Below are 57,805 nucleotides of genomic sequence, written 5' to 3'. Positions count from 1 at the left end.
AATTGAGCATTTTAACCCCCCCTTCCCATTATCAAGATACAAAGAGCTGTTTATTTTGTCCTTTCCTCGCCATAAAAATAGAAAGAAATAACATTATTTTTTTTAATACCCATTCAAGTATATGGTGGGGGTAAAGTGCTCACATTAATCAATTTTGAATATAAATGTATATAAGTTTTTACCAAGTGGATATTTCCAATTAATGTGAGGTTTCTTTGTTTCCACCAATCTAATATAATTCTAATTTTGCTCAAAATTTCTTTGTAATTTATTTCTTCAGCCACCTTATATAGGATTTAATGAATATGTATACCTATATTTCCCCCACAATATCAACTTGCTTTCAAAAATGGGAAAGAGTTTGTACCGGAGGCAGTAGGCGCTAACGGCAAATATTTTTTTATTCCTGTTAAATTTGGGATAAGATATTTTATTACAATTCTCTAAGATTACCTCCAAATATCAAGTCTTAGTCTAGGACAAAAATAGTCATATCATCAGTGTAAAGAATTTGCTTTCCATCTGATTCACCAAAGTGGATACCTTGTTAGTTCGAATACAGAGAGCATAGTGAGTAAGGCATTATATGCATATTATAAAGAGATATGGGGACAAAAGATCTCTCTGTCTTTATATTTTGTGACGTGGCATCATTACCACAGCACAATTAAATTTATTCATTTATTGTTTCTCATTTGAATATAAATTTCCTTTTCCTTCTCTCTATTTTGTTAGTCATTTCTCAGAAAGAAAGAAAGAAAGAAGTATAAGGGGATATATCCCTCCACTATGGCTACAACCTAATGAAAGAGGTTCCTTCTAAAAAAAGAGACTCAATAAATATATCTAAATATATCAATTTTCTTTGACCTTAGCTAGAGGTACTGTATGATTACGTCATCCAAAAGCATTTTCTATAAAATCGATTTAGAATATCACTGCGTTCATATCCCCATTATCATACTAGCTTGATCGGATTATGAAATTCACTTTCTTTAAGTAGTTACTGTCAACAGGTCGTTTGCCATCCACAGTTGGAACTTCATAATGATTTCGGGTGTGGTTTATTTGTAAATCTCTTCCAAAGTACAAAAGCTTCCAATGAAGATTATTGGTAAGTAGCTCGGTATCTTTGACGCACTTTGACGGGATCAGAACTATCGGTCATGGATTTAAGGGATAGGGAGATTGAGACCCGCTTTCTCCGCGGCGCCACATTCAACCGAAGCGAGGAATCTCTCTCCGTCACTATTATTCAAGGTAGGACGAAGATCAACAACGAATTGAGGGTGAAGATAAAGATAGAGAAGTTAACTGAGAGAAACGTCGAATGAAGAAAAAAGATGAAGAAGGAGAAGCAGAAGAAGAAGAAAAAAAGGATAGTAACATAAGAATAAGAAGAAAAGAATGCGAAGAAGGAAAGTGTTCTAAAGGGAAAGAATGATTGAAAAAGAATTGGAGGCAGTAAAAGGAAAATACACAGAGTAGATTAAATTCAAATAAATCGAAATTCGCGTCATGATGGATCAAAAGCAGGATTATTTGGAATCGTATTTAAAAATATAAAATATTCAGATTGCAAATATACGTAGGATGGCAAGCCTAGTTATTACAGTTCATTCGAATGACTGAGGAAAGGGTTAAACTCATTTTCGATCTCATGTGTACTCATATAAGACAGAAAAAAGAACAGTTCAACAATATAGTTTCAAAATAAAAACAGATGAAGTGTACAAAGTTTCTTTATTGCTTTATAGAAATAAGTTTTTAGTATATAACTTTAAAACCTAAAAGGAAAGAAAAAAAAACATGGAGTCAGTATGGGGAAGGGGGATGCTCGTATACTAGCATTGCTTGTTTTTTTAATCTTTGTTGGGCAACATACTGTCCTTTAAACAATTGGTTAAAAATTTATCAAATTCTGGGTAGTTTTAAATCAATAATGTGTGCTTTGGGTGAAAACTACACAGTATTTGTTAAAAACTACCCAGAGTTCGATAATTAGTTAAATAAGTTGTGTGGACAGTATGTTGCCCAACATTTTAAGAGTGCAGATGTGAAGTTCGGGGATCTCCATTAATGGGGGCAAATATAAATCATTTAGTATACGTCCAAAAAGTTAGACAAAGAGGTCAAGGGGGGGGGGGCTAGAATACAAGCACTGTGTGCGTGTTATCTTCATTAGATGTGAAGTCCTACATTTGTTGTGTTTGGTTTGGTAATACATATGAAATATAAAGAATGCATGCATGTATGTACGTAAATATAAATACACACACACACATACACCATATCACTCACACAGGCGCACACTTTTTCTAACATGTTTTTATTTGAGATTTCATCCAAACGTGATTATATAATTTCAAGGTAAATATTGACAACAAAATTTGTACATCATCATTTTTGTTAACAACATAGTGTAAATAATTATTTGAAAACCACTAACGTGAATCATGGTGGATACTTCCCCCCGCACGCCCCCCCCAAAAAAAAAAAGAAGATAAGAGATAAACTAAGCCACGATCCTTTACGTAGAGTGTGCAATACATAATTATATTTATATACATATATGATGATTTGCTGACAACAAATTCAAAATGAACAAAATTGTTCCTCGTTTTTTATTTTGCTCAAAGCTCCCACATACAAAAAATATATCCATCTGAACACACCATCATTTTCTATCACGTACACGTATGTCTATCTACATATACATACCAGAATAGCAGCGACAATAATGCAGAATTGTGGCAAGTAAATACTTTATTTAACTCAAATCTTCGATGGTATTTTTCGTCTTCTTCAAAAGACCACAGTATGTGTTAGTGTAGGAGGTTGTGTGTATCCGACCAGTGCCCCTCCCTGGATCTGCCCCCGATCACCTGTTGTATGAGCTTGTAGTGACCGTCTTCTAAGGATATTTTTTTACAATTTACTTATCAACGGGGAAGTCCCGGTCCAGATGATCCTGCATGCCTATTAATTCCTCATCTTTCTTCAAACAGCTACATATCGTAATCTCATGATTTGTAAAAAGTTCGTTAGGCTAATTAAACTCAAGTTGTGTGTGTAGTGCGGCACGAAGCGTCCTCGCTTAGCAAACTAATCTCACGTACATGTCCGAAAATTAGTGGATTAATTGCAAATTTATGAGCGTATGACACCGAAAACACGCCCCCCCCCCACTTTGGTGATTATTGATACATGAAACAATAAATCTTTTCAAAATGAACGAATCCTTGTTCATTTTTGTTTAAAATGTCACCTTTCTCATTCTTAGAATTTTTTATCACATATCTGCACTCAGTCATCCACTTATCTCACTTATTGATCTTTGTCCAATACACACACTCCTATTCCTTCCATAACTGAGTTTACTTGAGCGAATAAAAAGGAAACACGTGAAAACAGCATATACATTTGTATAAATGTAATTTAATATGTATTAATCAATACAAATAAATAGATAAACAAACACACATATATATATCTTCCTGTCACAGTTACATGAAGATAATTTCATCTTCCTCTTACAGCTACATGAAGATAATTTCATCTTCGTTAAACAGCTACATAAAGATAATTTCATCTTCGTTTAACATCTACATGAAGATAATTTTATCTTCGTTTAACAGCTACATGAAGATAATTTCATCTTTGCTTAACAGCTACATGAAGATAATTTCATCTTCGTTTAACAGCTACATGAAGATAATTTCATCTTCGTTACACAGCTACATGAAGATAATTTCATCTTCATTTAACAGCTACATGAAGATAATTTCATCTTCGTTACTCAGCTACATGAAGATAATTTCATCTTCGTTTAACTGCTACATGAAGATAATTTCATCTTGGTTTAACAGTTACATGAAGATAATTTCATCTTCTTCTTACAGCTACATGAAGATAATTTCATCTTCGTTTAACAGCTACATGAAGATAATTTCAACTTCGCTACTCAGCTACATGAAGATAATTTTATCTTCCTCTTACAGCTACATGAAGATAATTTCATCTTCGTTTAACAGCTACATGAAGATAATTTCATCTTCGTTAAACAGCTACATAAAGATAATTTCATCTTCGTTTAACACCTACATGAAGATAATTTTATCTTCGTTTAACAGCTACATGAAGATAATTTCATCTTCGTTACACAGCTACATGAAGATAATTTCATCTTCGTTTAACAGCTACATGAGGATAATTTCATCTTCCTCTTACAGCTACATGAAGATAATTTCATCTTCCTTTAACAGCTACATGAGGATAATTTGATCTTCGTTTAACACCTACATGAAGATAATTTCATCTTCGTTTAACACCTACATGAAGATAATTTCATCTTCGTTTAACACCTACATAAAGATAATTTCATCTTCGTTTAACACCTACATGAAGATAATTTCATCTTCGTTACTCAGCTACGTGAAGATAATTTCATCTTCGTTTAACACCTACATGAGGATAATTTCATCTTCCTCTTACAGCTACATGAAGATAATTTCATCTTCGTTTAACACCTACATAAAGATAATTTCATCTTCGTTTGACAGCTACATGAAGATAAATTCATCTTCCTCTTACAGCTACATGAAGATAATTTCATCTTCCTCATACATGAAGAATATTTCATCTTCGTTTAACAGCTACATGAAGATAATTTCATCTTCGTTTAACAGCTACATGAAGATAATTTCATCTTCGTGAAACAGTTACATGAAGATAATTTCATCTTCCTCTTACAGCTACATGAAGATAATTTCATCTTCGTTAAACACCTACATAAAGATAATTTCATCTTCGTTTAACACCTACATGAAGATAATTTTATCTTCGTTTAACAGCTACATGAAGATAATTTCATCTTTGTTTAACAGCTACATGAAGATAATTTCATCTTCGTTTAACAGCTACATGAAGATAATTTCATCTTTGTTTAACAGCTACATGAAGATAATTTCATCTTCGTTTAACAGCTACACTAAGATAATTTCATCTTCGTTACACAGCTACATGAAGATAATTTCATCTTCGTTTAACAGCTACATGAAGATAATTTCATCTTCGTTACACAGCTACATGAAGATAATTTCATCTTCGTTTAACTGTTACATGAAGATAATTTAATCTTCGTTTAACAGTTACATGAAGATAATTTCATCTTCCTCTTACAGCTACATGAAGATAATTTCATCTTCGTTTAACAGCTACATGAAGATAATTTCATCTTCGCTACTCAGCTACATGAAGATAATTTCATCTTCGTTTAACTGTTACATGAAGATAATTTCATCTTCCTCTTACAGCTACATGAAGATAATTTCATCTTCGTTTAACAGCTACATGAAGATAATTTCATCTTCCTCTTACAGCTACATGAAGATAATTTCATCTTCGTTTAACAGCTACATGAAGATAATTTCATCTTCGCTACTCAGCTACATGAAGATAATTTCATCTTCGTTTAACAGCTACATGAAGATTAATTTCATCTTCGTTACACAGCTACACGAAGATAATTTCATCTTCGTTTAACACCTACATAAAGATAATTTCATCTTCGTTTAACAGCTACATGAAGATAATTTCATCTTCCTCTTACAGCTACATGAAGATAATTTCATCTTCGTTTAACAGCTACATGAAGATAATTTCATCTTCTTCTTACAGCTACATGAAGATAATTTCATCTTCGTTTAACAGCTACATGAAGATTAATTTCATCTTCGTTACACAGCTACACGAAGATAATTTCATCTTCGTTTAACACCTACATAAAGATAATTTCATCTTCGTTTAACAGCTACATGAAGATAATTTCATCTTCCTCTTACAGCTACATGAAGATAATTTCATCTTCGTTTAACACCTTCATGAAGATAATTTCATCTTCCTCTTACAGCTACATGAAGATAATTTCATCTTCGTTAAACAGCTACATGAAGATAATTTCATCTTCGTTTAACACCTACATGAAGATAATTTTATCTTCGTTTAACAGCTACATGAAGATAATTTCATCTTCGTTACTCAGCTACGTGTAGATAATTTCATCTTCGTTACACAGCTACACGAAGATAATTTCATCTTCGTTTAACACCTACATAAAGATAATTTCATCTTCGTTCAACAGCTACATGAAGATAATTTCATCTTCCTCTTACAGCTACATGAAGATAATTTCATCTTCGTTTAACAGCTACATGAAGATAATTTCATCTTCCTCTTACAGCTACATGAAGATAATTTCATCTTCGTTTAACACCTACATAAAGATAATTTCATCTTCGTTCAACAGCTACATGAAGATAATTTCATCTTCCTCTTACAGCTACATGAAGATAATTTCATCTTCGTTTAACAGCTACATGAAGATAATTTCATCTTCCTCTTACAGCTACATGAAGATAATTTCCTCTTCGCTACTCAGCTACATGAAGATAATTTCATCTTCGTTTAACTGTTACATGAAGATAATTTCATCTTCGTTTAACAGTTACATGAAGATAATTTCATCTTCCTCTTACAGCTACATGAAGATAATTTCATCTTCGTTTAACAGCTACATTAAGATAATTTCATCTTCCTCTTACAGCTACATGAAGATAATTTCATCTTCGTTTAACAGCTACATGAAGATAATTTCATCTTCGTTACACTGCTACACGAAGATAATTTCATCTTCGTTTAACACCTACATAAAGATAATTTCATCTTCGTTTAACAGCTACATCTTCCTCTTACAGCTACATGAAGATAATTTCATCTTCGTTTAACACCTTCATGAAGATAATTTTACTTCGTTTAACAGCTACGTGAAGATAATTTCATCTTCCTCTTACAGCTACATGAAGATAATTTCATCTTCGTTTAACACCTTCATGAAGATCATGAAGTCTCCGATTGTCAAATTAAAAGACTGTGTTGTGTGGGTGTGTGTGTGTGTGTGTGGAGGGGGGGGGGGGGGTTATGATCAACCAAACCTTTATTGTTATGTTCATTAAATTCACGATTAATTGTATTTGGGTACATTAAAATTTGGTTAAATATAATGTTAATTAATGTATTTCAGGTTTGACGAACCTTTAGGCAAATTCGCATTGTCCAAAAGAAATCATCAAATAAAGTCTATTTTCTATTGCGTCTACTACTATTATTACTACTTCTTCTTCTCTTATACTTCTACCAATGTGTCAGCAACCAATAATGACTAATATATTTCTAGGATATTATAATTTGATTAAATTGCCTTTAAACGATTTTAACCAAGTGATTATTTGAAAGAAAGAGGATACTCGGATCGCTTCATTACACAAACCAGACAAAATATGGAATCTTGACAATTTATGGCCAGGGTTCCGTTACACAAAGGGTGGCGATAAATCGTACACTTGATTTTCACCATTAATAATAATTGTAATCAATGCCATCAATCATTAAAAAAATCTTGTACGATTTCTTATAAGTTATGTGTTACGGGGCCGAGATTAATAAAGAATCACATTGGAGGAAATAAAATTATTTTTTATCCATAAATCAAAATGATTTCGGCAGCCTAAAGAAAAATCTTGAGGTATGTAGAAAGATTTGAAATGAAGCTACTGATTTCTTTCTGTATTATTATTATTAGAATTATTATTATCAGCCTTTTGCAAGTGTCTGTCGTAATCATTGTGGTTAAATCTCTCATTATTGTCTTCTGTTTGGTTACACGTCGCAATTTATTTTTATAGATTAACCAAATTCAGCATGAAATGTTACAGAAGAACTTTCCTCAGATAAATGGTACAAGTCAATAAATATAGATAAAAACCTTTTTAATACTTATGATAAGCGCTAAGTATTATTCCGCGCTTCATAAAATTCATAGGAGAGTATATACTTTACAACGTTGATTGAAATTCTACAATAAAAATACGGTAAAAGATAACAAAAATAAAATAGGTGTCATAAAAACTATGTTGACTATCATTAATCAAATATCATGAATAATTATATACAGTTAGATTTTGTCATAGTGTTCTTATGTCAAATGTAAAATTGATAAAGCAACTGATACATCGATTGGTTGAAAAATTCATATCATATTTTGGTTCGTTACTTTGTTATACCTATACCTAAGATTAATATGTATACAACTCAAAATGCACTGATGCACGCTCCGACATACTTCACGCCTCACCCTTTTACATATCTCTATATAAATGTTTAAATACACTTATCCACGAATATACGTGACTTGCTTATTCATACTCTGTTAATAAATTTGACAAAATCTCCAACAAGTTTATTTTGCATTCCTTCCATGACATGCATTCACCAAAAGAATTCGACAAAATATCAACCTTCTTCTCTGTTTTGAATAGAGAATATATTAATTCACTATCACGGCACTGTTTTTTATCTCAATCTTCCTTTTTTGTTTGGAAAAAAATCAGACATTGCTTACTGATGTATTGCTTATTGTCTACTTATCAGATTGAATGATAATGATGTACTTAATCTTTTATTGGACATGTTCACTTGGCGGGCCATCGAAACGTCCATTAAAGCGTGTTCTGTCCTGAATAATTCATCGGGTTGGCGTGTTCAGAGAAGCGCAAAGATCCTGAGGGAGAATGCGCTCAGGCCTGGTGATAATCAGTGTAATACAACTGCCTTCAAATGATGAAACATCCCACTGCTCCAGGAATCAAAACAATTCCTAAAATGAAAAAAAAAGACACCACACCTCTGCCATGAAAGGAATAACGCCAAAATCACAAGAGACCTTAATAATATGAAATAAATGAAAAGGAAAGTAGGCCTGTTGCAGAAATAAGAGTGGAAGTTGCAATCAGGAAAGTAGTAGTTACACACAAATAAAAGAAAATTACATTTGAACTATGTCATATCGAGTAAGAAATTCATTGTTTTTATAGAGGTAACCATGGTAAAGTATGCTCAATTCTGAAGAATAAATAATAACTAACTTTAATTTCCTAAGTCACAATTAGTTTCTGCCTTCTCAGATAAAAGATTATTGAAAATATTAATTTAAATGAAATATGTGAATATTAAGAACTGAAGTATGCACTGATGCACTTTTTCAGGAAAAATCAATGTGGTATGAAAGCAGCTCTTGTTATTTCAGTTTTCATTTAAAAAATGAATAGATTATGTATCACTATGCGGCATTTTGTTCCCCCTTTATTCTCTTATTGTTGGTTTGATTGTTATCACTATTATACTTACTATTTATTTCCTCTTGCTCTTTTTCTTCTCCCTCTTCTTCTACTCCTCGTTGTTGTTCCTGGATATCTTTCATTTTCATCTTTCATTTTCATATTCGTTCTCTTCTCCTTCTCCTTGTGGCTGCTCTTTTATCTTTATCATTTTTCATTTTAATCGTCCTTTTCATTATTCTCCTTATTGCTGATGGCGTCGTTGTTGTTCTTCTCCGTTGTTTTCTTTGACTTTTCTCTCTCTCTCTCTCCCTTATACTTCTCTCTTCTTTCTATTCCTTGTCTTTTTTCCTTCTCCTATACCCGTACTTATATTTTAGAATTCTTCATTCTCCCCTTTAATCTCCCTTCTCCCCCATCCCGTATCGAAAATTAAGAAAATTCATAATTTTCTGTCCAAAACTAGTTATTTCTTTTTATCTTGTTTTTTCCTAATAGTAATACAAAATGTAAATTGTCTTTATTTCTATTTTGGGGGGGTCAACTTAAGTTATTAATGTCAAAATATAAAGAATTAATATAAATTGATACAAAGCCTTATAGGATAACAAGGACCATTTCTATGTTCATCTTTGCTTATATTAAGGATTGAATGCTATGCTATGCATTCGATCATGGTTAAAGTATCTTTACTTTGTATTGGGTTCTGATCTACTAATTATAAACATGTCAAAAATGTGTCTGTACAGCCTGATTAAATTTTGATAAAACTAACACATTATTACGCTACCGTTTATATGGAAAGGCCAATGTTCATAGACTTGAATGAGCGACAGCAATCCATAATTATGAAACAAAAACCTTTGCCAAATTGAAGCCGTATCGCGGATCATGTGACATAGAATAAACGCGTGAGGGATTAGTTGAAATAATGTAGGTATACGTATGTCTTGTTTAAACATATATAAATATATATTTCTGGAGGAACGAAGATGATGATGAATAGTGTAAAGATGGCGATTCGATTTGATTTATGGTTTCAGGCAATTTATTTATCCGGGTTTGGGCCTAATGCTCTCTCTCTCTCTCTCTCTAGTTCGCCCACTCCAACCCGTTGTCTATATACCATAAGGTTAGCATCAGATTACCAGTATATAGCCCCAGTGCCAAAAACACTACGTTCTTTTGCAAAATGTGAGTTTCATTATTGCCCGCATGAATTTCGAAGAGATTATCATAATATTTCGAGGACGTAAAAATAACTGTCATATCTGTGAGTTGTGCGGAAAGAAAATGTTATTTTACTTCGTCCGCTATTCTGGTTTAGTGGTACAAACAGAAAAGCAATATAGGAAGTAGTGTTGAATTACACCGTGTTGTTACGATATGATATTAACAGGCCTGAGGAGCATTTGTAATGAAATTACTCGTTCAATTTTTGACAAAGACGGATAATAATAAGGCCCGGATTTGAAATAAAGGCACGACGAATAATAAAAAAAGAGTTTACAGAAAAGAAGAATGAGGCTTAATCTTTTTAAAGAAACTGATAATCACTTAATTTTATTCACTTTGATCATCCAAATCTTAACTATTGGCGTACACACGTGGAAGCGGAAACAGAAAATAAAATGTTATTCTTTTCATTTGAAATATGAAACATTTCGCTAATCCAATAGATACATGAAATAAATGTGTGCATACATAAATATAGTTCGATAATCATTTTTATAAAGGTATAGAGAGAGACTGCATGGTTAACTTCCTTCTTACCAATCAAATGACTTCAAAATATGCATGTAAATATCAGTTTCCTTTTTCAAACCAACCCTCCTATAATATCACCATACGTGCTTTGGGGTTCTGTATTTTCAAATTTACTCTTTTGCTTATTCATTCGTTTATTTAATTTAGATATTAAAAAAAATCATATGTGAATTATTGTTTTTTGTGTCATGTATCGAACCGACGAATAAAATAATGTTCATTTTCAGACAGAATGCTAACTTATGTTATTATGAATATGATAAGGGATAATGGATATATATGATAAATATAGAAAAATATAAAGATGAAGGAGATAAAGAAGAGAAAAGGGCAAAAACAAGAAAAAGAAAAGAAAGAAAAGTTCTAAAAGAGAACAGGGAAAGCATTTTGAAGGTATAGAAGAGACCAGGAGGAGACTCTAACTGTGTTCAAGCAATATATGTCAAAATTTTCTAATTAAAAGACGTCGAGACGTATCTACTTTTTTATAATTCGAACGGATGTTCCCTCAATTTCCTGTCGCCCCTTTTAACCTGTAAATCCCGATGTCGCCTCGTGCCAGAGGGAACTCAACCGCGGTTTCATGTTCTTTCTCGTTGGACGATTTCGTCCTCGGTAGTTTGCGGGATATTTGAGACGACGAAACGGACCTTTGGGACGATGGATCTCGGAGAAATAGGTTCAACATCAGTCTCGGTTGAATTCGACTGGTGTATTACAATTAACACTAGATCTGTGAAGCTCTTATCCTTCTTTTAGCATGGATCGCGTTTTTAGTTGTCGAGATGAAAACGAGGAGGACGGGAAAGGGGGGGGGGGTTGGGTGGGGATGAGAATATAAGGGAGAATATGTGAATGAGACAGGGAGAAAGCAAGATAGGGATAGGGTGAAGTCAAGGGGATAAAGAGAGAGAGAGAGAGAAGGAGAGGGAGGGTGTGAAAATTGGGGAGAATTAATACAAGTGCAGGTGAGTCACCATGTTAGCGAAGCTTATTGCAACTCATTTATCATATAATAAATTGTGATTATAAATAATCATGAGCTCTCGGAAGGCAAATGGAAACATAATCTTGTCTGCTTAAAATGTCAGCGGATTACCATTTTATGAGGGATTACACGACACAAAATGTAAAAAATCATTCTTTAATCCCTATTAAATATGATTTATAATATAAAACAACGAATGCAAGTGATTAGAAATATTTAAAAAAATCAATGGCAGTTGTTAATTTTTACTTATTTAGGAGTAGCTTAACTTTAGGCATTTTGTATTTCAATATCAAAATTCGATTTTTATTTGATGAAAATTGAGACATGAAGAAATGTATGTTAGAAGGGGGTGATGGATAGAGAGTAAAACAGAGAAATGGATGCACAGTGCACGCTAGATGGGACGTTTAATTGAAATCCCGTTCAGTAAAAAAAAAAACCCACTGGCAAAAGAGGGGGAAATCATGTTTCCCGGCAAAATCCATTAATCCTGATTACACCTATTACAAAGATTAATAATTATTTTTAGGGGATGGAATCATTTTGAAATGAACGAAATTTTCATTCCTTTTATCACTTTTTTTAAGTGGTGATTCATGAATTATAAACTTAACATCATTATGACTTTCGAGCAGTAAATGTGGCTGGGGTATATACATGATTGTAAAATATATCAAATCAAAAACTTTGTTTAAGATGTGTACTAAACCATTCCAAATCATAAGATATATTTCAGAATAAATAACCAAGTTAATTTGATATGTTTCAACAAGCATCCCTATAATTAGATTTTGATATGAGGTGGTAATTCTACGAATGAATCTTAATGATGATGCTAATCACACGCTTAACGTTTTTTACCTTAATTACTACTATCTATACCCGTTTTTCTTTCCATTGAATTTATTGGCGCATTTTATTATCGCTTGTTTGTTTTACTTAAATATTTCCCATAATTTCATCTCTGGATTCCATTCCACCACTCATTTTTCATTTTAGATATTTCCTGACTGTAATTGTTGTAACAAGCTCATCGAACATGTCAGATTATTCGTGTTATTAGTTATGTCGCAAAGATATACATGTGAGTGGTCGCTTTCAAATATTATATTTTTTAATTGTGATGTATGGTCCATTGTTTAAAAAAAAAAACAGTCATTGAAATAAAATCAACACATCAAATTGATTTTTGCAAGCGGTGTCGCTCCTGGCACAATTAGATACCAAGCCGACTCCATTGTTTTTATGTTTACATGTAAAGTCATGTGTACTGAGCTTGTTTTTATGTCGTTGAATCGGAAAATAATCAACCTACTTTCAAATCATAGGTTACTGAGTAAAACTGGAGACAGAAAGCGAAAAAAAAATGTCGAGACTGGGAGGAAGATATTTTTTCTTCGTTTTTTATTCATTCATTCATTCCTTATTTATTCATTTATTTTTTATTTAATTTTGGGGTGGGGGGGTGTCAAACATGTTTGAAATGGCTGTAGACATAGTAAATATCACGAACAGCACCGACAAAGTTATACCATAAATCTTTTTTGAAGAATCGTTGACATTTGATTTTTTTTAACACGAGTCTCCTATCAAGCTGCTGACTAAAGTAGTGAGGTGAGAAATGAACGTTATGAAACAACCAAAATGATAATGGAACTCAAAAAGCGTTAGTTGTTAATTCAATTCTTGACTCCTCCCCCAGTTCTTAGCAAAGAGTAGGCTGCGACCTCGATCGTTCTCACGCAAGCGAGTCAGAATATCATATCGCAAAACGTGATTTTGGTGAACGCACACGTATCTCATTCACAACATCCAATTAGCTCATCACTCGGTGATTGTCGCTCGTCAAGTCAAAAAGATAATTCGCGCGCTTACCAAGCCGTGCCCTCCACAAGGCTATCTGAAGTAGATGTTAATAAAGCGACTCTGTCTCTCTTTTTGGATGGTGTTTGGGGTTGTCCGGTTTTAGGATCAATGGACCGGACCCAAAAGACTCCTATCTTATGACGCGACTAGGAAATGAATCGAGACTATAAGCTCACTAATAAACATCTGTAAGACACCATTGTCTGTGAGGCGTGGACACGTATATATTTCGTCGTTGTAGGTCTTCCTTATTTCCAACAAGAAAATAAAAACACACTATTTATCGAAAGGAATACTTTCTAGACTAACTCTAACTCTTGAGGGGTATATTGGTCCCTGTGAGGGGGCTTTCTCAAGGTGTGGTGAAGACTCTGTCGTACCATCTGGTAAGTTTATTTTATTTTTTATTTTCATGGTTTGGTTTTAAGGTACTCCAATAGGAAGCACAATATCAGTTATTTCAACAATTGCGTTTGATGACACACAGACTCTACATTCAATTAAGAAAATTAAAAAATTTTGACAGATGAATTTAAGTCCCACGTTAATTTCAATTTATCGTAATACATTGATTATTACAACTTAGCACACTCGTTTCCTAAATCTTGGTTAATATTACATCAGTTCTATACTAGCTTGTGATACTCTCAGAAGGGTTTGATATCACAGTGGTGTACAGACAAGGGTGGGGCAGGGCTTGGGGACCATTGATCCCTAAAATTTTCACGACCAAGAAAGAAGGGAGAAAAGGACGGAAAAGAAGTGAAATAGTATTACTATGTTAAAATCTATTACCTATTACAAGATTTTTGCACCAAAAAGTTATATTTTTTCTCTCTCGCAGCTTTTTTCGATTTTTTGGGGGGCTTACTACACTACTCGTATGAAAAGTGGCTTGATAATTAAAAAAAAAAGTCAGCATTTTACATGCTTGTAATCTAAGCAATATATAAAGTTTTCTATGATTTCATAAGAAAATTTATATCAATTTTGTATACACGCATATAGAGAAAATGCGTGGATTGTTGAATGTACCAACTCAAACCGATTGCTCATAGAATACGATCGAGTTAACAATGATAAAATCAGTGACATAATTAGAATGACTTTTTCCTACAATAACAGGCTGTAAAATTTATATTGGCTCTGTAATGTAATTATAACATAATGTCAATCATTTTCTTTTATTATGACCAGCCATATTCGAACAATAACGTATTTGTACGAGATTGCTTCTGCAATGTAATATTATTTTCGCAATATTTCTTTTACATGTATTTTCATAAATATTTCACAGTTCAAGAGATTTGGGTTTAACTTTTCATCGTTTCGATTTAGACGTTCAAGGTCGAGTCCCAAATATAATTTTTATGATGTCCCACGCAATATATAAAGATTCAAGTTCATTTTTCATTTCCCCCAAATTACAAAAGAATAATGATGATAACAATAATAATAATGATAATATTGATAATTATAAAATGATAATGACATAGGGATTCCTATAACATTTCATTAAATTTTACTTCATTTCATTCATATCCATTTCCAACAATATAAACATATGATATGCAGATACATTGCACAACATGTAGAATATCTTAAAATGTTATAAATCTTAATGTTAAATGTCCAAACTAATAGAATTTACATCAGTTGTTAACCGGGTATGGTGACTCAGCGGTAGAGCGTCCGCCTCATGAACGGGAGGTCGTGGGTTCGATCCCCGGCCGAGTCATACCAAAGACCTATAAAAATGGGAACTTCTGCCTTCTTGCTTGGCGCTCAGCATTCAGACTGGAGAAGGGTAATAACATTATGTTATGCAGGGCCCGCTGGAAGAGCAGTATTATGATTGAAGTGGCTACCCTGGGTAAATAAAACGTTATTTTCTTCTTCTTTTCGTCTTCTTCTCTTACTACCTCTACTCCTCCGCATGCAACTACTACTACTACTACTACTACTACTACTACTACTACTGCTACTGCTACTGCTACTGCTACTACTGCTACTACTGCTACTACTGCTACTACTGCTACTACTACTACTACTACTACTACTACTGTTACTACTACTATTGCTACCACTACTACTACTGTTGCTACCACTACTACTTCTACTACTTCTACTACTACTACTACTACTACTACTACTACTACTACTACTACTACTACTACTATTACTACTTCTACTACTACTACCACTACTACTACTGCCACTATACTTCTTCTACTTCCACTCCTCCTCCTACAACTAATACTACTACCACCACCAACACTACTATCACACTTTGATGACGACTCCTACTAGTACCCCTACTCCAACTTCAATTCCCCGCAAAATGCCAGAAAGGGAAAGTGGATTTTTTTTTTCAAGATACTATACCATTTACTATCCTGTTTTATACTTCATCCAATTCTACAAAAGGATTCCACGAAAGCACATAATATATTTTTTTCAGATGAAAATGATACCAGCACACTTAAAGGTGGACTGAAAGCGATAGTATGTGACTTTTTGTGTAGGTGTCACGTTTCAAGTTCAATACTTATCATGTGGAACTAGTCGTCTCTGCAGGCTTCTGTCCAAATTACCCTCCAAATATTGTTCCCCGAGCTGGGTGAAGCTCACCTTGATTGTTTCATTTTATTACATCTCCTGTGATTACTAAGTGAGGACAAGTAGGATGTGTCAACCTACATGGAAAGGTGAAAATCAGCGGCATGGGAATCAAAACTCTTAATTTGATTTGTCAGACTCGTGATTTAGGACAGTGGTGACGGTTTGAGTAAACCGTTCTCACAATTGCTCTGTTGACCAGACCGAGTCTGGGGAAATAATACACGCACATTAAGTATCAAGTTGAAACTGGAAATAGGGAAGAAGAAAGTTAAGGGAAAAACAGATAATAGAAGACGTGAGTGACTTCCTTGATCAAAAGAAAAAAAAGTACAAGCTTGAATATGATTGCCCAATTTTTTGTTGAAAAGGTGTAAAGACTTGTGGTTTACATGAACTGAATTTCTCATACTCCTGTATAAGATTTACCTTGATGAAATAAATTCAAGCTTGCATACTGTTCACAATGACAGTTAATGGCGTAAATCACATTTAAACATAATGTTACACAAATATTCTTATTTAGAAGAGTCTTTCCAATATTGTAATCATTCGTATTCTCTCCGATCGCAAGGAAATATTAAAATTCCCAAACCCAAGAGTGAATGCTGTCGAAGAACGTTCTTATATAGAGGATCACGAGAATGATCTACCATCTACAATAAAATTATCAAATAGCCTATTTACTGTTTATAAAAATCTAAATCAGATAATTCAGTCTTGCCCTGAATACTAGCGACAAGTGGGTGGGTGGGGGGGGGGAGTGCGTTAGGGTATAGATGTATTCTCTTGCAGTCTTTGTGTTGTTTTTCATTATTGTTTAGTTCAATATTATTATGTCATGTTATGTACAGTAACTGTTGTTACATATTCTCTGGACCCCAGGGAAGAATAGTTTTGTTATATTAACAAAGCTGAGTGAGTTTATCCAGCCATCTCACTATACTTTTGATCTTATTATGTACATAAGTTTACCTTGCATTGTTTTCAACATTGTGATATGGAAAATAAATACCAATACCAATACCAATTGGCTCTGCAGAGGAAAATTAATTCACGAGAAGGCTTAAGATTTTTGATAGACATTTAATAAGTTTTATTTATCTACAGTCCTTTATTATTCTTAAAAATTTCATAAAATGGTTTGGTTTGTAACAGTTCAAAATTATCATCTCCCCTCATATACATGCCGTATGCTTATTGCGGCCAATCTATTAAAACGAGAGTTAATCCTACATTTACTGAACATGAACCTAGTCTCAGGCATTGATCTTTACCTTTATCATGACAGTCAAGAGTGGGAAAGAATGTAGGAATACTTCCATGGTGACAGCGTGAGCCATCCAAGTCGACATGTTTTCTATGATGGGGTCAATGGCCCGAAGCTAATGATTTTGCGATTCAGACGTGCTCTGATTATCATTAACAACATCAATTCTACCAAGTTTATCTTCATGATTGGAATAGTTATTAGAAGTAGCTCCATTCATTCGAATTACAGCTTTTCTCGAATGATTAACAGGAGGAATTGCTGAACATAGCATGGAAATTTAATATTTGCCAGCGTAAGCCTATCTAATATGAATATCGAGGAATAGTCATTAGGAATTGACCCTTAATGTTTGTGTATTGGTTTACATTTTCCACGCTTACCAGAAAAAATCAAATGTGAGCTTTCGTAGCATTTAAGATTTGCAATTTCAAAAATCTACAGTAAATCGGAATAAGCAGAAATCAAAGGAAATATATAAAAACTCCAAAATAAAAAATAATAATCATTTTGCCTTCATGATGTTGTCCTGTTTATCGATTGCTTATTAAATGATTAATTTTACCTTTGATACACTATCACAGAAAATCAACGAAATAACCTAGTCAGTTATTCTTTTTGTTTTGATGGAATGATATAACCAGCAATTGTGTTGCACCTTCATATTATTCAGGGAAGAATGAAACACGTTTTATATTTTGAGCTTGAAAAGATGCTGAACTAATTAACATTATACGAATGTTCAGAAAAAACCCCGTTATACGAATGCTCTTAAAGGGTTATCCTTCTTAATGCCACACGTTGATTGGAATTTATACATGTATATTTGAATACTATTAAACTCATAAATAATAAATAAATATATATATATATAAATATATGTATATATATATATATAGAGAGAGAGAGAGAGAGAGAAATCACTTCTAAAATTTGGTATACATGAATGATTTTTTTCATTTCCTTTAAATGTTCTAGTGAATAAATAAATGAATATACTCATATGGAAAATTTATTCAACGATATATGTTGTCTACGAGAGGCAATATTATCGAAGTAGTTGTAAATAAACGGAGTATATAATTAAGAAATTAATAATTCAAAAATTAAACAAGCCTTATGACGTATCATAGGCTTACAATTAACATTTACAACAAATTGGCTTATAACCATGGCTAATATTTAGGATTTAAAGTATTGTTTAAAAGAAAAAAAAGTTTTGAAATTGCATCTAGCTATAGTAGAAAATATGTAAAGGTTTTAAATTAAGGATATTGCGAATCCAAATGAAGGGATTTATATTTTGATGCTTTCTTATTTGATGATAAATACATGGTAAATTAGATTTGTGCAAAGCCTACAAAGACGTGTGCGTTGAATTGCTGCTTCATTGAATCTAAATCAATAAATAATAATTTCGTTGTTTTCAATATATTACACTGTTCAATTTAAGCCGTTTTATTCCTTATCCGTAATATTTCTTTCATCATTATTATAGGGCGAGTAACTCTTCAAAATGAATAGCTGCACGGAAGTGGCGTTAATCGTCTTTAAATTTCATGCATAAACTACGCATTTCCTAACACCTGCTACTCCCAAAGTCGGAGGAAGTTCATTTATTTCTTTCGCATTTAAATACATTAAGAAGAGAAAAAAAAAACTCCTTCACCTGCTGAACAATTTTAAAACTTAAGCTTCTAATGATAAATGAGTAAAATTAATTTCGATTCATTATCCCCTCTCAGACAAATTAATTCTCGGCAAGAAAATATTTGTCGGGAAACTGTAGCATTGATATGGTATGAGTTTATGAAAAAATTGAGGCTTTATTATGGTAATCTTAAAATTAAACCAATTAATCAGGATTATAATGATAGTAAAAATAATTAGAATTTTGTTATTGCTACTAATTATTCTACTATTATTTCTTCTTCCACCACAACCACCACTACCACCACCACCACTACTACTACCACCACCATCACCACTACTACTACCACCACCACTACTACTACCACCACTACCACCACCTCTTCTACTACTACTACTACTACTACTACTACTACTACTACTACTACTACTACTACTACTACTACTACTACTACTACTACTACTACTACTACCACTACTACTACTGCTACTACCACTACTACTATCACCACCACCACTACTACTACTACTACTACTACTACTATTATTACTACTACTACTACTACTACTACTACTACTGCTACTACTACTAGTAGTACTACTACTACTACTACTTTTTTCTTCTTTTTCTTATTTTTCTTCTTCTGCTACTATTTTTAATAGTACTGTTTTATTTCAAACTCTTTTTAAATACCAGCTTGAATGAATTATTAAACCAAATATGACACAAGTTATTGTATAGGGAGTCAATACGTAAAACCAACCTGGACATTTAAGTTTCCTCGATCGTGCATGTAAATGGAATCAAGTATATAGCATGTACAAAGAAATAATGAATGATATGTTGTGAGATACAAATGAACATAATCATGATAATGGAGGTGTCTCCGTACAGCCCAAAGACATATAATTTATCAGCCCATATAAGAGTTCATGCAGCCGTCATAAATCGAAACTCTACCTTGTCCTGCGTGTATTTATCTAATTCCATGCCTACAAATGGTTTCGCCGTTAATGAATTGAGCGATATCTTGAAGTTTCTTCAACAAAATTCAACGTATAAGACTAGTAACCTTAATGGTAAAGGGAAAAGTTATTTGAATTAATACAAATAAATAAACCCAATTTGAAAAAATATATTTCTCAATTCCTGTCAATGTCAAATGGGATAAAACTCTTCGACGGGACAGCGAAAAATAGCAGAGCAGACTTTTATAGTATATTCGGCAACAGTTTCTAAGAATCACTTTACAATGCACAGGGATGCAAGAAAATTGTACCAGATTTGTCGTACTGTTATGGAAAACATGTCGAAAGTACCACCACAGTTGTACAAGACTGTCTTGATCACACTGTTACCACACACAATACATAAAGTAATAAAAGTAATATATATAAATATTTTTTTTAGTAGGGACATAAATGTGGAGCGTTGTGGCCCAGTGGATTAGTCTCCGGACTTTGAAACAGAGGGTTGTGGGTTCAAATCCCAGCCATGGCGTAGTTTCCTTCCGCAAGAAATTCATCCACATTGTGCTGCACTCAACCCAGGTGAGGTGAATGGGTACCTGCATGGCAGGAATTTATTCCTTGAAATGCCCCAGCGCTGTAAAAGGCTGCCTGGCTAAAGCCAGGGTAATAATATCCAAGTCCTTTGGAAGTGGATAGAGACGTTATTTACAATGTGTTATGCGCTATGCAAGATATATATAATTTCCTTTGTCGGGTGAAGTTGGGTTTTGAACAATGACAAGCCGCCATGCCTCAGCTGGATCAAAGCATTTGCTTCGATACAAAGCTAGTGCTTTGATAATAAATTATAATTGGTATGGTGTCGAAAATCTGTCTATCTGACGGTCAATTGGACCAGGGTTGCCTAGCCACTAACCCGTCTCTGTGGTCTAGTGGTTAAGGCAACGGCGTTCAAAGCTGGGGGCCCGGGTTCGATTCCCGGCAGAGACATTTTTCGGCATCACCAATGTTTCCAAAGTGTAGATAGCTATGGGGAACCTTGATTTAAGCTACGCCTACCATTTCTTTACACAATATTTAAAATAAAAAGAGTTGCCAAAGCTGTTGTACATGTATAGCTTCACACACATTAATTTTGTATACTTTCTCCCATACGTGTACTGTATCAAAGCACTAGCTTTGTATCGAAGCAAAAGCTTTGATCTAGCTGAGGCATGGCGGCTTGTCATTGTTCAAAACCCAACTTCACCCGACAAAGAAAATTATAATTGGTATGGTGTCGAAAATCTGTCTATCTGACGGTCAATTGGACCAGGGTCGCCTAGCCACTAACCCGTCTCTGTGGTCTAGTGGTTAAGGCACCGGCGTTCAAAGCTGGGGCCCGGGTTCGATTCCCGGCAGAGGCATTTTTTCGGCATCACCAATTTTTCCAAAGGGTAGATAGCTATGGGGAACCTTGCTTTAAGATACGCCTACCATTGTTCTCTTCATCCATTTCTTTACACAATATATATATATATATATATATAGCTCTTGCGATTCAAATCGAAATTGTTCTTGTTTTTTTTCAGAATAATCGCTGTTACTTGCTGAGCGCCGTGTGTGCTTGAATCCCCTTGGGATTTGAGAATAGATAATTTCGATCCCACAATACACAACGAATAATCGTGAATGATATGATACCATAATGCATATGATTTTGATAATCTTGCCACGTTGGTTATACAGTACGATTAAAATCGCGCAATTTTGTTTTGTGTGAAATGGTGGAAAATAATTCGTGTATTATATTAAAATCGAAATTTGAATTGTGCTCCAAATTTCTTATTTTCCTTTGTGTGTGAACACTCGTACTACCGTATCGTATCTGTGAGAACTTTGAAAGTCATAATCAAAGTCTGAGAGGTACATGTGTTTTATAAGTTATCAACCAAGAAAGTGCTTTGATCTCATGAACAGTTTCTTTATCATACCATGCACAGCAAGCCTAGAGCTTTTTGAAACACTGCATGACCGTAGTTACCTCTGATTTTTTTTTTTAATTTCTCACATCACCCAATTGTACCGTATCTAAATTTCATTTACATAAAAGCAAGAGCATAGATGCTATCTGATCATTAAGATGCATGGGGAATGAGAATCTTTGGAATAAACTCAAGAATAATCATAAGATAGGTATCTTATCGGATAAACCATCTCTATTGTACCACGCTCCGCGAGTTTGATACCCAACCCCCACCCCCTTCATCTTGATTCTTATCTCGAAATGATCTCGTATTGCAAATGATGCCAGAGTTTGGAAAGACTGGTGCAAATTATTTTGGTAGACCCTACATCTTTCCACAAATTCATGGCAAAAATTTTGAAGAGTAAAATACCGCAAATCTGATTTAGTTATTTAGTGATTGTAATCGGTATATAAGTGTGAGGTAAATAAAGTTTATGATCAAAATCAAGCGTAAAGATGAAATGTGTCTCTACAGGACAGCGTGTGTACGCTATTTGGGAGAGTACTTCTTCAAGATTCTTCAAGGACTTGGAAAATAAGTAAAATATGAGACAAAATAGTATGATCATGATTTATTTTATCCTCCTCATCCTCCTTATCATCATCATGTTGTTTTCAATGGCTAATGGCTTTGTTCTTTGACGAATCAATGTGCAGAATTCTTGTTTTCAAGCTGCTTATGAACTTATGAACTTCTAATGAAAAGTTTGATCTTGACCCGATTAAACCAATTCTTGTTTTGAAACCTCTACCATTTAAAGCATAGATATTCAGCTCTATCATGATCCCCCAAAATTGGCCCAACAAAAATAAAGTGTAAAAATAGCAATTTCTTAAAATGTGAAAATAACTATTTTGTAGCATGTTTTAGATCAAAAGTTTCACCTACATTACAAAATCTTACATGTCCTAATAGAATGATTCTTCTTCTTTAAAATGATAGCAAAATCATGAAATTTAATAGATATTTAAAGCAGCAATGACCGAATCAAACCCATTATGCAAAATCTCTCTAGTCATGAATATTACTTGGATGAAAGAAGCCACTATTTTGGGACCTGCCTACTGACTAGCCTATTAACGAGGTGAATTCGAGTCCCAAACGAGGTAAGTAACACTTAAAAATCCACAGAAAAATCTGAAGTTAACAAACCGGAAGGGTTAGTCTCGACAATCTTTTGTTATTTTTGCTGAGGGCACGGAGCTAACACAGTTGAGGGTTATTATGGAACTCTTTCCATAATTTGCACCTTTCAGAGAGGTGCAAAGTTACAAATTAAAAAAGAAAGTATTTGTGTAGTTGTTTCAGCCTTCAAGGCCTAGATTATATATATGATTATATATCATCTTGTCGCACACGTAATCATGTTTTCAGAAGAGAGATTCAGTATAGAGATTGGGCTGTGAAGAGGAGCCTATATTTGGCGGGAAATATGGCAGACAAAATAAAGAAGGGAATTGTAAGCTCAGGTGAGATGGATATCTTTCAACAAGATGAATATTATCTTATTCATTCATATCTCTGAGAGTTCGAGAGATACAGGACGTAGGTAATTGTATAGATGAATGCCTCCAAGCTGTTTACGCCACTATTCATCTTACATATAGTGATTGTTGAAGCTTTCCTGGTTCATGATATACATGTTTAATCCATCTCAAGTTTACTTTTAGTTGTGAGAGATAATAAAAAATCTGAAACCCTCAAGATTATATGAAATTACATCCGTGAAGAATTAAAATCCATTTATGAACTTCAAGTTTCCGTACTGCCTTTTTGTAAAGACTCACTGTTGTTTCATACTCCACATTGAATATGATTCTGGGAAGTGCTTGTAGGTCGTTGAAGTATTTCAAATTGATCAAAAGAACATTCTTCTCTAGGGGCTGACAATATAATATACCAATCATTTGAAGATATGAAATGACATTTCATGATCTGCATTCCGACATACTACATTAAACTCCATTTAATCTTTTGCATCGCCTTTTTTTCAATCCTATTGTTAGCCCCCATATGCATTATACTTAGTTAACAATAATTGCGCCTTAGACCACTCGGCCAAGTTCACGTTCATAAATTTTGCAATCTGATATGTCGATTTGTCTGAAAGACGTATTCTTATAACTACATTATTTGAAGAACCAAAAACCCCAAATAATGTGAGCCAATATCCCGTTTTCATGTTTTGTTGTTGTTTGATGTTATAATGATTTTATTAAATCTTACGCTTAATGTGTGATGGTGACTTGATATGAAACTATAGTCAATTTTCTACATTTTTGAGTAGGCCTATGTATTCCATAGATTCCTAGATTAATTCATAGAAGATACAATGGGGGAGAGATCACAGCTTGAAACAGTAATCCTATACTGCGGCTTAACTAAGGTGTACAATCATAATGAACATATTAAATTGAATTATGTGTTTTGTCAATAATCGCAAACGTTTGATACCTGCGTCTGTAATTCTTTATACTTTTACTTCGTTTGTAATTTAAAACTAAAGGAACAAGAGAGAGGCAAAGGGAGAGGGAGGGGTAGAGGAGACAGAGAAGGGAGATTTAGCTGACAATGAATTCAGAAATGGAACAAAATATAATTAAAGACAGGATTCGTTTGGAGAGTGCGTGTGAATGTATCGTTTGTTTTGTGTAATTGTGAATATGAATAGATTAAAAGTCGTTATTAAGCCATTTAGAAATGAATTTCAGAATTGATAATAAAACAATGATTGCTACAAATACTATCCTGATACCGATAAAAAACTTAATTTGCTTCCATCCTCCTAAAAGTGTCCCAAGCCTAAAAAATCTCCCATACCGTCAAATTAAAACTCACTGAATATTAAAAAAAACACGATATCCCTATTGATACTTTGTCTACAACGGTGGCGTTGGAAATATAGAACTCTCATAATTTTATCCGGACTACGATAGACAATGGGTGTGTGTTGTGTTTTGTCAGACGCTTATCAATCAGAAATGATTATTTACGTCTGGGACCGAAATTTTAACGTCACCATCCGAAAGACGTGACCAGGGCTCGAACCTCGAACCTCTGCATCAATATTTGTAACTTCCCCAAAAAGCACAGCTTGGATTACAGGCGCACGCCACAACGCCCAGTTGTATGTATTTTGTATGTATGTATTTGAGTTTTGTCAGACGTGTATCAATCAGATATGATTATTTACGTCTGGGACCGACCTTTAACGTCACCATCCGAAAGACGTGACCAGGGCTCGAACCTTGAACCTCTGCATCAATATTTGTAACTTCCCCACAGCTTGGATTACATGCACACGCCACAACGCCCAGTTATAATCACATAGATTTAATGTAATCTCGGGACGTATTATTTGTATTTGTTAGTATGTATAGTCAGACACTGGGAAATGAAAACATGGCGAGAAGACGAGTTGTTTAAAATGCATTTATCCATAATTATTTGTATTATTTTTTTTACAAATATTTCAAAGATGTGGTATGATTGATGACATCCCATGTATAGGGCATTATTTAAAATATCCGATTGACACTGTTGCCCCAAAAGCACACAATTACGAAATTTCAGCAAGGTCATTAATCAAGCCTATTTTAAACGCAAGTTCGTGATTTGGTAGGAACTTTGGTTTGAAAAAAAATCGGTGCATTCCTATTTCGCAATCGCAATCGACATTTCATGGAAACTTGGGTTATTCACCATTATAGTCCACTATAATTATGACATTAATGTTGACCTAAATTTTATATATTGATTTTTTTTTCTAATAGGTCGCATTTTCGAAATTGTCTATTCAAGCGATGTCTCTTTATTTCTTCATAACTATATCATAATGATAAACGCATTGCCCATAGGCCTATAACTGCTTGCAATTTTAACCAATATATTTTTTTATTATTATCCATAGTAATTATAACCATAATCATATATTCATTATTTTATCATTAATTATTACATTCATTATGTATATATCATAGAATATACTCAAGTGCGTATTACAATAATATTCTCCATTACCGTGTTTAAACCGCGAGCCGATGCAGAATCGGATTTTGGGTTTATCTTGCACCGCGTTTACACGCTGTTACAGCTCGCGGCGCAGAATCGACTTTCTGTTTACACGAAGTAAAAAGGCCGATGCAAAAGCCGATCGCATGTTAACTCGGTAATTGTTATTACGAAATTTACTCAACACTGCTTAGGGCGCTCATCGTATCCGGCAGGAACTAATTCCTGCCAGGTAGTAAATCACCTCACCTAGGTTGAGTGCAGCACAATGTGGGTTATTTTTCTTGCTGAAAGAAATCACGCAATGGCTTGGAATCGTCTCTTAGATTAAAAGACGAGAGTCAGGACCACTAGCCAATAATGCAATAATGTATGGATGTGGTATTTTTTCATGATAATCCATAAAAACGTGACTTTTTATTGCAATAAAGGTTAGATTCTCAATCTTCTCCACAAATTAAGAGGATTTTCGTGTGAACCCGTCTAGTCTAGTCAAGCATGAAGACAGCTATTGAAATGGTATTTCAGAGGCACTGATTCTGAGAGGCATACAATAGGTTTCTAACTGCATATATTCCCTTGTATTTTAATGTGAATGGTACGTAGTATACAGTTAACTACGCATTGCAGACTAAACTGTACAATGTTGTTGTGGTAGACCACTGTGAACTACTTCTTGCATTACCTTGCATTAAAATGATAGATATCCTGTATCGGATTTACATTTGCACCAATGGAACCGAGTCAACCTTAATATGCAGCTCTTGATGTGGATGTAAGTCTGCCGCATTATATATACGTAATGTTGTTATATTTATATACATAGTCATTAAGTAGTCAGAAAAACATTGACATTGACAAAGGTATTTGTGTCAGAAAATTCATAGTTCACAAGTTTTGTATAAATTTTGTATCTGCATTCATGATGATGCTGATTTTTCGATACCATATATAAATGTACTACACTGTACTTTCCTCCGTCATTCTGCATGGTAAAAGGTATTTCTTTAATGGTACTAAATTCATGACAACTTTTGTGCGACTTTCCACTGTTAGTATTTAGTAATTGTCATGCTTACCGTAAAATATTTGGAGGTTTACATTATTTTTACCGTTTAATTGGGTCTTTTGTAATTTTTTTCACTGTAAAAGTGGGCTGGGAAAGGTACGCGTCTTCCCGTAGAAATACGGTATTTTATACAGTGTTGGTAACCCCCCCCCAAAAAAAAATACTGCTATTCAATCTCAAAACAAATCCACATCCAAAGACTTGGATCTGAATATAAGTAAAATTAATTCTCATTAGGACTCATAATTTATGTCCTATGGAATGTACAGTGATAATTTCTTTGCCCAAATGCAGCTTTAATTATTATGGCAAATTTAATAAATCGTCAACTAATCACAACATACCAAATTAGGCAAATCCCTCAATTTAGGGATAGGGCATAATCTAAGAACTTTTTATTTAGTCTTGTCTTCAAACAATTTGAAGATGATGTACATTAGATAATTTGTTCCAAATTATTGACCCATAATCGAATACCATGTTACTTGCCAAATGTATCAACGGAGAGGAGCGTTTAATTGTATTTATATAAAATCCCCTTTGTATAAAAATGAACAAAATGTTCAGGCATTAGGTATATATATTGCTGCTATATCTTAAAGTGAGCAGCTTTAGCCAAGACTATTATAGTATGCTTAATTTTGATCTATTTATAGGGATTGCTTCAGCCATGGTTCTAGCTATTTTGGTTGTGACCAGTTTGTTTAGGTTAGACTGAAACGTACTTTTCCAGACCAAGTTATAAAAAACAATAAGGCAAAACAAGTATGGAGAACAACATTTGTAACATATTATTTGGTCGGCTATAAATATGATACTAATATCCTATGATATTTCTTCCCTATATACTGTATGGGAAATTTCAAATTTAATTTACAATCAACAGTTACACCAAGAGTTTTGTTGTCAACCTAATCACATTCAACACCCAAAATCGAAACTATAGTACTACTTTGAAATGATTAAGGGCCTGGGAACCCCAGTATCTTTGATTTTCCAAAAGAGGGGGAAAATCTTGATGGGGTTTGTTTAGCATTCTTTCATGACAAATAAACCACTTTATCTCGATTATCACATACATCATGCCCATATTGAGCATTGTGACATAAAGTGATTATTCATTTTGCGTCCATATTGGATTTTGACAGTCATCTGGAATTGTGAATTTTATTTATTCTGAATGAATTACTCATGTATTAAATATGATTTGCAGGTACCGAAATCGGCATTTATATGCTCTAGGAAAAAATGAATTGCATTTTTATGTTATTTCTATTCAACGTCAGAACCTGCAATGTATGTACAGTATAGTGTTCTCTTTCGTAGCAGAATCCTTTAGGCACCGCATCGCCGGCGATGGCCGTGGTGGTCGCGGCGGGCGCGGCGCGGAGGCGTCAACATAACTAAGTTTATAGAGTTTAAAGTTTTTAAGTTAAACGCGCTATACAAGGCCTCTTTGCTCTGTTTTTGCAATTCCCCATTTCATTTTCATATTTACTCTTGCTTTTCACGTGGAGCGTTGTGGCCCCGGCAGTGGATTAGTCCACGGACTTTGAAACAGAGGGTCGTGGGTTCAAATCCCAGCCATGGCGTAGTTTCCTTCAGCAAGAAATTTATCCACATTGTGCTGCACTCAACCCAGGTGAGATGAATGGGTACCTGGCAGAAATTTATTCCCTGAAATGCCCCAGCGCTGTAAAACAAAAGGCTGCGGGGCTAAAGCCAGGGTAATGATATCCAAGTCCTTTGGAAGCGCATATAGAGATAGAGTCGAGGATAGGCCCCTTAGAAATTTGACCAAACCTTGTTTTTTTATATATATATATATATATATATATATATACATACAATATTTTTTTATGGTTTCTTGTCAATTTGAGGGTGCTGATTACGAATCTGGATGATGCCACTCGTGTAACCTTGAGCATTTTCGGCAAATTGGCAAAATTTAATATGGCAGCCAAAATGTGCAAATTACTCATGAAAATCCTAAAATTGTCTGCACATTGGCAATGAAATGCATGAAATCGTGTGGCAGGAGTAAAATACTCTCTGAAAAAATAATTTTTGACAAAATATTTATTTTCCTGAAATTCAAAATGGCCGCCATAATCCATTGTATACTCTATTATGTACAATAATTATGAATAAGGAAAACTAATTTTCACAAAAATGAGCACTATACCGCAAAAAATCGCAATGTATGAACGAAGTTATACATGCAAATCATCATTACTAAAGAGATATATCATTTATTATGTCATTTATGGGGATATTGATGTATTTTGATATCTAAAAGGGCCACCAATGGCTCAAAGAGTATTATGTACAATAGCAATGGCCGGGGCCAAAAAAATAACAAGAGTGAGCACTAAACTGCATATGATAAACGAGTGGAATACTGACTAAAACATCATTGTTCATATGCCATTTATCTGATAAATGCTGTATTTTGACACTCAAAATGGCCGCCATAGGCCCTATATTTATCATGTACAATGCGAATAGAGAAACTAATTTTCACAAGAGTGAGAATCATATAATGCATATAGCTGTAATATACGAGTAAAAATATTGTCTTAAACATTATTTCTAACTAAATACATCACATATTAGTCGTGGAGGTAATAAATGCTGTACTTTGAAATCCAAAATGGCTGCCATAGGTCCTAAAAGTATTGTATACATTGTAACATGTGACATATAATTTTGACAGAATTTGGCTTTCCTTGACTCTAAATATTGCATATAATTGTGAATTGTGATGTAAGGGTGAAATATTGTCTAAAACCATGGTTTCTAACCAGATATACCATAATGTTGTGTATTTAAGGTGATAAACGCTGCATTTTTAAATTGATAAAAAATGGTCATCATAGGCCCTTATCGTAAAATACACAATTTGAGTGGAGACAAATAATGTTCACAAAAAGGGCATATGGCAGCCATTTTGGATGTTGAAATACAGTATTTATCACCTAAATTACATAAGATATATTTTGTAATAAATCATGTTTTCAGACAATATTTCACTCATAAATCACCATTTGGCCAAGCAAAGCAAAATTCTGTTGAAATAACTTGTTCCCATTCACATTGTGCATAATACCGTAAGGGCCTGCAGCGGCCATTTTGACTTTCCAATAACAGTATTTATCACCTAACTGGCAGAATAAATGATATAGGCCTATCTTAATAGAAATTATGCTTTCAGACAATATTTTACTCATAGATCATTATTACGTGCATGTATGGTGCTCACTCCTGCGAATATTGGTTTCCCACTTTGCATTGTACACAATACTGTTGATGTCTAAGGCGGCCATTTTGAAAGTCAAAATATAGTATTTAACACAAACTTGAAACCTGAATGATATATTTCGTTAGAAAATATGTTTTTAGACAGTATCCCATTAATTTATCACATATATATGACTTTGAGTGCTCACTCTTGTGATGTCTTTGCTCCTCGTTCTCATTGTGCATAAATTGTATTTTTCTATGTAACCAAATGTATTTCTTGTATTATGTTATTATTTTGTTATCTTGTGAAGTATGAAAATAAATTCAATTCAATTCAATTCAATACTTTTAGGGCCTTTGGCAAGCCATTTTGAATATCAAAATAGAGCATTCATCACATATATGGCATATTAATAATATATTTCATTAACAATTATGTTTTTAGTCAGTATTCCACTCGTTTAATCTTAATAATATGCATTTTATTGATCACTCTTGTGAATTTTTTGGCCCGTATTGCCATTGTACGCAATACTGTTTGGGCCAGCGGCGGCCATTTTAGATATCAAAATACAGAAATATTCCCGTATATGACATAATAAATGATATATCTCGCTAGTAATGATGACTTGCAGATATTACTTCGTTCATACATCGCGATTTTTTTTGCAGTTTAGGGCATATTTTTGTGAAAATTAATTTTTCCTATTCATATTGTACATAATAGTGTACACAAGGGCCTATGACGGCCATTTTGAATATCAGGAAAATAAATATTTTGTCAAAAAATATTTTTTCAGAGAGTATTTCACTCCTGTCACACAATTTAATGCATTTCATAGCCAATGTACGAGCAATTTTTAGGATTTTCACGGGTAATTTGCATATTTTGGCGGCCATATTGGATTTTGGCAATTTGCGGAAAATGCTCAAGGTTACACGAGTGGCATCATTCAGATTTCAGATTCAGCACCCTCGAATTAAGAAGAAACCATAAAAAATATTGTATATATAAAAAAACAAGGTTATGCCTCTTTTATCCTTGACTACGTTATTTATGTGTTATGCGCTATACAAGAACTGTCTATTATCATTTCAATAGTTTCTCATATCTTAATTGCCTTATATTTGTTTTTTTTTTACCGAGAATGAATAAATGCAAATTTAAATACTAAGGTGAAAAGTCATTTGGAGTCATTGAACTTTGACTGGGTCGCGGTATCATCACAAAAAATCAACCAAAGGCTAAGATCTTGAATTTTCGAGATTTGAAATTATAAATTTCTGTTTCATAAAACATAAATGGTTAGGAAGTTTTTACAGAGAATAGTTATATTTCGACTCGCTCGCTTTGCTTACTGACAAACTTTCTAATTCAGTATTCTGTGTCCTAGACTCAGCCCCCTGTACCCGATAACACCACTGATTTAGTTCATCCGTCATGCCTTAACAGATCAGATACGATAGATCAACACACGGAGATAACATTCTTTCATCATAAAATGTACATGTAAGTCTACACCTATTTGCAATGGATTTAAAAATGCACGACTCTCTATTTAATATTTGGATTGAAATGTCTCTGGAAATGTATGTTTCCTTTCTGACACATCTGAATATTGTTCGATATCATTCCATGCAGTGCCACGATGATATAGATCTTTGATAGAATCTGCAAATGCATAATGACAATCCCGATAATTTGTTTTGATGCTCTTGACGACTGTGACTATGTTTTCTTTCAAACTTAATATGATATAACTGAGAATAAATAATGACAGTGCGGTTAAAAAAATAGATAAATGAAAGAAAAATAGAAGTATAAGTGGGAGAGGCGAAATGAAGCTGAGAGTGGGGGAAGGGTGTGAATGGAAATGACGGGAGAGAGAGAGAGGGAGGGGTGGAAGAGAAGAAGTATATGGGCGACGATTAATTGAAAAGCTTGTTATAAAAAGCAAAATTATAATAATTTAATCCATCGTCTTTGTCAATCCAATATTAATAACGGCCGTCTTTCCGCTGCAGATCACATCGATTTTGATACCATCACACTATATTACAAGGTTGTGAATATTTCCCAGATCCATGTTTGATCGTTTCTTTCTCCTTTTCTTCCATTTCATTTAATAGCCCAAGTGTAACGATAAAATTGTTTTAAAAATTGCATACACGACCCTGCCATCGATTATCATAATGAATAGATACCGGGGGTATCATGTCAGCATCATGCCAAGTATTCGTTTGAAGTGGAAGAAGTCTTGTGGAAAAACCAGGCTTAATCAAAGCTGCTTGAAGGAAACCAAGGTCCAGAAATGTCAGGCTCGGTCCCCGTTTACACCAAGCAAGCCATCGAGCGTAGGTTGATTTCTTGCGATTGGGTAGCATTGATCATTGTCCATAATCACCATCATCAATCGTATATACTTGTCACATGAATAAGCGCAAAATTTCTGTGTAAATAATATAGAGTTCGGGAGTTTAGGTTGTCACAAAACATATCCAAGTCTTTCCTTTTTTTCATTGTCGCTTGGAAGCATATTCAAAAGGAAGAATTTTCGCTCTCAGAAAAGAATCTTCTTCTGAACTCAGATGCGTATGAAGTTAAACATATTTTTTTCTTCAAGTGAAATATCTATTGAATTGATTCCCAATAAGCGTTTCATATAATGGCCCAAATGGGTGCATTCACGGTGTCAGTCAGTGTGTGCTATCGTGAATGTGTATGCTGCCCATGCAGGAAACTGGTCCATTTTCATTGACGAAAATTATTGTGTTATATAAACAAGTATAAACATAAATATTATTGTTTCAATAAGATAAATTTGAAAAGCTAAAAAAAGGTGTCACTCCCTGGGTCATCCATTTTTATTGAGTCGTGTATTAACTTGTCCTTCTCAAAAGACTCTACACTCTATAAAATGAAGTCTAGCACTTACAGAGCTTGGAAAGTGACTGCACTTCGGAGAATCTTTCAGTTTAAATTTCAATTACTAAATCAACACTCCGAAGTGTAGCTATTTTAAGGTGGAACATCTCGCCCATCGGATAGTACGTTGAAAAACAGGGCTCTGTGTAGAGGAGATTCACCACCTTTGCACATTAAAGATTCACTACACTATCCAATTGTTTTTTTGTGCCTCCGCAGTTGCCATAGCAACGATTTTTTTTTGCAAACTTCGTTATGTAGGCCTACATTTTGTTTAGATACCTGTAGAGCTATAAAAAAATTAAATACTAAATATGGGGTTACCGTTTTCAAATTCTTTTTAATGTGTTAATATTCTGTGATGATTTACGGTATGTAGGATATCTTAAAATGTGATTTTATAGATTAAATACAAAAACTAGATATAAATCGATTTTATTGGACGTCACATCACGAATGATTCACAGACATAATCCCCTGTTCAGCAGAGTATATAAATCTTCATTAAAATTTGTTTATGGAGGGAAATGAACAATTATGGAGGGAAATGAACAATTTACACAGAAGGGGGATAAGAGAGAGAGAGCAAAAAAAAACAGAGAGAGAGAAAAACAAAGGGAGAGAAATAGAAAGAGAGGGAGGGAGAGAGAGGCATATACTACGGGAATATGATATTCATAAAGCATAATAAAGATAGACTCAGCTATGAATAATAAAAAAACAAATTCTGAATGCAGTGTTTTTCCATTAATCCTATATAGAAGCGTGTGATGGTAATTTGTGGAAGTTTGAATCAATAACTAAATGAATTATTACATTTTAACATAAGAATGGTGTAGAGCTTTGGAAATAATTATTAAACCACTTTCCTTCAAGCTCCCATACAACAGACGCATTGTCTAATATGGTCACTTTTTAGTCATCAATACGTTGGTAATATTGTTCTTCATGATGCTATGATGATAAAGTTTGGTAAATAATATTATTAGGCCACTTTCATTCAAACCCATCCATGTCACATTTATTTTTATAAAGCAATTTTGATTATATAATTGTAAACATAATAATCAATCATGAAATTATTATGTGCTACCCTTTTACACTGAGATTCTTTTTGGCCAAAATGAGAGGGTGAATGCTAACATGCATGTCAAGGTGGAGGCGTTGTTGTCTGGAAGGTAGAGATCATAATCATCTTGCGACGCTTTACTAGCCTTGCGTAAGTTTAGTTATAATTTATCTCTGGAATTGACTTCACACATACCCCACCTGCAGTGAATGTGATAATGACATAGTACTAAATGAAGTGCGACCATCATGTTGGTCTCATCAAGAAATGTGGTTGTACATAATATGAGTAGAGATGTTCTAAATCTTACCTTTAAATCAGGAGGCCGTTGGTTCGATTTCAGTAATTTACTCTGCATGTGTAGCCCGCGACTTTAAAGTAGAATTTGTATAATAAGCCTCATAGCGTGCATGAGCAGCGTTCCATACGTTAAAACCATTGGGCTAGAATATACATTTGGAAAATGTGAACATTATTCCTTTTTTATGGTGTCAAAATGGTTTAAGGAAAGCTGTCAGTATTGTTACATACTACCCGCCCCCTCCCCCCAAAAAAGGTAACGTTAAACAGTTCAAATATTATATTCATGCAGCATAACATCGATGATTATAAGACCTTTGGAAGCAAAACTTTGTAATGATTTATTATAGGCCAAGTTAAAAATGAAAGGTTATTAGTGTAATACATTTTTACAAACTATGACATGTTTATATCATCGAGGAAAGAACGTCTAACTTATTATGGCACGCTTCTCTTTCACGTCTTCCACAAAGCTTAGTTAATAAGAAACTGATTAGTAGACACGGTCTCTCTTTGATCAATTTCCGATCCGACCTTTATATTTTGTCTTTTGATTCAACATGTCTGGCTTTGTGACGGACAATAACAAACCAAAACAAAGATGAAGATTTATATTGAAAAAAAATCAAGTAGGGGGATTGGCAGTTTCCCTTGATATTATATGTTCAAACTCTAGAGGATGTAATCTAACCATATCAGGTGTGGTCCTCGAGGTCTTGTCTGTTTCAACACCTTCTTAAATTTCTTCCGTTTTACAAAATATTGACTCCATACAAACACTCATACTCTTTTATAGAAATGAATATTTTATACTCACAATTAAAGGAGCATTTTTAAAATATTGATTTGATTTTTCGGTTACAAGCAAAATAAAACAATACATGTGAAATTGACAAATGAAAACGGGAGGATGGCCCTACTCAGCAGCATCAATCATGGTGCTGCATGCTGGTCTACCGTGGGGCTCTCATTTTTGTTCATCAAATCTAAGAGAGTCATCAGTACTAAACACTATCCATTATCAGATATTCTTGTATATTTTCTTTTCAACTTTCCCTTTGATTTATTTTGAATCGTCGAAGTGTCATGGGGATGAGAAATCAGCTCCTTTTTGAGAGCTAAAGCCTTTATTTATTATTTATTTATTTATTATTTATTCATTTATTTATTTATTTATTTATTTATTCATTTATTTATTTATTTACTTATTTATTTATTTATTTATTTGGGAGAGGGCATTTAGACAGTTCATCTCTCATTATTATGTGTGCACAAACTTTTGAAATTAATGAATATTCTCAGTACTTCTATAAAAAGTGAAGGTACTTTAACATGTTGATGTCGTCCGTATAAACCGTTGTTTTTTCATATGAGCTCGAGTCTTTACGACACAACTCCATCATCATCATTTCTAATCTTCACGGTAACTCCAAATTGGCAAGAAGAATACGCACGGTGTTTTCAAAATGCAGACGCTAATTAACTTTCACCACACGAGCGTAATTAACATTTTATTAGATGTAAACTGAACTTGACATCGCCTATAAGTACAAAAACACCGAGGTAGGGAAAACACATTAAACATCTTAACACTTGAACAATGTTGAAAGAACAAAGTTCACCCGGAAATACGTCGTAGACACTTACCATAATTTAGCATTCTCCTAAATCAAAATAAAGTTTATGTTTTTATATTTTCAGTTTGAAAGACTACAAGGTTTTGTCGGTGACATGCACATAGACATTATTTCACTTGTATTTCTTCTTCTTACACAAAAATACTACTAACAAATAGAGAGGCGGAACAGATGCAGGGGCGGATCCAGCTTCCGCCGAAAGGGGGTCCCCAAAAATATTTTCATCCATATTTTCCCCGGTCGGCATCTCAATGCTGAATTTCGTTGGTTTCTTTGAAGGGTTAGTCGTAACAATTACTTTGTATCTTTATTCTTACAAACAAGATATTTTTGTATATGCCCTGATTAAGTAATGCGACTGCGAAAATTGAACATTCTAAGCAATGTTTGTGATCATGAACATGATGCGTATGGCAGTGTATCCTATTGCCGTACACCATTATTTCAGTGCTTTAAGAATGGTAACATTATTATGTTTACCAACCGTTTTCTTTGCATCACACCCTCCACGGAAAACAATATCGTGCGCGACAAATTACATCATGATTTCGGACGCGCGCCGCACGGGTAAAGATATTTTTTTATTACTATGAATTAAGAAAGAATTGAAGTGATTTTTTCTTCATATATCATATCGTGAGTAAATTCTAAGTTTTTTTTTCGCTTTTTAAATCGAATCTGGGCAGATTTTGGTACCTGGTAATAAATTTGGGTTTGCTAACTCTTTCTTTTTTTTTCAATTTTAGCTGCATGTTCCATGCCTCTTTTCAATATTATGCTCGTTCGTTTCGTCGAAATCCGGTAAACCTCGCGCACGGTACCTTGAGTACCAACGATCACCCACAATACACCACACTTCATCATTTGATCGAAGGAGCAGTCGAGATTGAAATACGGGAAATCAGGCCCATATTTCCGTCAGAAAATATCTCAATTGTTAATGCAAAACTGGGATATATTTATTATTTTCTGTCATGAGCTAATAGTTAGATTTTCGCCTTGTTTTTGCAAACTTGTGCTATCTATTGCTTTGTGAAATTGAACTGTGGAAGTCGTACGGTACGAAATTGTTTTCGAATGCAGTGATATTCGCCTCCGGAATCATGATAGAGTCCCGTAATACAATACGTGACTATATGTGACTAAATAATTACTGCGAGCGCGAAGCTCGAGCTGAATTTTTTTATATGCTGGCGTGATCGAAAAGGGACATGATATGGACTGTTTGGAGTTACCAATGGAAACGATACACATTTAAACAATCAATTAATGCAGACCTAACAACCTAAGCCCTTTTTTAATCATGAACAAGCTAACTAGACGATTTACGCGAGCGCGAAGCGCAGGCAGAAAAATGAGATTTAGAAATAGCAATGGGACACTATTCATAATTTGTAATCATGAAAAGGATGGGTATCTTCCTACATGAAAAATGCGAGCAGATATATATTAATATATTATTTTATATTTTGATCTGAAATTGAGCAATTTTAGCATGTTTTGAATAAAGAACAAACCGCGTGTCTCAATAAACATGCGTGCGCGATCTGTTTTCTTTTCTTTTCCTTTTTTAGATTTAGATATATAATCTGGACATTCTAAACACAATTTTTCATAATGAAAATGAAGGGTACCTTTCTAAATCAATAATGCAAGCGCGAAGCGCAAGCTATTTGTTTTTTAAATTGATCTGAAAAGGGGTAAATTTAAGGACTATTTCAAGCATTATGTAGGAGAATAATATGAAGAGGATATGGATCGTAGGTAACACATTATGATGCGAAGGGTTACACTTCGTAATTCCGAAACACGTAAATTGCATATACCTCGATGTTCGTTAAACCGAAAACGTAAAAGGGTTCCTTAATCCGAACATTTGTGGCGTTATTCCGAAGGTTCGATAATCTGAAAACGAAATAGGGTTCGTTGTTCCGAAGGTTCGTTAGTCCGAAAACGAAATAAGGTTCGTTAATCATTTCGTTTTCGGACTAACGAACCTTCGGAATGACGAACCTCATTTCGCTTTCGGATTAACGAACCTTCGGAATTACGAACCTCACTTCGTTTTCGGACTAATACCTTGGTCACATATGCTCTACGGCGGCCGTACGGCGGCCGTAGATACATGAATTCGAGAGATTTCTGCGGCGGCCGCAGAAAATCTTCGGTGGCCGCAGGGTCGACGTACGGCGGATTCCTACTTTTTACAGGCCGTAGGGGTGGCCGTAGAATTTTAACTCGGAGTTATAACATTTTTTCTTTTCTACGCTCGCCGTAGAAATTAGACTAGCCGTAGGCATGGCGTAGAACGGTCTACGGCGGCCGTACGTTGAGCGTACGGTGGCCGTGCGGCTGACCTCGTGTTTTTCTTTCCTCCTTTCCCCTTCTCCTATTGTGTTATCTGCTCGGAAGCCACCAGGCGCGTATTCAGAATTTTGCACCTCGGGGGCCCGCCCTATAATTTTGGCCCATATGCATGTGTACTTTTCGGAAAAAAATGGTGACCCCTCCTCGTCAGGCAAACAGGTGCCTTAAATGCATGTTGAATTATCTTATTTCATAATCACATGAAAAGGACAACTGCAGACAACTTTTTTAATTATGACTTAATAAAAAGCAAACTATCCATGAATATGATATACTGTAATACCACTTAAAAAAAACAAATGTGACCAGGAAGCACAGATATTGCCCTTTCACTAGCGGCTAACTTGGGTAAAATATCATGGTGAGTTAAATGCTGATTTTTGTTGTTGTTTCCTAGGGTGTAGTTCTTACTTAAGACTAACGTGTTTATTAACATCTTAACTTTATTCATACAAACAAGTTAACATGGTTATAGGGAGATTTATTTCATAAGTCCAAATAAATAATGCGAACGCGATTTTGATAGCTTGTGTATAGACCTGAAAATAGAATATTCTGAGAAGTTTTGTAAGCATGAGCAGGATGGGTATCTATCTATCTGTCAGGGCGAGCTGATGATTGTCTATATTCCAAAATGACCCAAAGTTTGGAAATTCTAAGCATTATTGGTAATCATGATCAGGATGGGCACTTAAAAATTATTCGATTATATTCCGTTCCAAAACTAGACATTCTAAGGAATTTAGGTAATCATTAACATGATGTCATCTAACTAATCATTCGATGCGAGCGCGAATCACTACAAAGGTCGAATTGCCCCCCCCCCCCCTCCCTTCCTAGGTCGAACATATAATATTCAGATCAGTATCAAACATTAATTTGGCGACCCCCTTCCTAAGTCGAACATCAATTTGGCGCCCCAGCACTTTTATTACTCCTCCCCCTTTCCCCTTTTCTCTTCTCTCCTTTTCCCTTCTTGTTTCCTTCTCTCTTTCTTTTCTCCCTTTTCTCTTTCTCTTATTTCCCCCTCCTTTTTATCTCCCTTTTCTTTCCCTTTCTTTCCTCCCTCTTTATGGCGCCCCCTTTTCGCCTACCCAGTGGCCCAGGCCCCGAACCCAAACTCCCTCCCGCCCAGAATACGCGCATGGGCATGGTGCGACACTTTGAAAACTTTCTGAAATGAAATGTCTAATGTAAAATATCATGATGGTATTTCTCACTGTATAGTCCCCCTGCGGCCGCCGTGAGGGCGCCTTGCGGCCACCTTGCGTCTGCCGTAGTATTTGTCAAAAACCTACGGCCAGCGCAGGGTCGCCCTAGGGCGACCGTACGTCATGATTTCAAGGGCTACGTCAGCCGCAGATTTCTTTTCTCCATAAATTAAAAAATACGCCGTGCGGCGACCGTAGCATATGTGACCGCTAGAGTAAGTGGCCGTGGAAATTCTGAGGCGACCGTAGAATTGCTACTCGCCGTAGAAATTTTAGAATCTACGGCGGCCGTAGCAAATGTGACCATGGTATAACGAACCTTCGGAATTACGAACCTCATTTCGTTTTCGGACTAACGAACCTTCGGAATTACGAACCTTCGGAAATGCGAACCTTCGGAATAAAGAACCTTCGGAATAACGAAGCTTCAGAATAACGAATGTATGCGGATGCGAGGCAATGCGAGCACGAAGCGCTAGCGAAAGTGGTATTTAAAGACATAAAAGGTTTATTTTTTAATTTTCAAAGTTTTATCCCCACGTGTTGTTATTCACTTGATTTCCTTCATTTTTATCTTTTCTTTTCTCCTCTCCTTTCCCTTCCCCCTTTTTCCTTCCCCTTATTTTTTGCGCCGCCAATGGAGGGAGGGGCCTGAGCCCCTTGGATCCGCCTATACAGATGAATATTGAGAGAGAGAGGGGGGGGGAGAGGTGGGCGGAAGAGGAGAGGGAGAAAATGAGTAAGAGAGATGGGGAGAAAAGGTAGAGGATATTCCTTCATCCAGAAATAAAGCAAAATTTTGATTTCCGTCATTGTACCTCATTACATAACTTTCTGTTTTCAATTCATGTTTGTATTACAGGAACGTGTACAAAATGGCGTCCATCCGATGGACCATATACGCTGTCCTCTCTTCAGTACTCTTTATCACCAATGTGACGTGCTTTCTTCAACTTGATCTTCACAAACTTGAACAGTTCGTCGAAAAGACGAGAGGACTTATTGGACGTATGGCATGTTTGGACGAGAATGCAGAACTTTGTCTGCTATGTCCAAATTGTGTCGATTATGTCATGTATGGTAAGTGTCGGTTTGGAAAACACATAGTATAAGTACATGTATTTACTATTTCAAGAATATAATGACGTGAGAACAAAAAATATACCGCGACATCTATATTTCATTTTCCAAAGTGGTAGTGGTGATAACGATCAAAGTGTTTTTGTATTTACATTAACGGATGAGTAGCTTTTAAACAAGTCAAATGATGTAAGTTAATTTGTGTGTGGAAATATAGATATAGAAATAAGCATAAATCATTTATGAACTTTCTGTTTATCTACAAATATCAGTGATTAAAGGCAAATGGGTAATATTTAGTCTTACGTATACGCTGTACCAAACTACATTTACAGGTGGATACTTTGAATTATGTCTTGTGCTACACATTATCACACCAATATCGTTGGTCTGTCTTATACAATGCCAGAGAAAAGTTGAAATATTAATCTTTGGCAGCCGTCATGGAAACAAGAAAGGTTATTGATTTTAAAAAATCTCACTCCTGTTCTTGTTCACATTTCGTTGAATTGGTGTAAATTAATGGCTGAACAACTATTGAATGGTAAAAAAAATGGTCCCATTCCTTATTTTTGAAAATTTAATTGGAGAATGGCGTTGATGTTCTAAATTTCCAATGGAATTCATGAAAGAAAGGAGGTATTGGGTCTACCATTTATTTTGTGCACTTATATAACATTAATTACTAAAAATTTCCTTGAGAAATGTTTAAAAAGATAAAAAAAACCTATTGTATTCATTTCAATGTTTCAGGTACTGTGGATGATCCAGCAGTTATCAATGAATGGTTGCATGTCCTAAATTTCACCATGGCCGAGACATCACACTTTGCTGCTCTCGCTTCGTGGAATTATGTCACGAATATTACCAAATATAACACTGAAGTGAGTTTTACCAGGAAATTAATTGAGACGAACCTTAGCAGCATCCAAAATAAGTCATCGATATTACCGCACGTCGCTAAATAAAGTAAAACAAAAGAACCTTAACGTTGAAAAAGATGCTATTACCGAATCATTTGTTCTCTTAATGTATTCTCTTCATCTGTATTAAATGTATTCATTCGACTAAACTATTGGATATGATAGACATGAATACATGAAAAATATTAACAGTGTCCTTTTTTTGGTTAGATTAGATGAATTGAGATTGATCAATCTTTTTAGGCGAATTTGTTTTTAGTGGTAAATTCTTCGTTGAATTTGCATGCACTGCTTACCTAAAATGAAATTATAATTTAGCCCCGCAGTAGAAAGAAAATGCAGATTGTTTTATCTACCATCCTTTTTAGAAGGATAACATGTTATTTAAAAGTTAATGTTTTACCGACATAATAATAATAACATGAATAATAATAACATTTCTACAGAGGCTTTTCTTGGAAAGGTACAAAGCACATCAGTGGCGTACCGTGGGTCATGGCATTGGGGGGGCACCAGCAAACTTTTTGAGTCAATTGGGGAGCGCGCGCGAAGCGCACTCAGTCGCCAGGTATACTGACCTACATGTAATTGAGGGATTTTAAGGACAGTGCCATTAAACGGATATCAAACAATGCGAGCGCGAAGCGTGAGCTGAAAATTTTTGATATTCAGACCTAAAAAGGGACATTAATTTTTTTTTTTTGTAGTCATGATACTACCTGTCTCGCTAAACAAACAATGCGAGCGCGAGCTGAAATTTTTGTATGTATTTAAACAGGGACATTTTTATGACTATTTTTTAGGAATCCATTATGAGTATACATATCTCATCATAGCCATCTAATACTAGTGCCAAGCGCTTGGTGATACATCTAAACACATGAAGCACTTATCATAGGCATCTCACTCATCAAATATATTGCGAGCTCGAAGTGCGAGCTGAAAATTTAGGAAATTTGGACCTGAAGAGAATTCTGAAGCTTGTTTGTAGGATTTCACTAAGACCATACGTATTTCACTCTAACCAAATGATGCGAGCGCGAAGTGCGAGCTGAAAATTTTTGATATTCAGATCAAAAAACATTTTTAAGGAATGATTTTAGGAATTCACGGAGAGCAGACATGTCTCACCAATCCACTAATATGAACGTATACAGGAAATGTTTTATATTAGACCTTAAAATGAGGCAATCTCTTTAAGAAGTCATGAAAAAGAAGCATATGTCACTACATAAATCAATAATAACTCGAAGTTCGAGGAAATAATATTTGGTGTATATTGACTTGAAACAGCAGGTTTTAGTTCAACAGGATTATATATCTTGTTAAACAAATTATGTATGTTTCATAAAGTTATGATAAAACTATTTCTTATGTGATATAACATAATTATAATAAAATATAACATTATAATGACCAAATAATTATTCTTTCCCACTACGTTTCTCTTCCTTTCTCCCTCATTTTCTCCTTTTCCCTGTTTTTTTTTGCCAGCCGATGGGGGGGGGGCACGTGCCCCCATGCCCCCCCCGTAGTTACGCCACTGAAGCGCATTACATATAAAGAATCTGCAATAGAAACAAAACATGAACATACACATAAATGTGAATGAAAAACTAAGAACATTGAAAGACTAATAAAAGTGGGTCTTCAGGTATTACTTCCCGAAACATTATGCTGTCAGCTCCCCTCAAAAGCCTGTCCACAGAACCTCAATCTTCATTTAATTTTTCATCGTCAAGTCGACCCTTGTGATCGCATAATGCTTTCATAGCTTCCATGAAGCTGTAACTTCTCTGGCATAAATTTTATTGAATACTACAATACGTACAGTCACGTGCATATAATTCTGTTCCGGAAACTTTTCAAGCTGCTATCAGATTGTTATTAACCATAATATTGAAATATTTGTGATTTTAATTACATGTAAATTATATCTTAAATTGACGATGAGGGCTATGATTAAGGAAGGCATTGCGACAGTATCGTCATTTAGGATGATATATGAGGTATTTTCTATTATTAAGGTTTATGACATCATGATGTTCTAATAAGTATGACCAAATAGGTTGTGGATAATCATAAACTATGCTCTAGGCATCTGTCCACCCTCGTGTTTTTGTGAGGTGGAAAGAGCAACTGGATATTTGACGTTATCTTGTTCTCCTTAACAAACAAAAAGAAGATGACTAACTTGATATTTACAATGATAATCCAGAAACCAATCCACTTCCCTGCATGAGATTAACCTGCTGGGAGACGACGTTTCAAAAATTCTTTTAATACCCCCCAACTCATCGAAAAATAGAATGTTCAAAACCCCGGCATACAATGCAATTCTAATTAGAAACGGGGAAAAGAAGCGCAAACACTTCCTACGTTCTGTCCCTCCTTCAGTCTATGATATGTTACGATATGAATATATTGAAGGTTTTATTCGATGCTTACCTCACATAAAATGAGGTGGGCGTAATCCCCGCAATGAATAAATGCAATTTATCACAAATCAACAGAAATTTGCGTCTTCTGCGATCGTTATGTATGTATATACAACTCGTATCATTGTGTATAGGCCTATACCTTTCTAAAATGATTTCTCCCAGTTTCTCCTTCTTTTTGTCGCTCATAACGCTGACCTTGTTTCGCCCGTATACCTGAATTTGACATGTTTATTCCAATGTTTTATCTGTCCATGAATACGATTTTTGAGGTATAAACGAATAGATCGAAAGCGAAAATATAGGAAGTCTCATTTCATTTCGTTTTTATTGCGAGAAATACAAAGATCACTGAAAGGCACGCGTCATATAAACGTAGTCACTAAACTACGGATGATTCGTTGTGTCCCTTTTCATCATAAACCTACAATGTATCCGTATAAAAACAACATATTCTTTAGTAATATTCGCTTTGTTAATTGAATTTAAGGAAAGGGTGGTATAATTTTCTTCCGTTAAAACACGAAATAACTTTTTTTTTAATTTTATAAACAACGAATTTCAATTTCCATGGTGGGGCCTATAATCCTAATGATACTTTAGAATCGAGTTTCAAACGGGTTGTATATGTCACTTTGTTCATGTAGTTTATGGAGAAACCCCCATCCATCATTCATCATGATATGGGTTTCATATCCTTGAGTGCAACATCATCAGCATTTTGTTATTTTCCAGATAATCTAAATTTCACGATGCGATTACATGGATGATGTTATTTGCAAGATAGTGTCTGAAATGAGTCACCTATAAATATCTGCATGTGCAAAATTGGGATTATTCCTATACAGACAGCGTCCTTTTTTAATTCCATGAATCGATGATCGAGGTGAGACTCTCAATTTATTTCTTTCATGAATTATTAATGGCATTTCATTGATAACCAATGCCTTTCCTCATAAAACGAAATAAACCTGAGAATGTTTTGTGGAAAACCACGCAGTTCATGTAGGCGCTTACTGTTAATTTTTTAAAATTCCAATTTCACATTCTAAACTCAAGTCAAATAACAAATAAATAAAATATGCATTTATCTTACTTTCCTTAAAACGCGTACTCCTTGTGCCGTCTTGTTGAGGACGGTGAATGAGGGTATACCGTCCGAATCAAATAATACATCCTTGATAACTCTATGATTACACCAGTAATACCAATTATCTCTCTTGTTTGTTTAAAAATTGAGGCGAGACTTTTTTTTTAGGATACAAGATTTGCAACCCGATTGAAACGTGATATATGTGGTCTGGATATAAAAGGAGACGAAAAAGTCGGAGGAAAAAAAAAGTTCGATGGCTCTTGGGTCTTGAACAAGCGCCATGAGCGCCCAGCTGAGGCGGATACCGGCGCTATACAAGAACCCATCATCATAATCATCATCATCAATATGAAACATGGATTTTGACAACCTTTTATCCCAGCATGACAAACAATCGTCTCTCCATTATCACTGCGCTCCCCTTCTATTCATGCGCCGTGAGGCTGATCACATGACCCTGGGAAGCGGGGGTGCTGAGGATGCTGAAGCACCTCCATTATTTTCCTGGGGATGCTGTGTGTGTTATTTTACATAGGCAGCATCCCCTCGAATTCTGGTAGGTGTGGCAGAATTCAATTCAATTCATTTCATTTTATTTCAACAATTCAATAAAAATTACATCAAAATTGCACAAAGTGATTCAAAGAACAATGAATAATACAATACATAGACTAACTTGGTACAAAAAAACGAATGGATAAACAAAGTACGGAACATTAACAGAATATTAAAAAGTGGAGGGACAAACAAAGGCCCGGGGCCTATCAAGGGTTTGTCCCCAACATATAAATATAACATATGACTGATCATAAACACACAAGCAAATAACAAACATAAAGAAATAAAGCCATTCAAAAATTAAAGATAGAAGTAACATCAGGGAGAAAAATAATTAGATTATTTATATACATCTTCTTAAACCTAGACGGTGTAGGGCAACCCTTCATATCGGGAAGCAGTTTCATAGCTTTGGACCAGTGAAAATGATTGTGGACCGAGAAAACTCATATTTTAATTTAGGAACACGGATGTGATTTGACTGCCTGGTTGTGTAAGGAACAGTTAGATTATTATCTTGAAAACAATCATTTAAAAATTTAGGTAATATATTGTGTAAATAAGAAAACATAAAGATTGCAACTTGTAATTTATGAATATCCTAAATTTTAGTTGTCTAAATTTGAAAAATAAAGGATTGGTATGTGAAAAGGGAGCTGGGTCTGTAATGACGCGTATTACCCGTTTCTGCAACAAAAAGAGTCTATTGAGATGTGTAGAGGAACATCCTCCCCACACAATATTACAACATATCAAATGAGATCCTATATTAAAGATTGATAAATGGACAATAAAATGTTAAGAGGTAAAATAGATCAATGTAACCAAAAGGCACATACATTTTGTGATGAAATTTAAAAAAAAATGCTTGTCAAATTTCTCGGAACCAAAATGAACTTCATTTTTTTTTTAGAGAAAACCATTTTTTTTTTGCTTGTCAAATTTACATCAACATACCCTGTATATAAATCGTGCAGGGCCCTGGCTGATCATGTCCCAAACTGGGAGATTCCGCATCAAGGATGAGAAATCTAAGGCTCCCTAACATGCCTAATCTCGAGCATTAGAACCAGAGACCATACCCACAAATGTATTATACAATAACAAAATGAATAATACTGCAGACACAGTCTGAGGCTACAATTCTGATTTTAGTTGAAAATTTTTAGTGGCAAAATATTGTATCTTTTCTTTGTATCAGTTTTTGTCCAATGTTTCAATGCTGTCTGGAAACTATGGTTTGGAGATGAAAGATGAAGCAAGAAAAATCATTCAAGATAAACTTGATGACAGGAGCAAGAGAATGCTCAAATTCGCTCTGAGGGGCAGTGAGCTTCGAGATGGACGTGAAAGAAGGTATGACCAATTCACTTTTTGGAAGGTGACAGCCGAGATCAAAGCCAAACTTAATTTAGTTTTTAATTTAAGTTTTTGATACCTTTTGTTAGTATTTGTATGTACATTAATATTGATATGAAAGGGTGAGATTCCCAATATTTCTTTGTCAAATTCGTCACGTTATCTCGATTGTTTAAGTTTATTTTGTTCAAATCTGTATCCACCTTCGGAATTCTATATTCTCATCTTAATCCATGTTACCGAGTGGGTGTGTAGTTATGCAATTATTACCTGCTTATTTTTCATCAATGTTTAGATTATTATCAGTTGCCAAATATTGAATGTTAAAAATACATTAACGGTGTTTATAAACACCAACATTTTACACTATTCAGATTGCTGCAAATGACTACGAATAAGATGCAGACGATATACAGCGTAGGGAAAGTATGTCCATCCGACCAGCCAGCAGGAAAGACCGAGGGATGCCTCGCATTGGAGCCGGATCTAGAAAACATATTGGCCAATAACCGGGATTACGATGAACTTCTCCGGGTTTGGGTCGGATGGAGAGATGCAGTAGGTCCTAAGATCGGGAAGCTCTATCCGACCTATGTTGAATTGAAGAACGAAGCGGCAAAATCAGGAGGTATATGAACCAAAGTATAATCAGCGTGATTCTGTTTCCCTCATGATCAATCATGGCTGTACGCAGATTTTTATTGTTTTTTTTTGCAGGGGGGGGGGGAACAGGGCAGGACGCGCGTAATTTTGTCTGCAAAAACTCGAAAGCGAGGGAGTGAAGCGACCGACCTTGTCGTTTGGGCGATTTTGCATTTTGTAATGTGAAATTGAAGGATTTCGTGCATACTTTTGGTGAATTTTGTGACAAATATTAGTAAAATATGTAAATTTTCAATTTTTTTTATGGGAGGGGGGTCAACTGTGCACGGCCATGCGGCCGATTAATTATTAGCCAAAATAAAACAAATTTACTGTGAATGACTAATGGATTCAATACAATTTACCATGAACAGAATAAGGGAAACAGCACCGTTTCGAAATAAATTATTTCTAATTGATTGGCTTATACGTCATAATACGATATGATAATTAAACATAGTTTTGTCCTATTTTGTATTTATTAAAAACACACCAAATATAAATCTGCAGATGAAATTTTGCATAATTACTGTCTAAATAAACTTTTTGCAATTGAAAGTTTTATCTTTTCAGTTTGTATTTGATAACACTCTCAATTAAAAAAAATCAATTTATCTGTTTTTGTTTCAATGAGTGTTAACTACAACAGACCCTTATTTCTGTCGTAGGTTATGATTCCTATACCGATGTCCTTCTCGAAAAGTACGAAGACCCCACATTTGAGGAAGAGGTCGATGAACTCTGGCAAGAAGTCAAACCAATGTACCTCCAGCTTCATTCTTACGTAAGGAGAAAGTTGGCGGGAAAGTACGGAGATAAGGTAGACGTGCGCGCCCCCATTCCAGCTCATTTACTTGGTACGTATTTGGTGGATCCTTTTACGATTACATAAGAGACTTTTTTTAAGAAAGAGGGGGAGTGAACTGCTGATTTTTTAAAGGGCAGTGAAAATACTAATTTAGTATAGTATATTCGAAGAAATTTCGTGCAAATCACCATTGTTTACACCTTTTTCTTGGAGGGGGGGGGGGCATTTTCTTTAGTTACACCACTGCTCCATTATCTTCATTTATTTTGTAAATTTTATTAATACAAGTTTTATATAAAACAAGTCATGATAATGTTTGGGGTTGTTTATTCTAATTGTAAGATTCACATGCAAGGTTTACTGGGATATGGTTACTTAGTAATATAATTGGAATGTTGTTTTCTCCATTTTTTGTTTTTTATAAGCAACTGTAAATTCCTGATAAAACCGAAATGGAATAAATATTCCTTTTCTGTAGGTAATATGTGGGCACAGCAATGGAATAACATTTACGACATCGTGGAGCCTTTCCCCAACAAGGGTACTATAGATGTCACCAATAAAATGAAAGAAGAAGGATGGACCGTTCTAAAAATGTTTCAAGTTGCAAACAGGTAAATCATTTATCCATCTCCACCCTGTATTTAGCCAAACTTGCTAAAGGAACTAATAATGTTTGTTTGCATGTAAAAAAAATGTTAGAATATCTCCCAAATTGTTCTACCTCACAGTGCTTGTTGGAAAACCCCTCACTCTTTATTTCCTTTTCGTGTTTTTTAGCAAGCTGATTAAGGACGGGCTAAATCCCCCGCATTCCTCAGAATTACGTCAGTGGTCCTAATAAAACAAAACATATTAATGAATACCTTTAAACAAAATTATTTAACTAGAAGTTAATGATTTTGTTCAGGCAACGGACCATCTGCGTGTCAAGATCAATATCAAATTACACAAGTATTCTCAATGAAACTTCAGGTTTTTCAAGTCTCTTGGTCTTTATGAGATGCCACCAACATTCTGGACGAGGTCTATGTTTGAGAAACCTAAAGATAGGGAGGTTGTGTGTCACGGATCAGCTCATGATTTCGCAGAGTACAGAGATGTCAGGTAAAATTGAATTATTTAATCGTTCTTGTCGAAAATAGTAAAAATTATATATTGAGAATGTGCATTGTAACTATCACAATAATCGTTATCATACTTGTACTTTTCCCTTTTTTGTGTGTGATCATTATCATCATCATCATAATAATAATAATCATCACCATCATCATCATTATCACCACCACCATCACCACCAATGCACTACCACCCCCATTATTTTCACCATCACTATCTTTGTCATTTCAATCACCTCCATCACCATCATCATCATCATCATCCTCGTCAACATTATCATAATCACCTTAACCCTAATCGTCATCATGATCATCATAGTTTTATAACTCTATTATGTTAATAGGATTAAAATGTGCACCGAAGTAAACATGGAGGATTTAAACACCGTACACCATGAGATGGGTCACTGTGAATATTACCTTCAATACAACAAACAACCTGAGATCCTAAGAGGGGGTGCTAACCCTGGCTTTCATGAGGCGGTAGGAGATACTATAGCCCTCTCTGTCGTTACCCCTGACTATCTTCATCAGATAGGTCTACTAGATTCCAACAAAATCGATAAAAGTAAGTGGAATTAAATACATGTGATTATACCCATTGTTATTTAGTGAGAACAAGGACTCGTTTAACTTGATAATAAATAATTGCATGGGAGTTTTTGTTTAAATAAATACTTTTTTATCAATTTAATTTATTCAACCATCATCAGGTACAAACAATTACATAATTATGTAAATACTAAATATAACAATAGAATGATGGTTTGGTGACCCCGGAGAAAGCAGAGCTTATAAAAAGGGGCCACCGAGTTAAAAATGTACATTCAAGATTTATCCCCAAACACTATAAACAAACTTATGGAAAATATAATTACGATTTAATAATAGACCCACATATATGAAACGTGATTTTGTTAAGCTTGATGGGCCTCCACATGTTGCATATATAATGGAGCTTCTCTATTAGTAGTAGCCATAGAGAAATGTCTTTGGTAGTAGCTCCATGCATATACTATACGTTATATATTAATTCTCTTATTGATATTTTTATTACAAAAATGCTAAATCGGTTCTCTGTGTGAGTCACATGGTCATGGATTATGCTTTGTATTACGAGTAATGTGGATCACGTACCCCCATGTGTTTCAAATGGGATGGGAATGAACATAAATATATTTGTCAAATATCAGTGGTCTGACACATTGATTAACACTTTGAACGGAATAAATGAAAACAATTATTTTTATTGCCATTGTCTATGTTGTAGGCCAAGAAATCAACTACTTGATGGAGGTAGCTCTCAACAAGATAGCCTTCTTGCCCTTTGGATTGCTGATTGATAAATGGAGGTGGCAGGTGTTTCGAGGGGAGATAACTCCAGAAGAATATAATGATAAATGGTGGCAACTTAGGTAAGAAAGGGGCACTTCTAACCAAACAAGGGGACAAACAACCCAATACTACACACTTTGATGTTTTTTGTCTCACCTGCATAGCAGAGTGAGACTATAGGCGCCGCTTTTCCGACGGCGGCGGCGACGGCGGCGGCGGCGTCAACATCAAATCTTAACCTGAGGTTAAGTTTTTGAAATGACATCATAACTTAGAAAGTATATTGACCTAGTTTATGAAACTTGGCCATAAGGTTAATAAAGTATTACTGAACATCCTATTAGAGTTTCATATCACATGACTAAGGTCAAATGTCATTTAGGGTCAATGAACTTAGACCATGTTGGGGGAATCAATATCAAAATCTTAACCCGAGGTTAAGTTTTTGAATTTCATCATAACTTAGAAAGTATATGGACCTAGGTCACTAAACTTAGACATAAGGTTAATCAAGTATCACCAAACATCCTGCATGAGTTTTACGTCACATGACCAAGGTCAAAGGTCATTTGGGGTCAATGAACTTTGGTCGATTTGGGTGTATGTATTAAATTACAATCAAAACATTAAAAGTTTTTGGATCTGATTCATGAATCTTGGACATAATAGTAATCAAGTATCACTGCACATCCTGTGCAAGTTTCAGGTCACATGATCAAGGTCAAAGGTCATTCAGAGTCAATAAACTTTGGCCGAATTGGGGGTATTTGTTGAATTACAATCATAACTTTGAAAGTATGTTGGTCTAGTTCATAAAACTTGGACATAAGAGTAATCAAGTATAACTGAGCATCCTGTGTGCATATTAGGTCACATGGCCAAGGTCAAAGGTCAATGAACTTTGGCCATAATGGGGGTATCTGTTGAATTACCATCATAACTTTGCAAGTTTATTGATCTGACTTTTGAAACTTGGACATAAGTGTAATCAAGTATCACTGAATATCCTGTCCAAGTTTCAGGTCACATGATCTAGGTCAAAGGTCATGTGAGGTCAATGAATTTTGGCCACATTGGGGGTATTTGTTGAATTACCATCCTATCTCTGTAAGTGTATTGGTCTAGTTCATAAAACGTGGAAATAAGAGTAACCAAGTATCACTGAACATCTTGTGCGAGTTATAGTAGTTTTCAAAGTCAGCACTGCTGCTATGTTGAATCGCGTGATGCAGGTGAGACGGCCAGAGGCATTCCACTTGTTATATTCATCATTGATAATGATCTACAACATTTACTATGTACTACTTAACTTCTACTACTACTATTACTACTACTTATACTACTACTATTACTACTACTTATACTACTACTAATATTTCTACCACCACCACTACTACTACTACTACTACTAGTACTACTACTACTACTAGTACTACTACTACTACTACTACTACTACTTCTACTTCTACTACCATTCAAACCATATTTCAAATGTTTGTATTTACCCTTTACAGGGAGGAATATCAGGGGCTGGTCCCACCTGTAAAGAGGACTAGCAGTGATTTTGACCCCGGTGCCAAATACCATATACCTTCGGGAACGCCTTACATCAGGTGGGTATATTCATATCTCGTGTTGCTTTAAAGGTATTGTATAACTTTGTGAGCAGCCGCTTTAAAAAATTCTCAAACCAAGATGAAACATGTGTACAAGTGCATGTATTAGAACTAATAAACCCTGAAAACAGCCATTATTGAGAATGAAAAGCTAAAACTACAAGGCAAACCCCGATTTTGTAAATAGGCGTCTTATAGACGCCTCAATAGTACACATAACTGTATGGGATGAAGTTAAGATGGTGTTTCTGGTCACTTTATATTTCAATTTTTGAAGCACTAAATAATGATTTTCGAACGCAAATTTTTCAGGGCTTCATTTTTGTAACTTATCACAGACACAGGTGACAAGTGATACCTTCTAGCTCAGATTTTTTAAAAGTCAAACCAATGTTAACACATCATTTTAAATTTAATTATGTATTTAACTTAAAATAATCAGCCGAAATCGAAGGTTTACCAATCACTTGTATATGTGTTTTTTGCTCTAAGAATTTGAAGAGGGTAGTGATCAAACATTTTTTTTTTCATTCGGGTGATTTTGAGAGAGTCTTGCGCTATATTCGTGTTTTATGATTTACCTCTGAAATTGTAATGCTAGTGACTCCTTCTTCCTCTCGATGAATAAGCATTATTTATCAATTTTTTTTCAGATATTTTGTGAGTTTCCTCTTCCAGTTTCAATTTCACGAGGCTCTTTGTAAAGCAGCAAATAACCAAGGTCCTCTTCATCTATGTAATGTCTATAACTCAAAGGAAGCAGGAGCTAAACTAAAGTAAGTTTTTCCTATACCTGTCCTCATTTACTGTCTCCTCTCTTCTTTCTCTCAAAAAGGTATACCTAAAATCAATGTCCAACACCAAACTGTTGGAATGTCATTATGGTGTAACATTAACACCAACTTATTCTTATTCATTCTTATTTTTTAATGTTCATTCTTCTTCTTCTTTTTTTGGGGGGGCGGAAAGTTGATTTTAAGTTCAGCAGTTCAACAAGAACAAAAACTTTCCCTTGAACTGCATCATTTGGTAAAAATTGAACAGCTTTACATCAAAGGATGCTTTAGTTAGTGTCGTGTTATACTAATCTAACCTAACACGGGTATTTTTTAACGTTTGCTTAGCAAAATTGTTTTCCGCATTCACATCTTCCTCCCTACATTTCCATTCACGGGCATATTGGTAGGGGAAGCAACAAGTTAACAACATCTCTATTGTTTAAATCATTCACATTGTATTTTTTGTAAAACATAAATTTCACTGAATATCCTGTTATGTGGCTGATAGATCTAATATGCACTAATTTCAAAATGTAAATTTGGGGCTCGCTCTCAATTTTTTCTCTTCAGAACGGCGCATCACAAAAAACTAAGGTTTCTTAAATTGTCGATACTGTATCCACACAGAACTGTATTAAAAGTATATCCAATCAGAACGCATTGACTGATATGAATATCAACAGTATTCATTCAATTGACTCTTTTGTGTTTCTTTGTAGATCAATGTTAGAGATGGGTATGAGTCGCCCATGGCCTGATGCAATGGAAGTTCTTACTGGTGCCCCCAACATGGATACCTCAGCTATCAAGGAATATTTTAGACCATTGATGGAATGGTTGGAAGAAGAAAATGATGGGCAGCTGATCGGATGGGGAAATGAACTTAGGATCTTCCGTCGACAAAGGAAATAATTGAATCATGGATGATACTCTTTAACATAGTCTCTTTTTATTTGGGAGGGAGTAGGGATAGGGATAGCAATACGCTTTCGAACCCAATGATAAACATGTTTTCTTGTCATTCATTTACCATGAGTGATGATTGTTTTCGATTTATTACTTATGTTGTTTGATACGTTACTCATTCCAATATTTTCAAACATGATTCACACTCATTTTAGGGGATAAGGGTCCGGGTTGTAATTTAAAAAAAAACACACACCAAAAAACATTATGTGTCCAGAAGAAAAAAGAATTTGGAAATTGAAATCATAATTTGGTGATTTGAAAGAAAATCTATCGGAGATTTTAATGATTTAAAAGCTTCTGTCAGAGTACATTTTAATGAATGACTAATTCAGGCATGGGAATAATAGAGATTCGTTGATATTTTTTTAATGCCATGGACGAACGGTTTGTTGGCAATTTGTCATAAAAGGGATGTATATTCTTGAGACAATTGTGTTTAGCATTCTTTTATTTATTTATCTTTTTTGGAATAACGAACAAATAAATACTATACTAGCGAAAAGGTTTATTAGTGATCAAATTTCATTAAAACTACGGATGTGTGATTCACACAAAAACTGGACAATTGTAAAGTCTTGCCAGAAACGTTGAGAGAAAGAGGGTCATTCGCAAAATAGCACATTATCAGTTCTTATATAGATTAGATCATTGCTAAATTGTTGGACTGGGTGCATATTAAAAAAATATGAAAATAATGATCATAAAAACTACCTGAAAATAAACGACGGGTGTAGTTCTAGAGTGCAAGATTGCGTAATTATGATATTTACACCTGTTCAGTCGTTTAGAGATGAAAAATAAAATAAAAGTACAAGTAACTTCGTCTATTTCGACCGTGCATGTTCCCCCACCAGCACACTTTGAGATCAGGCGATCAAGCAATTACCACTTTTGACAACAATTAAACTAGAGAGAGGTGAGCGTATATAGCACGTGGATGAGATGGGCGCTGCAGATGGACGATTAGAGATGTGTTTAAGGGCATGACGTGTACGCGACCGTTCAGCCAAATACTTGAATGCATAAATAAAATTTGATGTTCAGGGGATATGAATCGATAATAAACTTGTAATCTTCATGTAATTGAGTAGATTCTTGCCAAGGTTGTGACCACGCACCTAACAGTTAGCGAGGTCTCCGAGCCTATAGCCACAAGTTTGGTCAAATTATGAAGTGAAGATTCCCCGTGTTAGCCTTTCGTAAGAGGAGCGCGCGTATATCTTTGAACCTCTTTCATTACCATGACGATACTCGATTCTTTCCATACATTTTACTCGTAGATATCATAAAAAGTACAAGGAATTCTATTTATATAGATTTAAACTTAATTCATATAACATTTATATTACTATTAGAGTAAACATGTAATCATCACTACTAATGCACCAATTGTAATGAACTATTGTTTCCTGGAATTCCAATGCTAGGAAAACAGTACATTATGTGCTCTGTCATCAAGTTTCATTGTTTGTACTTATACCACTTTGTTGATGTATATTTCCAGAGCTGTAATTCATTCAATTATGGCTTGGCCCATCAGCGATTCTATTGTATTTGAAACCCAATGAAACGTGTAGAAACAGACATCCACGCCTCGAGAGAATTTTATTTAAACAGGTAGATGTGCTGTAAAATATTCTATCCGTGTAAAAATTCATTATTCGCTTTAAAATTATATCATTTACTGATAATAAAGCCAGGTTTTAGATTTTTCAAAAATATTTACATGTAATAAAACCAAATATATCAAAAAATTCTTCACAGAGTGAAACAGTCTAGGTATATGTATCAAAATCGTGAATGTGAATATGGGTTGGTTAGCCCAAATATCTCGATGATAATGAGACAAAATTTGATTGTGGATTTTGGAATCGTTTACAATAACGCATAAGATGAAATAATCTGGTTGATAATTATGAAGAAAAAACCATTTGAAATGATAATGGCAAATAAGAACCACTATAGAGATTGTTGTCACTATGTCTTATGTTAATTATTTTGTAATTAATGGTTTTATAGAAATGTCTTAGATTGTTATAACCTAGTTCTGTCTTCCTATGTCCATTTTTAGGGATACACAGTTGTCTTGATTTAAGTTTTTCCAACAAATCCCACTATTTGGAAATCCGTTGCATTGCCTTTTAAAACATAATTTAAACTCTCACGATTTAACCAACCTATTATTAATCTATCAGTGTGGTAATACACATATATCAACTGTTGGTTAAAAAAATCCCCTTCCGTTATGTAGGCAATTTTATTTTTACGAACAATATGAGAGTTTCATTATGCTAACCAATCTTATTTATTCCCTACATAATTATATCGTATATTCATATAATGCAATGGTTTTATTTTTAGTTGATTTTAGATTAATCTCACCTCCATGTTGGTATATACGAATATCATCAAGATATGAAAAAAGTCTACTTGATAATTATTTTTCTCGTATACAGAATAAAGTGATAGTTATTTATGATAATGATTATCGGTATATTGTCTTTGCTACATGTATCTTTTATTTGTAAAAAACCCAGACATTTGCTTTTGATATTGATATATAATAAGCACATTTAATATTTAGAAGAAAGATAAAAGGTTTATGGAGTGTGCGACTCTGATCTTAAAAGTGGCCTAAAATTATGAATACATGAATGAACACTAATCCTACAAGAATGTGGCATAATAATAAAAAGAGAATCTTAAAGTTCATGTGCCTTTTTAGAAAATTATGGCAAGCCAACTTTGGACTAACTTGTTACATTCTTAATTTTTATATGTAAATTGCACAATAATTTATAAATTAAAGCGCGTGAATAAAAATAACGATAATAACAACTTAGTCTTATATAACGCTTTTCATGAGATCCATATCAAAGCGCTTTACAATGTAAAACATATATATACAGAAAAGAGTGAATTATAAATTTTATAACA

The 57,805-nt window shown here is 34.5% G+C and overlaps 1 protein-coding gene across 1 annotated transcript; it reads left to right on the top strand.

Annotated features, from left to right (window-relative positions):
- Positions 1-26,887: 26,887 nt before the first annotated feature.
- LOC121410880 (angiotensin-converting enzyme-like) lies at positions 26,888-57,362 on the top strand. The gene is made up of 13 exons (XM_041603233.1): positions 26,888-27,103; positions 41,013-41,230; positions 41,984-42,114; positions 47,444-47,598; positions 47,976-48,229; positions 48,912-49,100; positions 49,530-49,665; positions 50,027-50,158; positions 50,514-50,737; positions 51,440-51,584; positions 53,019-53,117; positions 53,774-53,896; positions 54,619-57,362. Exons 1-13 carry the CDS (start codon positions 27,084-27,086, stop codon positions 54,809-54,811), a joined length of 2,019 nt encoding a protein of 672 aa, XP_041459167.1. The 5' UTR covers positions 26,888-27,083; the 3' UTR covers positions 54,812-57,362.
- Positions 57,363-57,805: the final 443 nt, after the last annotated feature.

The sequence above is a fragment of the Lytechinus variegatus genome, chromosome 3 (genome assembly GCF_018143015.1).
Source record: "Lytechinus variegatus isolate NC3 chromosome 3, Lvar_3.0, whole genome shotgun sequence".
Taxonomy (NCBI): Eukaryota; Metazoa; Echinodermata; class Echinoidea; order Temnopleuroida; family Toxopneustidae; genus Lytechinus; species Lytechinus variegatus.
This window is presented reverse-complemented; position numbering and strand designations above follow the sequence as displayed.

Excerpts from the sequence above, each read along its gene's own strand:
- LOC121410880 (XM_041603233.1), top strand. The coding sequence starts at position 27,084 with ATGCAGCTCTTGATGTGGAT. Across the intron at positions 41,231-41,983 it reads TGTCGATTATGTCATGTATG|GTACTGTGGATGATCCAGCA; the intron begins GTAAGTGTCGGT and ends TCAATGTTTCAG. Across the intron at positions 49,101-49,529 it reads CATTCCAGCTCATTTACTTG|GTAATATGTGGGCACAGCAA; the intron begins GTACGTATTTGG and ends CCTTTTCTGTAG.